Source organism: Cajanus cajan, chromosome 7 (genome assembly GCF_000230855.2).
Source record: "Cajanus cajan strain Asha chromosome 7, NIPB_CcT2T_4, whole genome shotgun sequence".
NCBI lineage: Eukaryota > Viridiplantae > Streptophyta > Magnoliopsida > Fabales > Fabaceae > Cajanus > Cajanus cajan.
The window spans coordinates 36,107,732-36,179,820 of NC_138523.1; the positions used below are offsets into that span (position 1 = coordinate 36,107,732).

Sequence of the window (72,089 nt, forward strand, 5' to 3'; positions counted from 1 at the left end):
TTCATCTAATTATAAATTTCCGGCATGAGATGTTATGATTCGTTGTGCAATCTGCAAATTAATGAAAAATAAGTATTTTACTTTTACTCAAAAGTTTAAATTTTGTTGAAAGAATCTGAACCTTCTAGTAAATGGCAATTTGGGATTATTGTACCTGTTAAAAGTAGGTTGCTACTATCCTATATCACACGTGTTCCGAGATTTAGTTCGAACAATTATTAGATTAAGTATTTATTCAATGGGCTTAATTTATATATATATATATATATATAAATATTTAAACAATGCTGGTGTAATTTTTATTAAGTATTATATCGTTCAATAATTTTATATTAAATGTGAATTTTATAAATTTAACCGTTAAATTATAACTTTATATATTTATATTAAATTTTATTAAAATTAAATAATAATTTAAAAATAATTAGAGTGTTCATATTTGATTATATTTTAAAATATATAATATATTAATTTTATTTTATAAAAATAAAATATCAAATCATCTTAAATTAATATAAAATTTTACATATATAATATAAGAGTAAATAACTTTCACTCTAACGATTGAATTTATAAAATTTATATTTAATATAAAGTTATTGAGCAGTGTAATATTTAACAAAAGTTACATTAGTGTCGTTTGAACCCTTTTCATATATATATATATATATATAAATGTATATTATTGTAAATTTTTATATTATCAATAAAATAAAATAAAAATAATTTCTCAACAAATTATGGTTGAATGAAATTGTAAAAAATCTTATACCGTCAATGTATTTTAATTATTTTTTGACAGACTTTTTTAATTAAATTATTATTTAAAAGGATTTTGTTATATATATATATATTTTGTATGGTAGAAATGAGTTATAAATTTTTCTCAAATAAAAAAAATATTATTTATAAAATTTATTAGAATGAATTGAAAATACTGATTATTATAAGTTCAACGACAAAGTTTATGTCCTAAAAAGAAACTACAAGGTTTATAAGCACGTATCATAAATTACTTTTACAATAGTTCTGTCAAAAAAACAAATTACTTTTATAAGTGTGAATACATTTGATAAAAAAAAAATCTTCTAAAAATCTCTTAAATACTAAATGAGTCATTACAAGATATATATATTTTTGCTGAAAAGTCATTAGAAGATATGATACTAAAAAGATTTTGCTGGATATTCTATTCCTCCAACCATAAAGTAAAATTTGCACTCCTTAGAAAAGGTAAAAATACTAGAATACATTTTTTTTAAAAAAAGATCAAACAAACATATACCAAAACACCTCGGGTCAAGTCACGTGTTGCGTACTCCGTTTCTCATAACTGAGTTAATCTCATATCATTTGCCTTTGTCACTTAAAAAAACCTTCCTATTCCGGTCAACACGCATACGCAAAGGCAAAAATATAAATATAAATATAAATAAAATCCAAACCGTAACAAATAACAATTAGATTTCACAATAACGTATGAAAGTACTAAAGAAGTAAAGATACACACAATGTAAAAAAAAAAACATAGAAAATAAAAGACAAACATAATAATAATAATTATTATAATGTTATATTTGTTATTAATTTTTTACAAATATTTTTATTTCTTTAAATAAAACCATAAACATAATTTGTATATAAAATATAAAATATATTTAATATTTATCATAAAAATAAGAGAATGTTATAGAAAAATTTAGAATCATTATAATAATAATAATAATTTATAACTATTAATAAATATACTAATAAAAAAATGTTTACCTATATAAAAATTTATTTATTGACGGTTTCAAAATAAAATGTGAGTTCTGTAACTATTAATAAAATGTGATTTGATTTTTTTTTTGTTCGTCCTTGGAGTATCTACTGCCACTAGGCGTGACTAATCTCCTCGCTAGGTTGGAGACACTTCAATGGGTGGGATAACTGGCCCCCAAAATTTAATGCGGCTACATACACAAAGCAGGATTCGAACCTCTAACCTAATCAACCCCTACTGCTGAACTAGATATACTTTAACAAGCCACTATGAAATTTACTTTTCAAGGAAAATGATTATTTTCTTGAACATAATCTTTTTAAAAATACAAAATTTTGTATTTTCTACTAGTAATAATATTTTTTTTTATAATAATTATTTTAAAAATTAGATTAATAATAATTTAGAATTTAGAATTTAGAATTAATTGAGTGGCGACAGGATAGGAGCGTGAAAAAGAGTGGAATGGAAGTAAAAAAGAAAAGAAAGTTGTTGATGTATTTAGTAATAATTAATGAAAGGAGTAAATACTGATGGTATAGGTAACCGGTAAGATTGGGCAGTGCAGGGAATTTCTGAATTCTCATCCTCTTGTTTCTTATTTCTGCGTACAACCGCTTTATTTCATTGTCTCTTTCTTAGGACAAACCCACACACTTGTTCCTCTGCATCTTCCTCTCCACCAAGGCAAGTTTCTCTTCCCCTATTTTCTCTATTCATCTAACATGCATCATCCTAACTCTTCATGCCTTCACTTCATCGCTTCGTCTTTTCTCTTTCCGATCCTCCTCCTCCTCAATCCCGATCTTCTCCTTCCTTTTTCCTACCGTCTCATCGCCCTCTCCCAGGACCGTTTGCGATTTCTTTTTTTCTTTTTAAGTCAGAGAAGAGAATATTATGTGTTATTCTTTTGTGGTGATTTTTTCGTTGTGCATCAGGACTCTCTGATTTCCAGATTGTTTGTTCGGTGCTGAATTTTGAATTTTCTGTTGGAAACGACGCCGTTTGTGAGATGTTTTGCTTGTGCGTTCTCGTGTTATGTGGTTGCGTGATGGAATATCAAATGTGTGGCGGAAATGGTGGAAATCACCATCGCTTCACGCTTTCCGCGTTGACGAAACCGCATGCATTTTTTTTTAATAAATAATTATTGAAACAAAGGAAAGAAAAATCTGCAGTCAAATGTGGTGAAGTTTTATAAACTTGTTTCCTTCTGTGTGGTGTAATGCATGCTGCTGGATGGATAGACATCACGAAATGCTTTTTTGGTTAATAACCTTTGTGGCTGAAGTGAAAAAAATAAAACAATGAATTATTGTCATACTTCTTATTGTTAATACTATAGAATGTACGTATTATGTTTAGTATATACTTCTTATCCTAACAATTTGTTCAGATCTCTTCTCTGACTTTGTAGAAGAAGGGGGAAAACGTCTCCTGATCTGTGTTTTTAATTATTTCTCAACTTCTGCTGTCTTTTATGTGTGGTAAAAGGGGTTTGGGGAGGGTAGATGTGCACTGTTTCACCCACACCAGGGAAGAGGTTGTTCCCAGGATTTGAACATTGAACCTACCAGGTCACAAGGCAGCAACCTTACCGTCGTGCCTAGGCTCACCCTCTTGTCATTACATGTGGTAGATTGGGACATTTGGATTTGTAATTAAACTAATCTTGAATACTAATTGTTTATCACACATCATGGTTTTGAATATTGGTTGCTCTGGTATATATTTTTGGTCTTGGTTTTGTTTAGATTTCCTTAGTATCTATTAGGTTTAGATGGTTTTTTATTATGCAGGTTTCTTGCTGCTGCTGCTGCTGTATTATACATGCTTACATCCGCATGTGCTTGTGAGATGTGCTTCCCATGGAAATTCTCCTTCATTCTCTTGTTCCCCACTTTTCTTTAGCAATTTACCCTTCATCGTTCTTTTCAAGCAGTTTTTGGTATATGATCACTTATACTTTTGGGTTCTTATTACAGTGATATTATTATTGTTATTATTATTATTATTATTGGTGAGAAATGGTTTTGTTTGCCTTGGCATTTGTACTGTACAGGTTATGGAAGTGAATGAATTTCTTCATCTGGTTACTTCAATTACATTGTCTGAATCACAGATGATGTCACAGTGATTTTTAAGTGTTGGGTTAATGGGGTGACTATAGAAATGAGGCGACTATAGAAATGATGATTTTGGCACGAGCTATTATGTCAGGATTTATTAGCATAATTATGCGGCTGTTATGGGTTGTTATATCCCAACTGTCATATAGGAAGAAGAAAGAATGTGGCACCAAAGATCCTCTGTTATTTGGAAGAACCACATAGGCTTTATTCAACTAGAACGTGGCCTTTAGATCTAGCTCATCCATCTTCTGGGACCAGGTGCTTTTTTGGTATTAAAGGGCTTAACAATTATGCTGAGGATGTTGTGGCAATAGCTCTGTCACATTCCAATGTTCAATGAAGCAATATGCTGGTGTGGAGTGTTACAGGCAATATAGGGAGTGATGCAGCAATTTCCATATTTTAGTTTTATAGTTCTAAGGGGCTCTGGGGTGCTGAGATAAGATGCTTAAAACCTTGATACTTCTTCCTCCCAGTGACTTGTAAATGTGTTAGTCAAATTCATCTTGGTCTCTTTAGTTTTGAATTTGACATGATGCTTCCTGTTGTGGTGGTGTTACTTTGTGGGGTTGTATAATGAGTGTAGCAATTCATAAAGAATTCACTGCACCATCGGCCTGCACTTGGACCAATAGTGCATATGATTGATGAAGACTACTGTTCATTTTCCCTGAATTGATATTAAATGTCTTTTATGCTTGTGATTCTTGTTATTCTGCCAAAAGTTGTTTTCTCCAATGGCACACCTACTCAGTGGTCAGTGCTGGTATTGGTGTAGTTCTGGATGATGCTTTATTTGGATATGAACCTGTGAGTTTGCTGATAGAGAAGCTGTTTGATCACCACAATTTGATTATCTTCACCCATGGTCCTAAAGGTTGAGGAATGTATGGAAACTAGTGTCAAGAGTGTTGACAGCTAGTTTGAGGGCTGGAAAAATTCTTCGTTGTTTGAACTTATTCATCCTAATTTGAATAGTCATCCCTTATTGGGGACAGTGGACCTTCTTAAAGCAGGCCTCGCTCACTTTTTATACATAACTCCCTTGTCTCTGGTTTGTGTAAGAGTTTATTACAATTGGATATTGGATGTGCTTTGATTGTTGATGTTCCAGGAAAATGCAATTTTTTATGTGGAAATAGTCGTTGCATTACTTTTGAAGTTTTTATTTTTAAATATTCTTATGCCTTTTTTTAATGCAAAGCCAATAAACCACATGATTATAGTTTCAAATATGAACAGATTCAGGAATTTTCTTGATAAAAGGGCAATATTATTTAAAGTGTGATTTAACTTAACACCAAAAACCTATGTTTGGAAAGCATAAGCATCAGGATATTGTTCAGCTATTTGTCTGTCTTGAAATTCATTTATTATTCTGTAATGGTATTATTTAGCATTTGAATTACAGTGAAATCTGAAACTAAACCTGAAGTATTAATTTTTACTCATAATTGAAAACCGGTTTTTAGTTGATTGTTATGAGCTTTGATACTCTGGTATTATATTTTCATTTACCTCGTTCGTTAAAAAATTGCTTCACAACTTTTTGTTAAAATTTCTGCATCTATGGTGACATCTTTTTAATTGTGTACACTTTGGACATTGCCAATATCTGAACACGTGCAACATGTGTGGATGGTCAGGGGCATGTCCTCTGCACAGTGCTGATTTGATTCCGAATAGTTAATTAATTTTTTAACATTCTTGAATGGTTTTAATATGTTTATTTCCCTTCTAAAATGAAATGAACCAATTTAACTCATTGAAAATATGCCTTAGCCTTCTTATTTTAGCTTTAAACTATTTAAGCTGGGATACTGTGGACTTCTATTTTTATGTCTATTATGTTTGCCTGGTCTGAACCATTTATATATTATATTTGGGAAAGGTTCTTTCTGCTCTCCCATATTCTCACTAATAATGTTACAATTTTGTGATTAGGAGAATATTAGATAGTGGTTTTGGGAGGAGTAGATGTTGCTGGTTCTTAAACTATTTGTGACATATGGAGAGCATTTCATTTCCTTGTAGTAAAAACTGCAGACTAGTTTTGGTATTTTTACCCCTCAGATTCTTGTGCTTCTTATATGATAAACAGGGTGAACTTGTTTTTGTTTTTTTACCAATGCATTCATCCTTTTACGTTTGTTATGAGATGTACATCCCCTTTAAAAATAAATTTTCATTGTAGTTCAAATATTCTGTTTTTTTTTTTTTTAGCTTAATACACTTGTATTTACATTAATTATTTGTGTTTAGTTGGTCTTGTCTTGACTACTGATACTTATTAGAAGGCACATACAGGAGTCTTTCCCTTTTGTGCCTGATTGTGCACATAGTTGATTATCTTTTTCAAGTGCAGGAAAAGAATAGAAATGCTAACATTTGCTGAGTGATCCTTTGTAAACCTTGACAGGTAAGTCTGTTGCTCGAGTCATCCTACTTCCAATAGCTCCTCATTTAAGTCATATCCAAACTCTTGCTGCTACACGTGATAAGTTAGAGTGAGGAACCAACATCCATATAATTTAAATGTCAGCTATGCCATTTTTCTCCCTTGTGTATGTACACTACTACCTCTTTTCCCTCATAAATATTTTCTTACCTCATACTGGAAGGTGTTCAGTGTTCTTGTGTCAATGAAGAGAGGCATTCTATGAGTTTGGCTTCAATTGATTGGACTTATTGGGGCTCTTGGTATCTGTTATGGTTAAGGAGTATATGAGTGGCAACTGTTTAGTATTTTACAGGCTAGTTTCTGTCAATTTATGGTGAATTCCCTAGCCTTGATGATCTGAAGCATATAATTCCTTCTCTCCTTCAGAAATAATTGCCAGCAGTGATTCTCCTCATTTGGCCAAATTGTTGTGTGGCTGGTAGTCATGCTTCTCTTTCTGTGCATGCCTGTTGATGGCGTTCTAATTCACCAGGGCTGTAGCCTTCATCTATCATGCAATTTTGGTGGTAATTGGAACACTAACATAGATAGTATAGTTCATGCTGTGAGTATTGTCCTCTTGGCTGATTAAACACATCATCTTGTTATCCATTGAGATCCTATATTAGTTAGTTACTTCTTATTTACCCCTTCGATCTTTTCTTTGGTATTCTTGGCAGCTGGACATGAAGTTTCAAGCTAGGTGGTCTTCTGTAGGCCTAGATCCTTTTGCCCTGTAAAGGATTGAATGCCAAATGATGAAAACTGATGAATAATATATCGATAATCTAAGGAATTTTTCTATTGACTATACATTTGGAAGTGCCAGTGGTGCTTGTATATGCTGTAAGTGGAAGAGGAAGGTCAGGCTAGATTTAATTGTAGGATTACTTTTTTTTCCTTAATACTAGTAAGACTGTATTTATACAAAATGTTAAATTGTGGTTTATAGAGTATGTGCTCCCTTGCCTTGCAAGACTATCTGAATTATCCCTAAGCATCAACCCCGTGCTACTTTTAATTTATGATTATGATAGTAATTACCTTTTTTTTTTTTTTTTTAAAAAAAGGTTACATTGCAGACTTGTGACTTTTTAGTTCTGATTCTAGTTCATTTGACACGTATTTGCGAATACATATCTGTTGTCTTCTCTCTCACTTTTCCCTCATTGAAAATATCTCCTAATGACTGGTTAATGGTTCATTCTTATGTCTTGACTCTGCATAATGCCAATTACTCAAAGTCAAAATTCTGTATGCGATGCTGGGATTATCACTTGAAGTATTTACTTTGAATTCAGCATCCAGGCAACTCTTTAGACTAATCATAGTTCTCTTTCAAATAAATGTCTTAACTGGATTTTGTTAAATAATATGTATGGAATATATTGACAATACAATGCAGGGCTCTCCAGTTTCAATTCATTGTGTTGGAAATGGAATAAATTAAATAAATACAACTCAGCATATATTTTGTTTTTATGTTGTTATTTCACATGCTGCAGTAATTGATGAATTTTGTGTCATGCATATGTTGTAGCTGTGAAGTGGTGTGTGTTTTGAATTAAATCTGTTTTTTGTTACTGAATGATTGAGCCTCTTTTATCTTGCAGGTTGAGTTATTTGCTGGTCTAACTTAACCATACTGTCTATTCGACTCTTGAGATTGCTAACTAGTTATGGGGCATAGACATTTATATAGCTCATCTGCAATGTTTGAGGGTGAACCTGACCAGAACTGGAATCATATGCATACTGATCAACAATATGTGCACCTTGGTATGGTTTATTTTCATTTGTATTTTGGTCCATTTTGCCTTTTTTTTAATGACAAATGTTTCTCGGCACACGTCAAATATTGTGTCAAATGTCAATTATATTGGATCTCTATTGCAGGTAGGACTACCACGTCAGATAATGGTTCTTTTATTTATCCTTTGGAAAATATGTCCGTTGATAGCATTTCTTTTCCACCTCATTGGAACACTGCACCAAGGTCAAATGGATATGCATCCACAAGTCTCAACATTGAAGCACCTCCTCATCAAACAGATGCATCAGGCACTTCTCATGATCATTTTCCGCATTCATCAAGTGCTGGAATATTTTATGCAGTGTCTGAAAACTATGTACACCAGCCATCTAATTCCAATTATGACAGACAAGCATTTTCTGTTGCTGATGGTGGTTTTATTGATCTTACAATGGGAAACGGACGAGGGCCTCACAAACGTAAGAGCCCTGGAATTCCTTCAGTCTGTGAGAGAGGAAGTACAAGCAGATACTTTAATGCTGGAAATGCAGCTGATCATCCTACATCTTCTGAATTGCGGCCAGAGAAGCCCAATATGGATTCTCTATATATGCCTTGGGATCATGTTAGTATGACACCCACATTTAGAGGTAGAGGCCTATCAATACGGGGTGAGGGTTCTTTAAGGAATGTGAGGAGCCGTTCTGCACTTGATTTAGAATCCAACATGGCTAGGACCCATTTATCATGTACTCATTCTCACAACTCATACTCTACTGGTCCACCAATTGACCATTCTAGCATGGTTGATCCTTCAATTCAAACTTCTGGAACTTTGACAAGGGATTGGAGCCAAATGAGCATGTGTCCTGCTCATGGAAGGGTGTCATCATCAGGTTAGTTTGTAATTTGGTACCAGCACTCACATTCTATCCTCCTTTACTCTATATCTGAAGTAATATATATTTTTTTTATTAAAATGCAGATGCAAATGCTTTTAATCATGAGGCAAGTCATTTCCCCATTGGAAGTGGTTCTAGTAATGCTCCTATAGATGTTGGAGGTTTTCATAATGAATTTGGAACGAGCAGAATTCCTACTGCTCCTCAAAGTTTTCAAAATAATCCGACTCAAACTGCAAGAGGAGTTCGCAGTAACTACTCTCAAAGATCCACTCCAACTTTTAGGGCTTCTTCAGGCTTGCGCTTGGGTCGTGTGGCACCTTCTGATGATGGATTGCATATGGTTGCTGAAAGTTACCCTTCTAGACATCCAAGGCCATTGACCACCATTGGTTGGCAGAACAATGATAGAAATGGAAGGTCAAGGATACCTAATGATAGATATAGATCATTGGCTGATGAGGTTGGTCTCAGTGATCGATTTAACTCTGAGGTATCTCTAATTACCTACTATTTCAACTCTCAAGTGCTTTGTTCTTGTCAGCAATGATTGGAAACACTTGTTGTCTTAATGTTTTTTGCCCAGGCTCCAGTTTAGCTATAACCTTGATTGAGATATTTGGTTAGCTAGAAAGTTTTATAGGCACCTTGGTTCCAATAAATCCTTTGTGAAATGGACTAGTTAATAACTTAATAAGCAAGATTCTAGTTTCTGCTTTAATTGCACCGGGAAGTCTCAAATTTGTTCTTTTTATTGGGGTACATGACTCATTTGGTTTTATTGTTTGTACAGGGTTTCATGATTGTTGATCGTACTTCACTGTATGGTTCTAGGAATATGCTTGATCAGCATAGAGACATGAGGATGGACATAGACAACATGAGTTATGAGGTAATATTATTGTTTTTTGTGTTATAATTAATATCATTTACTGTCTAATCTTGTTAATTATTTGGATGGTTGTCTCGACCAGGATCTACTTGCACTTGGAGAGAGAATTGGCCATGTGAGCACAGGATTGTCTGAGGATTTGATTTCCAAGTATTTGAGAGAAACAATATACTGTTCGTCTGAGCCAAGTCAAGAAGAAGGAACTTGTGCAATCTGTCTGGTATGTTTCCTTCTACCATTCAGAATAAGTAACATGCAGTGACACTAACAAGACAACTATATTCGAGTTTGCGTGGTTGTTCTACGCAACGCATCTTTGACATTTTTCACTAGATGAATTTAGTTGACCCTTACTCCCTTTTATCTTCAGAAATTTGGATGGCCTTATAATCCGGTGCTTACTGATCCTTGTTGAAAATTGCAGGAAGAATACAAGAACATGGATGATGTTGGGACGCTGAAAACTTGTGGACATGATTACCATGTGGGTTGCGTTAAAAAGTGGTTGTCTATGAAGAAAGTATGTCCCATCTGCAAAGCTTCTGCGATGCCCGAGGACACAAAGGATAAATAAACAATTTATTCATTCTACTTTAGTTTATCGTATATCATTCTGTACATATATTTGGATATTCCTTGAAATGGGGGAACAAGATTTCCTTATGGATATTATGTTGTAATAGGAATGTTAACTCTGTCAATGGATTCGTTGGCTTTGGCTTTGGCTTCACTCTTTAATTACGTGAAGCCTTGAATTTATCGTGCTTTGCTTCCCTATTAGATTTAATTTGATCGAACCTTGAAATGTCTTCAAAGGCTCTATGAGCTTTGCAATGTAGCAGGAGTCACGGACATAGCAAAGAATCAAAGAGAAATGCTCTGTATTGTAATATTGGGTGAAAAATAGATTAAAAATTAAAGGTTAGGGAGAACGTGACGGAAATCAAAGATATTTGTTCAGTTTTCAAGCAGGATGTATAGGGACCCCTAGTTGTTAGATCTTAATCTTAGTCACAAAACAATAGTTGTCAAGAAAATTTTATCATCTGTTACATTTTCGTTAGAAAAGTGCTGTTTCCAAATGGTTTCTTTTAACTTGATTTGATTAGCTGTGGTCTTGATCTATGCTACTTTTTGAAAACAGTAGTTTTTCTTCTTGTTAAGAGGCTTTTTTCCTGCATGCATCAAAGGTATCCTTCACTTTCAAGTCACCTAAGATCAATATCACTATGTTTAGTTGTGAGGAGAGAGAAATAAAAATTCTGGTTGTGAGAAGAGAAATAAGTAAGAAATAGTTTTGATACTTGTATTTCTTAATTTTAATTTAGAATATGTTAAATTCTAAGTTTAGATATGAAATGTGAAGTAATACTTTATTCTTATAAGGATTGGTTCTGTGAAAATAAGTTATAGCTTATACCGCTTTATTAATTTTTTTTAACAATATTGCTATTGTGTACAAAAAAAGTAATGAGTATTTTTTTTAAATAGTTCTTTTTTCTTAAAGATAATTTAAAATTACAAATCAGACAAATTTTTATATTGCTTAAAAATAAGTGTATTTAACTTAAATTATTAACGTTAGTTTCTCTTTTAAAAAAATAAACTAATCTAAAGTTTGCACCATTAAAATATAATTTTTCAAATATTTAAATTATATTTTACAATTTTTCAATTACAAGATGGAATTCTATTTAGGAGACAAAAATATGGCAGACTGAACAAGTTACATTAAGACATGGTTACTAAAACTGGACCGAATCACTTAGTCAGGCTGAAAATTGGTCCTTAACTGGTCTAATTGGCTTATAAAATTGTTTTGCAATTAACCAATAAAAAATTGATAGAATCAATTAAGTTTATTTTATAAAAAATTTAATTTAAATATTTTAATAAAATTATAAATTAGAATAAATCATTTTTGACACTTACCTTTATAAATACAATTTAATTATTTAAATTTATAATTTTTAACATTTTATTTTTTATAATGTATATTATATTAATTTGATATTTTTATTCTAGATGTAAACTTGTTATTATTAATGGATATTATTATATTTTATTTAAATTATTTGTTATTATTAATGGACATTATTATGTTTTATTAAAATTAAAATTTAAACATTATATTAGATTTAGTTTAAAATTTTACATACATATTAAATGTTAAGGACTTATAAATAATATCTTAATTTAATTCTTAGAATTATAAATTTTATTTAATATTAATTTTGTAATAATAATAATAATAATTTTATTAATATTATTTTAATTACAATTCAATCATAATTAAATTATTAAATCAACATCTAAATCAATTCAATGATCTAATTTTAAAAACATCACTTTAATCAGTTCATTATAAATTGTATTTATTCAATGTTTTATGAATAAATAATTTATTGTTTAATAATATATTTTTGTTAAGTAAAGAAGTATAATTCTTTTCACTGCTTTTTACAAGAGTATATCGGTTTAGTCACGATTAGTTGGAGTTAAATTTCAGTATTGGATTAAGGAATATAACAACTTATACAAATGAATTTTGTTATTATTATTTAAAATTTAAACTAATATATATATATATATATTAATAAATATTAATAGAAATATAATTAAACATTACATTTTATGGATAAAATGGATTAACCTCCCTTTAAAGATACTACGCATGATCACTGTTTATGCTATGGAAGCTTCCTTTATAGAACTGAAATCTTTGTCTTATTTTCTCTTTATTTGCATTAGGGAAGACACTTTACATATGACTGTAATTGTTACACAAAAAGTTATTATTATTATTATATATATATATATATATTCTTTCTATTTTATATTCTATGAATATATAGTTAAAAAAAATTATTGTATAATTGAGTGAGAAAATATAAAAAAAAAATACACTATAACTATTATTAAAAGAAATATTTCTTTTATTAGTAATTATATGTTAAAAAAATGGATTAATCCACAATAAAAAAGCAGAAAAAAAGCAACAAATTCAATTATAGATTTTTTTTTTTAATTTTGGCTGATTAATCTGCCAACCCTGCAGTAAAACGAGAGGGTTGGAGCTTCTGCGACGTGTGAAATACGTGTTTGGTTGGGGATAGAATGGAGTCGTAGAATATTCTAGAAGCAGCATAACATAGCCATCATCCTCCCTAGTCAACCTTTCCTCCACAACTAAGATTCTGGAATCTTCTACTGGCCTTACTATATAAACACCCTACCCCTCCTTCTCTTCTCATCCCTCGATGCAGATCTTCCTGAAAACTCTGAAAATAAATTAATTTATATACCTTTTTTATTTAAAGGTTATGTTCTTATTAGTTTGAAAGATTTTATTATAAGTTAAAACTCTTGTTTGATCTTTTATAATATTTTTTTTGTTTTAATTTAATTTTATTTTAATTTTTAGTTTTAATTTGATTCTTAATAATTTAAATTATTACAATTTAGAATTTCTATCCAAATAATTTAAACGGAGTTAATTGTTAGCTACGTAGATATCAAGTGGATGCTACGTAGATGCATAGGTAGATGTCAAATTTCATAAATACATTTAGAATCAGAACGGCCCGTTCTAAAACCAGAACGGCCCGTTCTGAAACTAGAACGGTCAGTTTCAGGTACAAAATTAACACACCAAGGAACGGGCATATATAGAGAATTACATATCAGAAAAATTACATATAAAAAAGGGTATTAGTCTGGTGCTTATAAAGTTTTAGGTGTAACGACGTCGTTGGTTAACGAGGTAATTCCCATCGTCAATGCAGATGTGGAGTAATTAATTGAGTCATCTCAGTAATTGCTTACTTGAATGAAGGACACAGAAACAAGCGTCGTTTCTGTAACGTAGAGAAAAAAAAATTCAGTAGCCAGAACGGGCCGTTCCAAACTACTGAAGGAGAACGGATCGTTCTGGAAGGAGAACGGGCCGTTCTGGAGGGAGAACGGGCCATTTCGAAGGGAGAACGGGCCGTTCCGGATGAGTCTCGGAACGGGCCGTTCTAGGCGTGGATTTTGTACGTGATTTGGGAGTTCGGAACGGGCCGTTCCGAACTCGGTACGGGCCGTTCTGGGGCAATCCGAAAGTCTATAAATAGGGGTTGGTTGGGGGCCTTCAGGAAAATGTGAGTTTTTAGAGAGAAGTTTTAGAGAGAAGGTCTCTGGGTCAGTGAGCTCCTTTCTCTCTCAAATTTCTCTGTTTGACTCCTTTTCTCCTCTAGATCACTAACTCCTTCTGACTTTTCTTGAAATTCAGATTAGAAAGCTTGCTTTGGGAGGATTGAAGTTCCGGGTTGAGCTTTGGAAGGGAATTCTATTTCGTCACAATTGTTGGCTTTTTGAGCCAATCTTCAAGTGAGGGAAGCTAGAATGTAGGTTGTTTAATTTCAGGAGAGTTGGGGAAGTTTTATGCATGGTGTTCTTTTGTTGAAATAGTGGAGTTGTTGGTTGTTTAAGTTGATTTATGTTGTTTATATAAGTTGACCTTATAGATGAATTTTAAATATGTTGTATATTGCTGAAGTTGTTTATAAAGATGTTAACTTAAGTTGTTCATATGTTGTGTGTTGATAATATGTGATACGTTGTTAAAGTTGCTATACGTGGTAAAACTAAGTTATTTTTTTATGTTGTTTATTGTTGAATTATTAATAAGTTGAGATGTATAAGTTGAAGTAATTTATTGATGTAAAAGTTGTTTAAAGTTGTATAAGTTGCCTATTATTGAAAGATGCTTATTGTTGTAAGTTGCCTCTTGTTATAAGATGTCTATAGTTGTATTTTTGTGAGTTGCTATAAAGTTGTAAGTCGTTTATTGCTGAAAAGTTGTATGTTGTTTAAGTTGTTATGCTTATTAAGTTATGAGTTGATTATGTTGTTCAAGTTGAAAGTTGTTGAGCTGATATATGTTTTTGATTTATAAGCTGATTAAACTGTGATGATAAGTTGTTGATCACTAGGACTAGGGGAGATGTTTTCGAAGTTGCTCATCCCATTGTGTGGATTGAGATAGTTGTGGTGCTCTGAGAGCCCAATTTTTTGAAAAACCCTCCTTGGGAAGTTGTCCCTTGGAGTGGACGTTGTATTGTTCTCCTCTAGGACTTAGTTGATCCCGTGTGTGGGCAAGGTCGAGGCACACGTGTACAAAGCGAGCACAGTATAGGGGCCAGGCCGAGCTATACTGATTACAAGCGGCCAGAAGTTGAGATACATAGTACTAAGGTGATAAGTTGAAAGTTGTTTTAAAGTTGAAAGTTGTTTTAAAGTTGAAAGTTATTTTAAAGTTGAATCCCTTAGTATTGTGTGGGCGACATGGAAATAGTCGATCCATGTCATGGTTGAATGACCAATTTGAGTAAGGTATCTAGTTAGAGATGTAGTCTTTGACTAGGTACTGGAGGGTGCGTGGTACTTGGAGGACAGTAGGTGGGCTAACTCCACATGTGGATTGGTGAAGCTAGCCAAGGCCATGGTAGGCTCATACCCAAACCCTTTTGTCCTAACAGTAGTACTGGACCTCTGAATTTAAGTGGCACACCTGAGAAATCAACTATTGTTATCTATACCTGGTTCTCTTCGGAGTTCGTAAAACTGTTCTATACCTGACCTGGTGGAGATAGGTCAAACGCTGGATTCGGTAGGGTTTATGCCACCTAGACTGCTCAACCTCAGTTGTTGGAGATCTCCCAGTTGTATATGCGTGACGACGCATTAAATATAAAGTTGTATATTGTTTTTGTTGTTGTTGTTGTATTAAAGTTGCTTCTAAGTTGTATGAATGAGTTGTGTTTTTATGTTGAATTGTATGATCGTTTGTGATGATGATTGTTATCCATTTATTGCATGATTGTTAATATGTTGAAGTGTGTGGTGTCTTGCTTCATGTTTGATTTTGAACTCTAGCTTACCCTCTTGTTTCCATGTGGATGGACTGCGATCATCATACCTTGTATGGGAGCAGGTCAGGGCCAGCTTGGAGTTGAGGTGATCGCTGCGAGACGAGGAGTTTTGATCCTCGTGTTAAAGTTGCCACCTTGGGTAGCAGTTTTGTGCTTTATGTTTTTGTATTTATAAGCTATCCAATTTTATTATTTATCTTAGTTAACTATTTTTAGTGCGATTCCACTAAGTGTAGGGACCACGGCAGGTCGTTACACTTTTATGGTATCAGAGCCGGTCGAGTCTTTTGGGATACTCTGTGGGGAGTGATCCTTCTAGGTTTCTGTTGTGACATATCTCTGATATGTGTTAGTGTTGGTGAGTTGTAGTGGTGAAATGTTAGTAAAAGAATGTTTGAATTCTTTTAGTATAGTGAGGCCTCAGTTTGATCAGATCGCTAGGGCTATGGAGATGATGGCCATAGTGATGCAGCAGCAAAGTGCTTGTTGAAGATTGAAGAATCTACATCTGGAAGATGTTCCCTAGAAGTTTTAGTTTTGATGTTTTGCTCATGTTGCTTTTTATTTTAAGCCTATGTCAAAAGGATAATGTATTGATTGTTTAAAAGATTAGGCTTGTATGTGTTTGTTTGTTATGTGTTAAAAATTAGTAATTAACATGAAGGTGAAAATATCATAATACTCATTTTTCTTATTTCATTCATTGTTGAGAACATGAAGTATTAATTTACTGAGTGTTTGAGACTTTAAATGAAAACTTGAAAACATCAGAAATTTTCTGAGTTAAGGAATAGATTACCTGAACTGGTAATAGATTACCTGACTCATGTTGAAAAACTGATTGATACTGGAATAATCGATTACCATGTGTGGTAATAGATTACCAAACTGATTCTGATGATTTCAAGAGGAAAAAGGATCGTGTTAATCGATTATCTCTTTAAAGTAATCGATTACCTCTGTTCCAAATGTGAGTTTTGTGTTATTTTGGCATCGTGTTAATCGGTTACCATGTTAGGTAATAGATTAAAACAGGAGCTGAAATAATTAGTTCAGTTATTCTAACTCGTGGTAATAGATTACCATCACAGGTAATAGATTATCTCCGTTATGAATATAACTGAAATAACTGTTTCCTTGCACATGAAAATTGTCTTTAAATAAGATTAAAACTGAAGCTTTTAAAAGAGAATTTTCACACACGGAAAGAAGAGAAATACTTACACGAACAAGAGAGATTTTTTTAGAATACACATTACTGCAAAAGAGAAAAAGATTTTCTGAAAAAGAAAGAAAGAACATATCTGCTGAAAATCAACTTTTGGAAAAAGAAGTGTGCAAGATCAATTCAAGAAGATGAAGTTCATATAGAAAATTCATTCTAAACTGGTTTACGTTGTTGAAGATCATATCTACACGAACAGGTGTACTCGTTTCTGATCTTTTGTTATTGTTTGAATGGTTTTAACTCTTGAGATTAGAGAATCTCTGGAAGAGTTGTGTAAAGAGAAATCTTGAGATAGGTTTTTCTCAAGTAGGATATTGTGGGATCAATATTCTTGGGTTATATGTTTCTTGTGGAGTCAAGAAATGGTTTGTTAATCTTGTGGGTGTCAAGATTTGCTTGTTAAATTCATTGATTGGATATTGCTTGTGCAGGGTGCATGTAAAGAATATCAATAGTGGATTTGACTGGATTTAGAGGTGTATCTAAATCTGAAACTGGATGTAGGCCTTTGGATGGCTGAACCAGTATATATCTTGGTGCATGATTTTCTTAACTCTTACACTCTTTACATTCTGTATAAGTTTCTTGATTAATGTTGTATGAAGAAAAACATTATCTGCAGAAACTGAACTTTAAAGATTCTTGGTAATTGATAAATTCAATCTTTACATATCTTGTATTAATTGTGTTATTCAAATCTTGTTGGATAAGCTGTGCATATATAACTCTGAATTACTTTTTATGTTTAAAGGTTTGTTTTAAATCAAGATTTGTTTGGTAAAGATTTAGAAAGCAAACAAGAAAAGGAAAACTAACATAGAATCTATTCAACCCCCCCTTCTAGATTCTAACCGTAGGGACCAACAATTGGTACCAGAGCTGTATCTTGTAAAACATTCAAGACTAGATCTTTAGAAAGGTTAGATGGCTGGTAATCAATTACCGTTTGCTGAAGGTGCTTCTATAAACAGACCCCCATTGTTTTGTGGAGATAACTATCCCTTTTGGAAAGTTAGAATGAAAATTTTCATGGAATCTGTTCATAGAAATATTTGGCAGGCTGTAATCACAGATTACAAAATACCCACTAAGATAGAGGGAGGAAAAGAAATTGAGAAACCATATGATAGCTGGGATCAAAGTGAAATTAGAAGAGCAGAGAATGATGCAAAAGCTTTAAATATCATACATTCTGCACTAAATTCTGATGAATTTTTTAGAATTTCAGCTTGTTCTACAACAAAGGAAGCTTGGGATTTAATCCAAGTAACACATGAAGGAACTCCAGAAGTGAGAAGAGCTAGAAAGAACACACTCATTCAGGAATATGAAACCTTCAGAATGAATCAAGGTGAAACTGTCATGGATATGCAAAAGAGGTTCATTCACATAATAAATCACCTAAAAGGATTAGGGAAAGACTTCGTGGAAGAAGAAGTAAATGTCAAAATCCTGAAGTCACTAAACAGAAGATGGCAACCAACTGTCACAGCAATTACAGAGTCAAAGAACTTAGCTCAGATGACAAGTGCTGAGTTATTTGGAAAGCTAAGAGAATATGAGATGGATCTGTCAAGGATTGCTGATGAAGAACAAAAAGATAAAAAGGCAAAAGGTCTGGCCTTAAAGGTAAAAGAATCCTCAAGTGATGAAGAGGATAGCAGCAATGAAAGTTCTGAACAAGAAGAATTAAATCTAATGGTGAAGAATTTCAGAAAATTCATGAGAAGGAAGAACAACAATAAGAGATTCTCCAGTCAGAAGAAATCCTTCAAGAAGAATGAAAACTCATCTCCAAAGTTCAAATGTTTTGAATGTGGAAAAGCTGGACACATGAGAGCTGACTGTCCAAGCCTGAAAAAGAATGAGGAGACGAAACAAAAGTTCAGATCAAAGAAAAAGAAAGCATACATAGCATGGGAAGAGAATGCCTCAACAACTTCAAGTGATAGTGATGAGGATCAGGAAGCAAATCTATGTCTCATGACCAAACATAATTCAGATTATGAGGTATATGATTCTGACTCATCTATTGACTCGTATGATGAATTGCAAAATGCATTTGCTGAACTGTATGCTGAAGCAAAGAAATTAGAAAAATCAAATAATGTTTACAAAAAGAAAATGACACACATGAGAGATAAAATTTCTGATTTAGAGAATGATAACAGGAAACTACTTTCAGATATCTCTAAACTAAAGTCACCATGTGAGAACTGTGAAACATTGTATGCTGCATTAAAAGCAAAGGATAAAGTAAAACAGAATGTTAATGTTATGAAATCCATTAATTCCCACTCATGTAACTATTGTATGAAATCTGGTCATAACTACTACAGATGCATGATAAGGAAATTTGGCATTCCTAGTGGAAAATATAAATGGATTAAGAAATTAGATTATGTACTCACTGATTCTCCAGGACCCAAGATCCATTGGGTACCAAAATCAAATTGAATAACTTGTGTTGCAGGTGTGCTTGAGAGCAAAGCAATCAATGTGGTACTTAGACAGCGGCTGCTCAAGACACATGACAGGAGATAAAAGCAAATTTATCTCATTACAGGAAAAAGAAGGAGGATCTGTAACATATGGAGATAACAACAAAGGCAGAATACTAGGCTCAGGCAGTGTTGGAAAATCTCTTAATGATGAAGATGAGATAGGTGACAGTATTACACAAGAAGAAGAAAAACTGGAACTACAGCAGAAAACACCATCTGAAGACACATCACTACCCAAAGAATGGAGGAAACCCAAAGATCTATCTCTGGATAACATTCTTGGAGATATAAATAAGGGAGTTTCTACTAGACACTCTTTTAATCTTCTAAGTGATGATATGGCATTTGTTTCTCAAATTGAACCATTATGTGTGGAACATGCATTAAAAGATGAATTCTGGATAATGGCCATGCATGATGAACTGAATCAATTCAAAAGAAATGATGTTTGGATTTTAGTTCCTTTCAATAAGAATATGAATATCATTGGTACAAAATGGGTTTTCAGAAACAAACTAAATGAAGAAGGTGTTATAGTTAAAAATAAAGCTAGATTAGTAGCCAAAGGATACAATCAACAGGAAGGTATAGACTTTGGTGAAACATATGCTCCAGTTGCTAGATTAGAAACTGTTAGGCTTTTACTTGCATTTGCTTGTGTGTTTGATTTCAAACTATATCAAATGGATGTGAAAAGTGCATTTTTAAATGGTTTAATTGATGAAGAAGTTTATGTAGCTCAACCACCTGGTTTTGTTGACTGCAAATTACCTAAGCATGTTTACAAGCTCAAGAAAGCTTTGTATGGACTGAAACAAGCTCCAAGGAAATGGTATGAAAGGCTGAGTAAGTTTCTACTAACTCATGACTTTCAAAGAAGTAATGTTGATAAAACTCTTTTCATAAAGAGAAAATCAAAAGATATTCTGCTGATTCAGATTTATGTTGATGATATAATATTTGGATCAACTAACCAATCTCTTTGTGGAGAATTTGTTTCCAATATGCAGAAGGAGTTTGATATGTCTATGATGGGAGAATTCAGCTTCTTCCTAGGACTACAAGTCAAACAAATGGAAAATGGAATTTTTCTACATCAAACTAAATATAGCAAAGAACTGTTAAAGAAATTTGATATGGAGAATTGTAAGATATCAAATACTCCTATGTCTACTAATTGTTATCTAGATAGTGATATTGCAGGAAAAGATGTTGAAGAATCAATGTATAGAGGGATCATTGGATCTCTTCTGTATCTAACAGCTAGCAGACCTGACATCATGTACAGTGTATGTGTATGTGCTAGATTCCAATCAAAACCAAAGGAATCACATCTGAAGGCTGTAAAGAAAATACTGAAGTATTTGAAAGGCACAATCAATGTTGGATTGTGGTATCCTAAAGGTACTTCTCCATCTTTAACTGGTTACTCTGACTCCGATTTTGCTGGTTGTAAATTGGATAGGAAAAGTACAAGTGGAACGTGCCACACGTTTGGAGAATGTCTCATATCATGGCAGAGCAAGAAACAAGCTTGTGTAGCACTCTCAACTGCTGAAGCTGAGTATATAGCTGCTGGAAGCTGCTGTGCTCAGTCAATTTGGTTTAAACATCAACTCCAAGACTTTGGATTGAAGATTGATCACATACCACTGAAGTGTGACAACACAAGTGCAATTAACATTTCAAGGAATCCTATTCTACACTCAAGAACTAAGCACATTGAAGTTAGACATCACTTTATCAGAGATCATGTAGAGAAAGGAGACTGTGACATCAAATTCATAATGTCAGAAGATCAACTTGCTGACATCTTTACAAAGCCTCTACCAAAGGAAAGATTTTTCAAGCTAAGAACCAATCTTGGTATCATTAGTGAGTCCAATCTATCCTAAATCTCATAATTAAAGTATGATTGTGTGAATATGCATGAAATTGCTAAGCACTTATAGGTTTAAACTTGATGTATGTGCACTCATAATAGGAAATCACACAAAACACAGTATGCCCTGTATCTGCACACATTTCTCTGTGATAAATCGATTACCTATCGGGTTAATCGATTACCATTGGAAGAAATGAAGAAATTGCTGAAAAATCAACAGCAGTAATCGATTATCAATTTTCAGTAATCGACTACCTCTGCTACTTTGATGCAATTTCTGATGCATACCCACTGTGATAATCGATTACCATGCGGGTTAATCGATTACCACTCACTCACTTGCATAATTACCCTGTTTCAGTTGCGAGATAATCGATTACCAACTGGGTTAATCGATTACCTGACGCGAACCCCTGTTTTTTTTTAAGTACTCAAAAACCCTCTTTAAATCTGTTTCGAATTCAAATTAATTCAAAACTCTCTCCATTTTTGCTTCAAACTAAAACGAACGAAACCCCTGGTTCCCTTTTCTATCTCAAAATCTCTTTCAAAACCTAACCCTAAGCCCCATTAATGGAAAGTCTTGGCAAAGGAAAGCGTGTAAAGCACAAAGCCAACAGAGATTACCCTCGTCCTACTACTCAAGGTCAAGGTACATCTAAAAAGAAGAAACAAGAGTCCTCTCGTCCAGAACCTGAAGAAGAATATTCTCATTCGTGGTTATCAAGGAAGTCTCAAGAGGAAACTTTCAATGAGTCTTTTGCTTGCAAAGACATTGTGGCTCCAAAGGTACTCTACTCGTCTTGGCTTATAGAGCAAGGTTTTACATTTCCTACTCTGTTATCTTGTCAAGGAGTTAGCAAATTTGTTGGGTTAAGTGGACTGTACTACCCTGATCTTGTTAGGGTCTTTTACTCAAATTTGGGAAGAGATGAAAATGGTGCTTTGGTTTCAGAAGTTAAAGGAATAAAAGTTACTCTATCTGCTGATGTATTTTTGAAGATTGGTGGATTAACCAGAAATGGTATTAAACCTACCTTCAATGAATTAAAGATGAAAAATTTCTCAATAGGTAAAGATACGTTTTTTATGAGTATGCTGAGGGATGTTTCAGCCTGGGAGGCTAATAAAGAATACAAAAGAAAAGAAAAGAGGAAAATTACATATAATGCTGGAGGTCTACGAGTGGAAGATAGACTCCTACATTATGTAATTGTTTGGATTCTGGCAGCAAGGGGGAGCAATCACGCACAAATCAGTGAAGAAGATATGGCACTGCTCGTAGCTTTTAAGAACAACATTCAAGTTGATTGGGTATATGTGGTAGAAGACATAATGCTAAAGACAAGGAGGTTAATGGACTGCAAGTGTCCATATGCTGTGTTCATAAGCAAGGTATTGGTGTTCTATAAAGTTCCCTTAACTGGTGAAGCAAGAGAGGTCACCAGAGATGTTCATGATATCAAGGATAGAGCTCTGAAAATGATGAAGCTAGTGAAAACAGATGCTGGTTGGATAGCAAAGGAAGATGTTCCTACTGCTGAGACTACAGAGCCGTCTCAACCTGAAGTTCAAACTGAAGAAGAGGAAGGAGCTGAAGAGCCCAAGCCTCTTTCTACTTTTGAGCTATCTGTTCTGGCAAAGCTAGATGACATCAGAGAAACTCAGAGAAGAGATTATCAAGAGCTGAAGGCTTGTCTTGAATCTATATCTGAACGACTGGATGCGATGAACATACCCTACCCTGAAGAAATTTAGTTATGCATTACATTTTAGGCACTGCATTTTAATTTGTTCTGCATAAATACTTTGATTTATATTTCAGACTTAAAGTTTGTAATAGTTGTAGTATTTGTATGCTTCTGAACATTTTTAATGCTTATATGATGAAAGTCTTATTAAGTGCTTGTTGTTTTTGTTGCATAAGTATCATGTTATTTCTCTGTTTACTCTGTTTTTTTTTTTTGGTTTGGTTAAGCCAAACAGGGGGAGAAATTCATGAGAAACTGATTAAATGTTTATATGGTTGTTTATGTATTGTATAAGAAAGAAATGGAAATAGAACTGCATAATGCTTTGTATGGAAGTTTTTGTTCTAGACATATGCAGGTTCAAATTCAAGTTCAAATTTCAAACAAACAAGTGAAACAAAACAACATGATGATTGTGAAAGTCAACATGAAGAGTTTGGCTCATCAAAACCAAAAAGGGGGAGATTGTTGAAGATTGAAGAATCTACATCTGGAAGATGTTCCCTAGAAGTTTTAGTTTTGATGTTTTGCTCATGTTGCTTTTTATTTTAAGCCTATGTCAAAAGGATAATGTATTGATTGTTTAAAAGATTAGGCTTGTATGTGTTTGTTTGTTATGTGTTAAAAATTAGTAATTAACATGAAGGTGAAAATATCATAATACTCATTTTTCTTATTTCATTCATTGTTGAGAACATGAAGTATTAATTTACTGAGTGTTTGAGACTTTAAATGAAAACTTGAAAACATCAGAAATTTTCTGAGTTAAGGAATAGATTACCTGAACTGGTAATAGATTACCTGACTCATGTTGAAAAACTGATTGATACTGGAATAATCGATTACCATGTGTGGTAATAGATTACCAAACTGATTCTGATGATTTCAAGAGGAAAAAGGATCGTGTTAATCGATTATCTCTTTAAAGTAATCGATTACCTCTGTTCCAAATGTGAGTTTTGTGTTATTTTGGCATCGTGTTAATCGGTTACCATGTTAGGTAATAGATTAAAACAGGAGCTGAAATAATTAGTTCAGTTATTCTAACTCGTGGTAATAGATTACCATCACAGGTAATAGATTATCTCCGTTATGAATATAACTGAAATAACTGTTTCCTTGCACATGAAAATTGTCTTTAAATAAGATTAAAACTGAAGCTTTTAAAAGAGAATTTTCACACACGGAAAGAAGAGAAATACTTACACGAACAAGAGAGATTTTTTTAGAATACACATTACTGCAAAAGAGAAAAAGATTTTCTGAAAAAGAAAGAAAGAACATATCTGCTGAAAATCAACTTTTGGAAAAAGAAGTGTGCAAGATCAATTCAAGAAGATGAAGTTCATATAGAAAATTCATTCTAAACTGGTTTACGTTGTTGAAGATCATATCTACACGAACAGGTGTACTCGTTTCTGATCTTTTGTTATTGTTTGAATGGTTTTAACTCTTGAGATTAGAGAATCTCTGGAAGAGTTGTGTAAAGAGAAATCTTGAGATAGGTTTTTCTCAAGTAGGATATTGTGGGATCAATATTCTTGGGTTATATGTTTCTTGTGGAGTCAAGAAATGGTTTGTTAATCTTGTGGGTGTCAAGATTTGCTTGTTAAATTCATTGATTGGATATTGCTTGTGCAGGGTGCATGTAAAGAATATCAATAGTGGATTTGACTGGATTTAGAGGTGTATCTAAATCTGAAACTGGATGTAGGCCTTTGGATGGCTGAACCAGTATATATCTTGGTGCATGATTTTCTTAACTCTTACACTCTTTACATTCTGTATAAGTTTCTTGATTAATGTTGTATGAAGAAAAACATTATCTGCAGAAACTGAACTTTAAAGATTCTTGGTAATTGATAAATTCAATCTTTACATATCTTGTATTAATTGTGTTATTCAAATCTTGTTGGATAAGCTGTGCATATATAACTCTGAATTACTTTTTATGTTTAAAGGTTTGTTTTAAATCAAGATTTGTTTGGTAAAGATTTAGAAAGCAAACAAGAAAAGGAAAACTAACATAGAATCTATTCAACCCCCCCTTCTAGATTCTAACCGTAGGGACCAACAGTGCTCACTTTGATGGAGGCGGGTAGAGCTGCGGTTGAGGCAGCTAGACCGTGGTCTCTCAGGATGAGAGAGGTTTAGCAGAGTTCAGGAGATGTAAGCCTCCTCAATTTAAGGGGGGATTTAGATCCCTATGTGATAGATTTGTGGTTGTGTGAGATGAGAAGATCTTCAGCGTTTTAGGATTTTCTGAGGAGAGGAAGTTGGCCTATCCAGTATACATGCTGGTGGGCGAGATTGTGTACCGGTGGAGAGGCACCAGGCAGTGAGAGATATTAGAGGTGTGGTTGTAGATTGGGATTGCTTCAAGAGAGTTTTATTGGAGAAGTATTTCTGGAACAGTGTTAGATATGCTAAGGAGGCTGAGTTTATGAGACTGCAGCAGGGGAGCATGTCTATTCCAGATTATGCTACGAGGTTTGAGCATCCGACTCGTTTCTACTCTCAGGCCGTATCTGAGGCTTGGAGATGTAGGGAGTTGCAGAGGGGTTGAGGCATGAGCTGAAGAAGGTCAAATCCCTATGTCCATAGAAGAGTTTCCTGCCTTGGTTGAGAAGGCAAAGACTGTTGAGAGATTGAAGGGTGGTGGTAGTAGCGGCAAGGCTACTAGAATTCAGGAGGGATCATTTGGATCTAGGATAAGAGCTGTCAGTAGGGGACTTCGTCCTACTACTCCTCAAGGTGGAGCACAGTCCGTGCCGTATTACAGATGTGGAGGAGCACATGTGGTTAGAGATTGTTCACATCCGGGGAATGTTTGCTTCAGATGTGGTAGGCCAGGCCACATCTCTAGAGATTGTCAGACACTTCTAACTCCATCTGGAATGCCCCGAGGCTAGTCAAGCCTACAGTTGCGGGGAAAGTGTTTGCTTTATCAAGTGTAGAGATTTCCATTTCATCACCAAGGGGAAAGCAGCAGGTGAGGATGTTTTGTTCCTGTTTGATTCTGGTGCCACACATTCATTTATTTCTGTTGATTGTGTGGGGAGATTGGGTTGTCGGTGTCTGCATGGCACGTTGATTTATATGTATCTACTATGGCTTCAATTTCTTTGGTGACATCGGAGATGTATGTGAGATGCCCGATAGAGGTGTTTGATAGGAGGTTCTGAGTGAACCTGATTGTGTTGCTCATGGTAGATATTGACATAATCTTAGGGATGGATTGGTTATCTGCCCATCACATCCTTATAGATTGTGCTCGAAGAGAGTTGGTATTTCCTCAGTTAGAGGATGAGGTGTTGTTGTCAGCGGGTTAGGCTGAGTAGTTGATGAGAGATGGAGTTGAGTGCTTCATTGTTGTTTGTCGTTATTGAGTGTTGAGGCGAAGAGATCCATCACTGGGATTGGGTTGTCAATGAGTTTTCTGAGGTGTTCCCAGATGATGTGTCGGGATTGCCACTTATGCGTGATGTTGTCTTTAGCATTGACCTGGTACTGGGTGCAAGACCAATATTAATGGCTTCTTATAGGATGGTTCAAGCTGAGTTAGTAGAGCTGAAGAAATAGATTGAGGATTTGTTGGAGAAACAGATGGTGAGGTCCTGTGTTTCTCCTTGGGGTGCCCCGGTATTGTTAGTGAAGAAGAAGGATGGTGGGGATGTTTGTGTGTTGATTATTGGCAACTGAATGAGTTGACGATAAGGAATAAGTATCCACTTTCAAGGATTGATGATTTGATGGATCAGCTGAGGGGAGTTTCGGTGTTTTGATGATTGATTTGAGATCTGGATACCATCAGATTAGGGTAAAGGAGAGTGACATACCGAAGACTATTTTCAGGACTAGGTATGGTCACTTTGAGTACGTAGTGATGCGTTTCGGTGTCACTAATGCTCCAAAAGTGTTCATGGATTACATGAACATGATTTTCAGGTGATTCTTGGACAAGTTTGTGGTGGTCTTCATTTATGATATATTGGTGTATTCTAGATCTTTGGAGGATCACCGTGAGCATCTGAGGTTGGTTCAGAGGTGCTAAGGGAGATGTAGTTGTATGCTAAGCCGTCCAAGTGTGAGTTTCGGGTTGTCTGAGGTGAGGTTTTTGGGGTATGTGATATTGGTAGATGGGATTACAGTGGATCCAGCCAAGGTGGAGGCTGTGATTCAGTAGGAGCGTCCGAGGACTGTTACAGAGATTAGGAGTTTTGTTGGGTTAACGGGTTACTATCAGAGATTCATAGAGAGTTTCTCTCGAATAGTAATACCTTTGACTTAACTGACTCGGAAGGATCAGCTTTTTGTTTGGATGGACGCTTGTGAACAGAGTTTTCAAGAATTGAAGAGGTGATTGACTACTTTTCCAATTTTGGTGTTACCTGACACTGGTGAGTATTTTGTTGTGTTCTATGATGTTTCTCACCAGGGGTTGGGTTGTGTGTTGATGCAGGAAGGGAGAGTAGTAGCATATGTTTCAAGGAAACTTAAGACTTATGAGAGGAATTATCCTACTCATGATTTGGAGCTTGCAGCTGTGATGTTTGCTTTGAAGTCGTGGAAACACTATTTATATGGTGCAAGATTCAGTGTATTTAGTGATCACAAGAGTTGAAGTACCTGTTTGATTAGAAGGGTCTGAATGAAGCAGAGGAGGTGGATGAAATTCCTAAAGGACTTTGATTTCCAGTTGATGTATCATCCTGGGAAGGCGAGTGTGGTAGCAGATGTGTTGATTAAGAAATCCATTCACATGTCGGCTATGATAATTAGGGAGTCGGAGCTGATTAAGCAATTCAGAGATTTGAGACTAAATGTGGAGGTTGTTCAAGATCACATTAGTTGTTGTATGATCACCATAACTAATGAGTTCTTGAGACAGGTGGAAACTAAGCAATTACAGAATCTAGAGTTGTTGAGGATTTTGGGATTGCTTGGTACTGAGAGGGCAGCTGGTTTTGAGCTTAGTGCTGATGGAGATTCCCAAGTGGAAGTGTGATAGTGTCACTAAGAACTTTGTGGTTGGGTTGCCTAGGACAGCTAGGAACACTAACTCTATCTGGGTGATTGTTGATAGGTTGACAAAGTGTACGCACTTTCTTCCTGTCAAGAGGTGGTCCTTGGAGAGGCTTGCACAGTTGTATATTAGAGAGAGAGTATGGTTGCATGGAGTGCCTTCCAGTATTATCTCTGAAAAAGATCCAAGGTTTACTTCCAGGTTGGCAGACTTTGCATCAGGCTTTGGAGACGAGGACAATTCAGTCATTGGAGGATCTCTTGAGAGCTTGTGTGTTGGATCATCTAGGTAGCTGGGAGGAGGTGTTACCATTGGTAAAGTTCACTGATGATAACAGTTATCATTTGAGTATTGGCATGACGCCTTTTGAGGCTTTGTATGGTAGGAGGTGTATGACTCCATTATGTTGGTATCAGGAGGGTGAGTCAGTAGTGGTTGGTCCAGAGTTAGTTCTTTAGACTACTGAGATGGTGAGATAGATTCAGGAAAGGTTGAGGAACTACATCAGAGACCCGAGTCATGTGGTAGAGTTGGATGAGGTGCAAGTTAGAAAAAAAAACTTGACCTATGAGAAGAGATTGGTAGCTGTGGTTGATCACGAGTTGAAGAAGCTTCGTGGCAAGTCCATCATCTTGGTGAGAATTGTTTGGGATGCAGCTACTGGTGAGGTTACTTGGGAGGTGGAGAGTCAGTTCAAGAAACAGTATTCATTCCTCTTTTCAAGTAGACTTATTTTCGGGGACGAAAATTCCTGTTGTTGGGGAGTATTGTAACGTAGAGAAAAAAAAATTCAGTAGCCAGAACGGGCCATTCCTAAATTGGAACGGGCCGTTCCAAACTACTGAAGGAGAACGGGCCATTCTGGAAGGAGAACGGGCCGTTCTGGAGGGAGAACGGGCCGTTCTGAAGGGAGAACAGGCCGTTCCGGATGAGTCCCGGAACGGACCGTTCGGATTTCAGAACGGGCCGTTCTGGGCGTGGATTTGGTATGTGATTTGGGAGTTCGGAACGGGCCGTTCTGAACTCGGTACGGGCCATTCTGGGGCAATCCGAAAGTCTATAAATAGGGGTTGGGGGCCTTTAGGAAAATGTGAGTTTTTAGAGAGAAGTTTTAGAGAGAAGGTCTCTGGGTCAGTGAGCTCCTTTCTCTCCCAAATTTCTCTGTTTGACTCCTTTTCTCCTCTAGATCACTAACTCCTTCTGACTTTTCTTGAAATTCAGATTAAAAATCTTGCTTTGGGAGGATTGAAGTTCCGGGTTGAACTTTGGAAGGGAATTCTATTTCGTCACAATTGTTGGCTTTTTGAGCCAATCTTCAGGTGAGGGAAGCTAGAATGTAAGTTGTTTAATTTCAGGAGAGTTGGGGAAGTTTTATGCATGGTGTTCTTTTATTAAAATAGTTGAGTTGTTGGGTGTTTAAGTTGATTTATGTTGTTTATATAAGTTGACCTTATAGATGAATTTTAAATATGTTGTATATTGCTGAAGTTGTTTATAAAGATGTTAACTTAAGTTGTTCATATGTTGTGTGTTGATAATATGTGATACGTTGTTAAAGTTGCTATACGTGGTAAAACTAAGTTATTTTTTTATGTTGTTTATTGTTGAATTATTAATAAGTTGAGATGTATAAGTTGAAGTAATTTATTGATGTAAAAGTTGTTTAAAGTTGTATAAGTTGCCTATTATTGAAAGATGCTTATTGTTGTAAGTTGCCTCTTGTTATAAGATGTCTATAGTTGTATTTTTGTGAGTTGCTATAAAGTTGTAAGTCGTTTATTGCTGAAAAGTTGTATGTTGTTTAAGTTGTTATGCTTTTTAAGTTATGAGTTGATTATGTTGTTCAAGTTGAAAGTTGTTGAGCTGATATATGTTGTTGATTTATAAGCTGATTAAACTGTGATGATAAGTTGTTGATCACTAGGACTAGGGGAGATGTTTTCGAAGTTGCTCATCCCATTGTGTGGATTGAGATAGTTGTGGTGCTCTGAGAGTCCAATTTGTTGAAAAACCCTCCTTGGGAAGTTGTCCCTTGGAGTGGACGTTGTATTGTTCTCCTCTAGGACTTAGTTGATCTCGTGTGTGGGCAAGGTCGAGGCACACGTGTACAAAGCGACCACAGTATAGGGGCCAGGCCGAGCTATACTGATTACAAGCGGCCAAAAGTTGAGATACATAGTACTAAGGTGATAAGTTGAAAGTTGTTTTAAAGTTGAAAGTTGTTTTAAAGTTGAATCCCTTAGTACTGTGTGGGAGACATGAAAATAGTCGATCCATGTCATGGTTGAATGACCAATTTGAGTAAGGTATCTAGTTAGAGATGTAGTCTTTGACTAGGTACTGGAGGGTGCGTGGTACTTGGAGGACAGTGGGTGGGCTAACTCCACATGTGGATTGGTGAAGCTAGCCAAGGTCGTGGTAGGCTCATACCCAAACCCTTTTGTCCTGACAATAGTACTGGACCTCCGAGTCTAAGTGGCACACCTGAGAAATCTATTGTTGTCTATACCTGGTTCTCTTCGGAGTTCCTAAAGCTGTTCTATACCTGACTTGGTGGAGATAGGTCAAACGCTGGATTCGGTAGGGTTTATGCCACCTAGACTGCTCAACCTCAGTTGTTGGAGATCTCCCAGTTGTATATGCGTGACGACGCATTAAATATAAAGTTGTATATTGTTGTTGTTGTTGTTGTATTAAAGTTGCTTCTAAGTTGTATGAATGAGTTGTGTTTTTATGTTGAATTGTATGATCGTTTGTGATGATGATTGTTATGCATTTATTGCATGATTGTTAATATGTTGAAGTGTGTGGTGTCTTGCTTCATGTTTGATTTTGAACTTTAGCTTACCCTCTTGTTTCCATGTGGATGGACTGCGATGATCATACCTTGTATGAGAGCAGGTAAGGTCAGCTTGGAGTTGAGGTGACCGTTGCGAGACGGAGAGTTTTGATCCTCGTGTTAGAGTTGTCATCTTGGATAACAGTTTTGTGCTTGACCGACACTAGGAGATAATAGTTTTGGATATCTGTATAAATACCTTATACTTAAAAACTTAATGATTTATATATATATATATATATATATATATTTTTTTTTTATGTTTTTGTATTTATAAGTTATCCAATTTTATTATTTATCTTAGCTAACTATTTTTAGTGTGATTCCACTGTGTGTAGGGACCAAGGCGGGTCGTTACGGTACGCGCCTTGAAACAAATTCAAATTGTGAGAAAAAGGGGAACGAAGAAGTTTGGCATCTCGACCCAAAATGTCTTCCCGAAACCCAGCGGAGGAAGAAAAGCATTGGTCCCTCCAGGACTTCGAGATCGGAAAACCTCTCGGTAGGGGCAAATTCGGCAGAGTTTACGTCGCCAGAGAACTCAAGGTTCCTAATTCACTCTTCATTCCACTTTCCTACACATATATCTATTATGATTACAATCTTCACTCTCTAATTGTTTTTTTTTAATGAAATTTAATGTGCTGCAATCATCTTATGAGGTTTAGATTTTTGTTCTCTGCGTTGCCAATGGAATTGGGATTTTTTTGTTTTAATTTAATTTAAGTTTATTTTCAGAGCAAATTTGTTGTGGCGTTGAAGGTTATCTTTAAGGAACAAATTGACAAGTACAGAATTCATCATCAACTGAGGAGAGAGATGGAGATACAGACCGGTCTTCGGCACCCTAACATTCTGCGTCTTTATGGTTGGTTTCATGATGCTGACCGTGTTTTCTTGATTCTCGAGTATGCTCACAATGGAGAGCTTTACAAAGAGCTCAGAAAAAAAGGTCATTTCACTGAGAAGCAAGCTGCCACGGTAGTCTATTTCCTCGAGTCTGTGTTATGTTTTGAATGCTTTCGGTGTGTTTGGTTTATTGTTGAAATCTTACAAACATCTGTTCATCGGAGAAGTGCCAAATTCTTACTTCCTATTTTGGTGCATTAGAAAGAGGGAACTTCAGTTTGCAGTTGCACATTGCAAACGGTTTTCCAAACATGCACAAATCATAATTTATGAGGAGGGGGTTGCTTTTTACTTCCTGCTTCTTGCACCATTTTGACTAAGAAGACCTGTTCTTTTAAACTTTTTCACAAACATAAAAATAAAAGGTTAAATTCAATTGAATTTATCTATAAGTTAAAATTTACTGATTAATTTAACTTGTGTACCTTAACCTTTAGAGAAGTTAAATGAAAGAGTTTCTAATAAGGTTAAGTTTATAAGTTGATTTTAACTTCAGAGAGTGTTCAATTTATTTTACCTTTCTATATTTTTCTCCTAAGAGTACTTAAAGTGAAATTTATTTATTGCTTTGCTCTGGCCTTGCTTTGGAGGAAGCTTGCATTTTTCTTGTTGGAAGATAAACGTTTTTCATTGGTTCTAGGCATTTCTCCAGATTATTGGGTTTTGAGAAAAGTTAAATATGAAAAGAAAGCAGCTATAGTGGGTTTTTTGAAAAAATGATTTTGTATCTCAAGAGGTTGAATAGATTGCAAAGCAGAAATCATCTTTAACAATTTTTTAAGCACCAAATCATTAGAAGATTATGATGATTGCTGTAGGTGAAGTAGTTGTAATAGCATGCTATGGAATATGGAATTGTAGAGAAGTTAATCGAAAATGGTTGGAAACATTTTTGAAAAATCTCATAAGCAGTGATTAGAAGAAATCTTGTATTATTATCTTTGTGCTCCTTTATTTTGAGGCAAGTCTTCCTTATCATGTCTCTTAACTTTTTCTTTTATTTTGACAATTCTAGTATATTTTGAGCCTCACAAGGGCGTTGGCTTATTGTCACGAGAAGAATGTCATTCATAGGGATATCAAACCCGAAAATTTGTTACTTGACCACGAGGTATGCTAAAGTATCCTTCTTCTGCTAACAATCTATGATTTTAGGCTGTGTTCATTTATGACAACACAATAGTCATTCGGAAAAAACTTGTAGGGTCACAAAATACTAATTTTAAATATAAAATAATGTTGTTTTCTGTTATATTTCCCTTTTGTAATCTTTGGAACTCTCGTCCCTGAAGTTTTAGTATAGGTGTTCAAATGCTTTTTCAGCTTTCTTATGCTTATTGCCTTCAATTCTCCAATCCTCTTCTAAAAGAGAAGTCTAAATGAAAGAAATTAAGAAACTTAACACTGAATATTATAAATATGATATGCAATGAATCCATTCAATAGATAGTTAGAGCGAATTGAATTATATGTGGGGTTTAAGGGCATTAGTATGTAAAACTAATCATGACTTGATTGCAGGGTCGTCTTAAAATTGCAGACTTTGGTTGGTCTGTTCAGTCCAAAAGTAAAAGACATACCATGTGTGGAACATTGGATTATTTAGCACCGGAAATGGTTGAAAACAAAGCTCATGACTATGCAGTTGATAATTGGACTCTGGGTATTCTTTGTTACGAGTTCCTCTATGGTGCTCCTCCATTTGAGGCTGAGAGTCAAGCTGATACCTTCAAAAGGTACAGAAGTGTGCATATCATATGTTTAGTTAAAGTACATGTTCCTCTACCAATGTGTATGTAATGTATTTAGCTTTGTATAGGATAATGAAGGTTGACCTAAGCTTCCCTGCCACCCCTTCTGTTTCTTTGGATGCTAGACATCTGATTAGTCGGGTATGTACATATATGAGTATTCATACCTGTCCAAAGCAGGTTATTTCAGTGAACAAAAATAGTGATTTTTCTGACAACAATTTGTAAATTAATGCAGCTCCTGGTGAAAGACTCTTCACGAAGGCTCTCACTTCAGAAGATAATGGAGCATCCTTGGATAATTAATAATGCAGATTTTATGGGTATCTGCAAGCAGTAGTATACTAGTATCAACTTAATGACTCATTTAACTTGGGCCACAAGGGATTAAGACTGAATTTTGTATCTAATGTTGTAAAAATGCAAGCAAATGCAAGTGTTTTGCAGTGTTCAAGACTATCAACTTGAATGATACATTATCTTCACTGTGAGGTTAGGAACATCAGGGTTGTAAATCTGCCTATATGTAATAGTTGTATTGTAGGTGAAATTTCTTCTAGTTCTTTGTGCATCTAAATCAGGCATGGCTAATGACTTGCACAGATTTATTTTGATACGCTTCTGACTTTTAAGAGTAGTGAATATGACAGCTGAGATTTAATAATTCCTCTTTGACGAGTCAGTCCTATCTTGTGTGATTAAGGTTCGAATAGTAATAATATGAAGAATGTTGTTATTTTGTCCTTCATTTCAAGAAATTTTAAATGAAAACATGATTTTATAATAAAGAGGCCAATTTCGGATAGTTCATGATGAAATTCGGATTCTGATAGGAACCTTGGGAGAACCAAACTATAAGAGCTAGCTGTTGTAATTGGAACGTCCAAGGCCATCCTATACTTCAAATGTAAGATTCAAGTCCTATATCTTGCAATCAAATCTTAATATCCCACCACACTTTGCAACTTCGGTGCCCATGTAGGCTAGTGTGCACTAGCCCCTTTGACTAGTCTTAGGTGAACACTATCAGCACCGGTGTTGCTCGTTTGCAGTTAGGTGACATGGTGGAAGGCTATGATATCAATTGTTAAGAATTTTGGGAGCATTACGTTGTTGTAATTGGAGCGTCTAAGGTCTTATAAATAAAATTAGCATTTCATACTTCCAATGTGAGACTCATGTCTTATACTTTACAATTAGATCCTAGCATCTTACCACACACTGCAACTTCGGCATTCACAAGGGCTGGTATGCACTAACCCCATTGTCTATTCCCAAGCAAACACGCATCACCATTTGCATTGCGCATTTATAGTTAGGTGATATGATAGAAAGCTCCGATACCAATTAATAAGAATCTTGTGAGAATCACATCACAAAAACTAGTTGTTGTAATTGGAAAGTCAAAAACCTTATAAACCTCATTTCAGAATCCCATACTTCTAAAGTGAGACTATCAGATTTTAATAAATTTTAATTCTAACTGAGATGCTTCAGAGGGTACTGTAATTCTTAAACCAAAAACAATAACAAAAGTTTTTCATACATATGAACAACAATGTTTTTGTTTATTTTTTAAAATTCCTTAAAATTAAGGGACCAAATGGTGGAGGAGTGAAGATTCTTTATTATTATTATTATTATTATTATTATTATTATTATTATTATTATTATTATTATTAATATTATTATTATTATTAATATTATTATTATTATTATTAAATCTTTTTGCAATTGCTATTTATTTTATTTCTGAAAAATGGGATGATTTTACAATATTTGAGTGTTATATAAAAACTAAAAAATAATAAAATAAAATGTCCACTACCATTAATTGTATAGAACTGACACATTTTATTCATTCATGCCCTTCCCTTAGGTCATGAAAAGAGATTCATACACTTGTTTTTCTCTCCTTATCTTTAATCTATATACCATATTCTTCAAAGTGTATATTATTACTGATGCCACCTGCTGCTGGGGTGCTGTGGCATTACTCTACTTTCTCAGGCTTTAGAGGTTCATGACTACCAGTCTTCTAGACTAGTTATTTTGAATTGTAATAAACACCATGAAAATTTCAATTTGATGGTTCACCAAACCTGTCTGAGTTTTCAGCCAAATGATTCCTTAGGAGAAGTACAAATCTATCATGGACCGGTGCATTCTTTAAACATTATGGACCTTTGAAGTTTGAAGAGCATCCAATCCTCATTTTTTTTCACTTCTGAGACCAAAGAATTATAGCTATCAGTGCATTAGTAAAACGAACCTTGAAGGAAACCTTTAATACAAACCTATATCATACAAATTAGGAAGGTAAAAACCTCAATTCTAATCCGCAAAAAGCAACATAAGTATTTACACAACTGCATTTAAGTTTTTCTTAATAAATATTCCATCTTGATCCATATCACTTCTTATTCCAAATTCTCTTTCCTTTATTTTTCACAGGTTGTAACTTATACCTATACGATTACCTAAGGTGAAAACATTTCATTCATGTCAAACTCTTTCAAAAGTCCACATTAAATTATTTTAATATGTGCATAGAACTAGAATAAAATAGGTCTTATCCTTACATTATAATCATGAAACATCTAAACTAAAATTGTTTTTTTAAGTTTTATTTTTTATTTTTTTTATTTTTTTTTATTTTTTTATTTATAAAGATAAGATTATAAAAATAGTCACGAGATGTTTCTATTCCTGGACCCTTTCTTCCAACCCTGGCAACTGGAAAGATAAAATAACATAAATTAACAAATATGAATGACAATTTTTTTCGTATAATAAAAGAAAAACAAAATGATATAGTCATGATACATGAATAGGTTATAGGTATCTCCTTCGTTGTCTAGCGATACAGTCTCGCCGTTATAGGAAACTATTGAAAGAGAAAAAATAAATTATAAATTCTTTTAGTATGTTAAAATAAAAGTAACTGAAAGATGCGTCAAAATCCATATTTGAAGGTGAGTATGAAATATAATAAAATAGCATTTTGCCTGCATCTGGTGTCGTGGTGTAGTTGGTTATCACGTCAGTCTAACACACTGAAGGTCTCCGGTTCGAGTCCGGGCGACGCCATTTTTGGAACAAATTTTATGGCTCAACAACTATTAACTATCGCTGTTTGTTTTAATCTCTTTTCAATTAACTACTTAATGCAAATTTCCATTCTTTTTTTTTTTTCACTCATGAGTGGAAAAATAAAAAATAATAGCTATAATTACTGAGAATTTTTTTTTCTCAATTAATATTTTTTTTAAAAAAATTATAAAAAAACATCTATTATACATTATTTACCTAAATAGACCTCTTTACTGTTCACACCCAACCGAATTCTGAGCACTGTTATTTTTTATTTTTATTTTTATTTTTGCGTTTTAGTTTCTGAGGAAAAAGAAAATTGGATTCAGAAGGGGCCGTTCTGCAATTAGAACGACCTGTTCCAGATAAAAAAATATACACATGACGAATGAATCAGAACAGACTGTTTCAAGTAGAATGGGCCGTTCTCCAAGCAGAGCAAGCTCGTTCCAGTTACAAAATTGACACATTACTGAACCTAAAACGAAAAAAATATAAAATTTAAATACTACTCAGAATTCGATTCCCCGAGTACAAAAAGAAAATAATAGTACTCAGAATTCGGTTCCCTGGGAACTAAAATCTGAGTGTGAACAAATAAACAGGTCTATTTAGGTAAATAATGTGTAATAGATGTTTTTTTGGTAATTTTTTTTTTTAAAAATATTATTTGAGAAAAAAATTCAATAGCGACGAGGTGAAAAATAGTGATGAAGAGAAGAAAAAAAAAAATCAGTGAATTGCTGATGCATTCACATATTACGCTAATTTCAATGTAGAATGGATACTAGATAACTCATATTTATTGATAAATATTTTCAAAGATTTAAAATAAATATTGAGTTAGAAAAAAATAATTGTTACAAAATAATTACTTCCTCTGTTTTTTTATTTATAATTGCTTTAATATTATTATTTTTTTCATTATCATTTTTTAAAATTAATAATTTATTAATTTTTTTATTTTTACTTTTGATAATTAATATGTATTTATTCATTTTTAATGTACTTATTTATTCTTTAATCATCTAAAAGGTATAACGGAAAATTAAGTAATAAATATTTTAAAAAATTAAAATATCAATTATTTTCTTTATTTTTGTGTATAAATCTTAAACGTAAAGAAAGTATTGCTTTAGCATTTTAATGTGCTATTGATTTTTTTTTTTCAGTTTGACCCCTAATAATATTTTTAGATAACTGTTGTTGCATTACATGATTTCAAGAAATAATTAATTATCTTAAATATAACCACATGATTAATTATTGACTCCATTTATTTTAAATTTTCAAATTCCTTGTCACAGTACAATATATTCCATGCTTTACATCAAAATAGTATCTCAATTGACGATACACGGTGTATTGCTAATGTTACTCACCTATTTTTTTTATTTTTTATTTTTAAAATTACTTCTCACTTCCTGATGCCTTTTTTCTTAATTCTCCTTTATATGTAGTTTTACCTTTCTCGTTTAATGATCTTTTTCTCTCATGTAATGTTTTTTCCCCTCATTTATTGATAATATTAGAAAATGAAGAGGATTGAGAGAATAAAAAAAAAAAAAAAAACAGACAGAGAGAGAGAGAAAATATTGTAACTGAATATTGTTGGTTTCAACTAAATAATTTTTTTCCCATTACATTTTGATAACAAAAGGTATTTATATTCGTACAAGTAAGATGACTAACCTACACCATTTAAGACATGTTTAGCTACCTAAGGTTAACAACTTATACAACATGCATGCATGACATGTGGTATCTACATATCATGCACCATCTATATATCATACACCTATATCCTCCCCTCAAGTAGAGGGAGAGTATGAGGCTTGGGGATCACACACTCCAGGCTTGGATCGTAGAGAAATAAAATGTGTCGGAGATATAGAGCTTTTGTGAGAATATCAACACACCAATCAAGTACAAGAATATATGTTGAACTTGTAATCTATAATAAGTCAAGACTTAGTTACAAACAAAAAGCAGATTGTAACGTGCGCAGAAAATGTTGAAGAGAGAGACAAGGAGAGAAAGGTGTTATGCAAAAAAGCCAAGTGGCAAGTGATCCGCAAGCTGAGGGCCTTAGGAAAAGCGTCAGGCAACGAAGAGAGAATGCTTTATGGAAGGACTTTGTGCAGTGAGAGGACGTGCGTGTGGTATGATTTTCTCAATTCTCTCTGATGCTCTCTATTCATTCTCTGGCTATTTCTGATCTTTCTTCTCACCATTCTGATCAGGTTCTGCATTGTCGTGGCTGCTTACGAACGTTATGTTATTCAATAGTTGCTGTTTCATTTCTTTAAATCTGTGTTGTTGAGACTTTCGTTGTTTCATTCTGAATATACTCATTTCAATTCGATAATATTCAGTTGCTGTCTTATAAAACATTATATTATAAAAATACTGTTTCATTGGTGCTTTCATTGACGCCATGGCTGAGAACACTCGTTTGACAGAATTGCAAACTGAAATTCGTGGTCAAGCGGCGAATATCAAGAAGTTGATGGATTTCTTGGAGCTTCAAGATCATTAACAACGCGCTCATACTAAACAAGTCCAAAATGAAGCACAATCTCGTATGGACTTGATCCAACAATCTTTGGACCGACTCCTGCAAACACATTCGTAACCTCAGTTTAATGGTGGCTCTCCGTCGACCAACTCGAACTGTGGAGGCACTCCATTACGTAATGTGTTCCACGTTAAAGATATTTCCCTGGTTTTTCGCATTTTGATGGCCATTCTTCGGTGTTGGAGTGGATTTTTAAGGCTGAAATTTTTTTCGATTATCACCAGACACTAGATGCTGATCGAGTGGATATTGCTGCAATTCACTTCGATAAGGATGTCATACCATGGTTTCAAATGTTGCAACGTCTTTCAGCGGTGAAGACATGGGCGGAGTTGACAACCGCACTGGAGTCGCAGTTTGGGTCTTCTCCATTTGATTGTCCGATGACGGAGCTTTTCAAATTACAACAAACGGGTACTGTTTCTGATTATTACCTCAAATTTATGTCACTTGCGAATAGATCATCTGGGTTACAAGCTGATGCTTTGCTAAATTGCTTTTTGAGTGGTCTTCATACTGAAATTCGTCGTGACGTCGTTGCTCAATCCCCAACCTCTTTGTTGAAAGCAGTTACGTTGGCCAAATTGTATGAGGAGAGATACTTACCGACGTCGAAGTCTAGTACTGTGCCTATTCAACGTTATTCCCATGTTGCTTCCATTTCCAGTAATGTTTCTCAGCCCAACTCTAAATCCATACTCAAATCTTCACTTCCACCATTACTTCCAACTCCTAACACACCACCATTAAAAGATTCAATTGTTAAAAAAATGTGTAGCAGAGATGCAAATTCGTAGGGAGAAGGGATTATGTTACTTTTTTGATGACAAGATTACGTTCAACCATAAATGTTTGAACAGGCAGTTCATGTTTTTGCAATTAGATGAAACAAGCAATGAGGAAGAACCTTCTTCTTCTGACACTGGTCAGTCAATCATATTTGAGGAAACCACTGTTGATAATCATCATTTGTCACTTAATGCTCTAAAAGGGGGCATCGGTGTGGGCACCATCAGATTCTTAGCTTATGTTGATACGTTACCTATTTCGATGTTGATTGATGGTGGTAGTTCGGACAATTTTTTGCAACCTCGTATTGCAAAGTTCTTAAAACTTCCAATTGAGCCAGCTCTGACATTCAGGGTGATGGTGGGCAATGGTAATTATATGATAGCGGAAGGCTTGGTTCAGAACTTGACTATTCAGGCTCAAGGTAATATGTTTCAGTTACCCATCTATCTTCTTCCTATTTCAAGCGCAGATCTTATATTGGGTGCGAATTGGTTGAAGACTTTGGGGCCTCATGTGGCTGATTATGCTACGTTGAATCTGAAGTTTTTATATAATGCTACATTTGTTACTTTACAAGGTGAAGTAGACCATGTTCCTGTGCAAGCTCATTTGCATCATATTTGTCATATGGTTAATACTCATTCAATAGCTGAAGTGTATACAATGTAGATGGTGGATTCCACTCCACCAAACATGCCTTTACCAGAGTTGCCTGTTGATATGGAGCCCGAATTGGCCTTGCTCTTGCATAATTATGTTACTATGTTTGATACACCGACTTCTTTACCTCCTTCCCAGGCACAAGATCATTCGATTCCCTTAATGGATGGTACTGGACCAATCAAGGTGAAACCGTATGATGGAATCATGCTTAGGAAGGCAAGAGGTGACAACCTAAAAGATCCAAGAGGAGTGGGCTAGGCATGGAGGTTTGGGCCAGTCAAGGCCCAATGGGCCCGATGGGCTTGGAAGGCCCAAGTCAAGCTTCTCATAGGCCTATCTTGATATGATCATTCTTTTTATGTTTTATTAGTATAGTTTCCATATATTTTGGTCTTGTATTTTGGACCACATATAGTAGCATTTTTGGGCTTTAGGCTTGTTGGGCCTAGTTTTGGGCTTCATGGGCCTTTGGGCTTTTGGTACCCAATATTGGGATCATTTTCATTCTTGTAATTTTTCCTTTTCATTGTATTTGATTGACCATTGTATTTAGGCCATTAGAATAGGAAAATTCAAGGATTACTTAAGTAGATGGATTAGGTTAAATTAGATTTAATTTGGTGGTCATTTAAGTTGCATTTAAGTCACATGTTTTCCACCACTAGTGGCTGAACACGTGCTTGCTTAATCAACCCTAAATGCTATCTAAATTAAACCTAAATGCATGGGAACACCTAAACTCACGGCCAAGCACATGTGCACCTAAATTTGAATTCAAATTTCAAATTTGAATTCAAACTTTAGGCGCCAATTTGTGTAGCCTAGTCTAGGCGCCAATGCCATTCAAATCCGTGCTTACTTAAGTGATTCATTCCCTCATTGTACTCACTTTTGAATATATGAAATTTTCTGAACATTTTCAGCCAAATTTCCTCAAGAGTCACCGAGAGATATTGCCTTCAAACCTTAGGAAAATTACCTTAGTTCCTACCTTTTGAAGTGGGCAATCCTTTGAGCCTTCAAGCTAGGATACTTCCTTCTCTAGCCTAGGCTTCTTACTTCGTGTTCTTCATTCAAGCAAGCTCAATCCATTCGGTCCAAATCTCCAAGAAGAAGATCCTACACTTGGTGAAGTCAAGGAGTGGTTCAACTTTCACTTCTCCTAGCTTTGCCATCAGTTTTGGTATCAAGAGCAAGGTTCTTCATTGGAGATAAGTGTTCTTGAGTTTTGTACCGTTTGTTTTGTGTCTTTGGTGTTCTTGTTTGTAATGTTTTGAGTTTCTTTTCAGATCTATTAATTCTTGAAAACATTTTATCCATAGATCCATTTGTTGATTGTATTTTGAGTTTCATTTCACAATCAACACATTTAGGTCCTATTTGCTTGTGCGTTTTGTTTTTGCTTGAGTATTCTCCATTCCTTAGCATGTGTTCGTGATTGGACTTCATTACATTGCATTAGTTTTATTTTTGAATCCTTTGTTTTGTCTTAGAAAGTTATGTGTAGTTCCTTATATGTTGATAATTCCTAGAATAGCTTGTTTAACCTAATTTTCTTTTGTGTTGTGTTTGTCTACTATTGGTTACGGTTTTGCTTATAATCTTTGTGCCTACCTATATGTGCTTTTGTTTTACCTATTTGAGTTCATAATTTGCTATTAGTTCTAGCAAATTTCTTAGTATTAGGTTTCCTTTGTGTACTTAAGTTTTCAAATCACTTTCCATAATATTCTTGAAACAACTTTGTGTAACTTGAAAATTTTAAGTGATTCATCTTACTTCTAGTGCACTATTTGTTTTGGATTCAAATTTTTAAAAGTTTGGTGGCTGAAAAACAGAGAAATACAGAGCATTATCATTCAAAATAGTTAAAAAAAAGAGAACAAAAGAATCCAATCTAAAGCTTAAAACTAGTGCACTAGTTCATCAATTTTCACTTGAAATCTTTCAATCTAGTAGTTCTGGTTTCTATACTTTGGATTTGTGAAAAATTTGAAATCAAAAGGCAAGTATCTTCTCTAGAGTATGCATTTGAATTCAGAAAAAGAAAAGAATTAAAATATATATATATATAAGTATGAACAAGTAAAAGCTGAGAAGAACAACTTAAAGAAAATACACTTGATTCCACAAATTTACTTGGACTACTAGTTTGTTTCTACTTGTTCAATCACTTCCAAATTTTTTTTGTTTTGTTAATCTACTCTAGTGCCTATCTAGGAACCTTCCTAATTGAGTGCTAACTTTCTTTGGAGTCTTATTTTTCAGCTTTTATTTTTGGCTATCTTTGAGTCTTGTCTTAAACACTTTATTCTTCAATTTTTGGTATAAACTTGTTAAATTGTGCTTTTGTTGCTTGTCTTGTTTTCTTTGACTAAAAATTCTGTGCTGGAAGTGGCCTCAAATCCTTGCTTAAGGACCAAACATTGACTCAACAAAAAGTAGGAAAAGAATTGGACACAAAAGACTTTAAAATTTGACCTAATTTAGTGACCAAAATTTCCTAAACCTACCTTCACAAGAATGATCATTCCATTAACCTTGTGAGCAGCCTACATTCATCACATTGTTGTGTTATTTGTGCAGGGTCCAGGAGCAAGCAAAATCAAGGATTAGTGGCGGATTGGAACACTTAAACAAGTGTTAGAAAATTTGGACAGCAAATCCGTCACTAATTGGTCACTAAAGCTGTCACAAATTTTTTTCTAGTGTAGTTTAAATTTTTGCAATTTCTCTTGTATTTTTAAATCAATTTGTAAAGCTTGGAGGGAGTATTAAGAAGCTGGTCAGGTATATCTAACCCTTGGTAGCTTACTCACGTGTAGTACTAGTGGAAGTGGCTTGGAAATTTCATATGTTTCAAGCTTTCACTTAGGGCAAAACGACTAGTTGATTTATCTTTCTTCCATTGAGTTGTTTGTTCTTTAAATTGTTTACTTTACTGTCCTAATTCGACTATCATTGTGTAGAATTACTTGTTCACGTTTAGATAGCTTCAAAAACAATTGTGAAAAGCATTCAACATAAAAAAATTTGTGAAAATTTTTGTGGAATTGAAAATACCACAAGGGAGTTTAGTGATTTTCACTTGAAAAGGCTTGGTTATTAAGTGGCTCTTAGTAGCTCACCTCCCTTGATAGTGCAATTTGTACACTTAGACTTCCAAGTGTTATTTTTGTTCCTAGAAAATATCAAAAATACTTTGTTTCTTTTGCATAGCATATAAACTTCTTATTGCTTAATCATGAGTCATATTTCTCAAAGTGATAGTGATCTTGAATCTCCTAAAAGTTTTTCTAGAATTGTTAAGGAGGTTGAGGCACTAAAACTATGGAGACAACAAGAGGTACTTCAAAAAGAAAGAGAAAAGATTGAAAGAGAAGTACAACTTATTGCTCTTGAGGAAGAGATAAACAAAATTAAGCAACAAGAAGAAAAACTTTTGGAAAAACTTCAAAAGAGAAAAAGTCAAAAGAGTTCCACTAAGAGTTCCAATGGCTCCACAAGCCAAGAGGATGTGGGTAGTTTGAATATAGATGAATATTACCAACCCATACCTAGAGAGTCATTAAGGAACCCAAAGTTAGGGAATCAAGGGTTGATCTCCCTTACTTTCATGGAAAAGAAGATGTGGATGCCTACTTGGATTGGGAAATGAAAGTGGAGCAAATATTCACTTGTCATCAAGTAGGTGAGGAAAGAAAAGTTCCCTTGGCCACCTTAGCTTTCCAAGGACAAGCTATGTATTGGTGGACAACCTTGGTTAGAGAAAGGCGACTTCATAATGACCCTCCTATAGCTTATTGGAATGATTTGAAGAGTACTATGAGAAGAAAACACATACCTTCTTATTATAGTAGGGAGCTTATGGATAAGCTCCAAAGACTCCAACAAAAGAACATGAGTGTGGAGGAGTATAGACAAAAGATGGAGTTGTATCTAATAAGGGCTGGAATAAGGGAGGAAGAAAGATTAACAATTGCAAGATTCTTGAGTGGTTTCAACTTTGATATAAGAGATAGAGTTGAATTACTCCCTTATAGGGACCTTGATGACTTGGTCCAACTTTGTATAAGGGTTGAGCAACAATTTCTTAGAAAATCTTTTAAGAATACCAACTCTAAGTCTTATAACAAGGAAGAACACAAGAGGGAAGGAAGTTCATTTAAAAATTTTGCTAAAGAAAACCCCTCTAAAACTCAAGAACTTGACAAAGATGAGGAAAATAAAAAGGTCACCTCACACACTAGTTCGAAGACGAGTGAGATCAAATGTTTTAAGTGTCAAGGAAGAGGCCACATTGCCTCTCAATGCCCCACCAAAAAGACCATGATCTTAAGGGCTAAAGACATTTATAGTGAAAAGTCTTCATCATCTTCCTCTTCTAGTGAGAGTGAAGAGCAAACTAGTGATCATGAAATAGAAAAGCTATATCCTGTTGATGGTGATCTTCTTATGGTCAAAAGGCTTCTTGGAAGTCAACCTTGTCCCACTTCACTATCACAAAGAGAGAACATCTTTCACACAAGATGTTTAGTTTCTAAAAGAACTTGTTCTCTCATTGTTGATAGTGGATCATGCTCTAATTTTTGTAGTACAAGGTTGGTTAACAAGTTAGCCCTTACCACTATTCCTCACCCTCAACCTTATAAACTTCATTGGCTCAATGAAGGTGAGGAATTGGAGGTAAATCAACAAGTGAAGGTGAAGTTTTCTATAGGGGATTATAAAGATAAAGTTTTATGTGATGTGATCCCTATGGAAGCTTGTCATATTTTTCTAGGTAGGCCATGGCAATTTGATAAACAAACTATACATGATGGCCTCACTAACAAAATAACATTCACTCATAAAAATAAGGAAATTGTTTTTAATCCTTTATCACCACTCCAAGTGTTTGAGGATCATAAACAAATGAAAAGAAAAAGAAATAAAGAAAGAAAAGAAAATAAATTACTAGGGAAGAGTGTGGATGAAGGGGACTCCACTAAAGCATTTGTGACCAAGGAGAGTTATTTTATTACCAAACAAGCCTTGAAAAGAACTCTCTTTATTCATAAAAGTCTTGACTCTTATCCTAATACTGCCACTAATCTTAAAGTTGAGAATGAGGAACAAAATAAATTTCAAGCAAAGAATTTTCAACTTCGAGATATAGTGAAGAAGGAGTGGACTATTTCTAGCTTTACTCCTTATACTACTTCCTTGGAGGTGCACAAGGGAGGAATTATTTCTGTGGTCTTATTAAAGCACCCAATTTTTGGTTTACATTGTTTGGTGGATACAACTTTTAATAATCTATATTCTATGTTTGCTCTTATGGGAAGATCTTACTCTTTTGAACTTAATATAATTCCTTCCCTACAAGACAAATCTAGCTTATATGATTATAAGTATCCAATAAACAATCAAATCCAAAATTGTTTAGGACGTTTTCTAGTAATCTTTTCTTTATATTCTAGGACAAGCCTAGGTTACCATTTAGGGTACTTTAGGCAATATGTTGTAGGTTTTAAGAATCACTCTTTTCATTGCATTAACCATAGTGTCATTACATTTTTAGGATTTCATTCTAGGTTATACTTAGAAGAGGATCCTATTTCTACTTTTAGGGAGTCTAATTTTGATAGTTTATTTTTCTTTCTTAGGCTAGATAGAAGGACTCCTCTTAGGATCTATAATCCATTTTCTTATCATGAACATTTTACCTCTTATACTTGGCATTTTGTGTATGTAGGTGATAATTTTTATTCCATACATCCTCGAGATTTGAGGACAAATCCTTTTCAAGAGGGAGGAGATGATGGAATCATGCTTAGGAAGGCAAGAGGTGACAACCTAAAAGATCCAAGAGGAGTGGGCTAGGCATGGAGGTTTGGGCCAGTCAAGGCCCAATGGGCCCGATGGGCTTGGAAGGCCCAAGTCAAGCTTCTCATAGGCCTATCTTGATATGATCATTCTTTTTATGTTTTATTAGTATAGTTTCCATATATTTTGGTCTTGTATTTTGGACCACATATAGTAGCATTTTTGGGCTTTAGGCTTGTTGGGCCTAGTTTTGGGCTTCATGGGCCTTTGGGCTTTTAGTACCCAATATTGGGCTCATTTTCATTCTTGTAATTTTTCCTTTCCATTGTATTTGATTGGCCATTGTATTTAGGCCATTAGAATAGGAAAATTCAAGGATTACTTAAGTAGATGGATTAGGTTAAATTAGATTTAATTTGGTGGTCATTTAAGTTGCATTTAAGTCACATGTTTTCCACCACTAGTGGCTGAACATGTGCTTGCTTAAATCAACCCTAAATGCTATCTAAATTACCTAAATGCATGGGAACACCTAAACTCACGGCCAAGCACATGTACACCTAAATTTGAATTCAAATTTCAAATTTGAATTCAAACTTTAGGCGCCAATTTGTGTAGCCTAGTCTAGGCGCCAATGCCATTCAAATCCGTGCTTACTTAAGTGATTCTTTCCTTCATTGTACTCACTTTTGAATATATGAAATTTTCTGAACATTTTCAGCCAAATTTCCTCAAGAGTCACCGAGAGATATTTCCTTCAAACCTTAGGAAAATTACCTTAGTTCCTACCTTTTGAAGTGAGCAATCCTTTGAGCCTTCAAGCTAGGATACTTCCTTCTCTAGCCTAGGCTTCTTACTCCGTGTTCTTCATTCAAGCAAGCTCAATCCATTCGGTCCAAATCTCCAAGAAGAAGATCCTACACTTGGTGAAGTCAAGGAGTGGTTCAACTTTCACTTCTCCTAGCTTTGCCATCATCGTATCGTTATCCTCACAGCCAAAAAGAAGAAATAGAGAAGTTAGTCGATGATATGCTCAAAGCAGGAATTATTCAACTCAGCAAGAGTCATTTTTCTTCTCCCATTATCCTTGTTAAAAAGAAGGATGGTTCTTGGCGTGTATGTACCGACTATTGTGCTCTTAATGCTATAACTATCAAAGATAGTTTTCCCATACCCACAGTGGACAAATTAATTGATGATTTATTCGGTGCTTCCTTCTTTTCGAAGCTGGATCTACGTTCAAGTTACCATCAAGTTCTATTAAAACCTGAAGACAAACACAAGACTGCTTTCCGTACGCATCATGGAAATTTCGAGTGGTTAGTCATGCCCTTCGGCTTTACGAATGCTCCAGCCATGTTTCAAGCTCTTATGAATGTTATTTTCAAAGATATATTGAGGAAGTTTGTTCTTGTTTTCTTTGATGACATCCTCATATAGAGTTCTTCATGGAATGATCACATATATCATTTGGAAGTGGTACTGCGCCTTCTACAACAACATCAGTTGTATGCGCATTTTTCAAAGTGTTCATTCAGGGTCAAAGAAATTGAGTACTTAGGTCATACTCTTTCTAGTCGTGGGGTAGCCATGGATACATCTAAGATCGATTCCATTCGAGCTTGGCCTCAACCAACGAATTTGAAGCAGTTGCGTGGCTTTCTTGGTTTATCTGGGTATTATCGTCGTTTCGTGAAAGGATATGCTCAGTTGGCTACACCATTAACAGATTTGTTGAAAAAGAATGCTTTTTTTTTGTACAGAAGCATCTTCTGAAGCTTTTTCTAATTTGAAGCAAGCTCTTATGACAGCTCCCGTTTTGGCTATTCCTAACTTTTCAGAGCCATTTATTTTAGAAATCGATGCTTCAAGAGTTGGAATTGGAGCAGTTTTAAGTCAAGGAAATCATCCAATTGCATACTTCTTAAAGAAGTTATCTATGTGCATGCAGAAACAATCAACGTATACACGCGAGTTTTATGCTATAACGGAGGCTTTGGCAAAGTTTCGTCAATACCTACTTGGCCACAAATTTCTCATTAAAACCGATCAGCAAAGTCTCAAAGAACTTTTAGAACAGAGGCTTCAAACTCCAGAGCAACAACAATGGTTACCTAAATTTTTGGGTTTTGATTTTAAAATCCAATACAAACCAGGGAAGGAGAATATCCATGCTAATGCTCTATCTCGTAGCTTTATGATGGCCTTATCCATTCCATGTAATCAATGGTTACACAAGGTTGTTGAATTAACTCAGGAGGATGCTCAGTTAAAGAAGTTGTATGACCAATGTGTAGTAGCTAAACTTCCATTACAAGAGTATGCAATTAAAGATGGTGTATTGTTTTGGAAAGGCAGAGTGATGTTACCAGCTAATACTGAATTGATTAATCAAATCCTATGTGAATTTCATGCCTCCAAAATTGGTGGTCATTCTGGATTATCTAAGACTATGGCTCGCATTGCTTCTCAATTTTTCTGGCTAGGCATGAGACAACAAGTCAGGAAATTCATTCGAGAATGCCAAGTATGTCAACAAGCGAAAGTGGAGCAGGCATTACCGGCGAGGTTGTTACAGCCGTTACCCATTCCGCAACATGTATGGGATGACCTCATTAGATTTCACCACAAATCTTCCAATTTCCAATGGATTTTCTACTATTATGGTGGTGGTGGATCGACTCTCTAGGTTTGGGCATTTTATTCCATTAAAAACTGCCTATACCAGTAAAGTCGTTACTGATACTTTTATTAATAATATTATTACGTTGTATGGGGTGCCCAAATCAATTGTCTCTGATGGTGATCGAATATTTATCAGTTCTTTTTGGAAGCATTTGTTCAAAGCTCAGGGAACTACCTTAGCCATGAGTTCTTCATATCATCCACAATCAGACGGCCAAACAGAAAATTTGAACAAGACTCTTGAGATGTATCTTTGGTGTTTTGTCTTTGATAATCCAAAAGGGTGGTGCTCAATGCTTCCATGGGCACAATTCTAGTATAATTCTTCGTTGCATCAGAGTATTCGAATGTCACCCTTCAAGGCTTTGTATGGTAAAGATCCCCCATCAATTTTGCGATATGAAACCAATGTCACAGATCCTGTTTCAGTTCAAGAGTTGCTGCGTAAATGTGATGTTTTGTTGCAGCAATTGAAATCGAATTTGTTTAAGGCTCAACAATACATGAAATCCCAAGCTGATAAAAGATGTAGAGATTTGCATTTTGAGATTGGAGATTGGGTCCTTGTGAATTTGCAGCCATATAGACAACATTCGGTGGTTTTGAGAAAAGTTCAAAAATTAAGTATGCGTTATTTTGGACCTTTTGAGGTGATTGCCAAGGTGGGAGAGATAGCTTATAAACTTAAATTACCGAATTTAGCTCGTACCCAGTGTTCCATATTTCTTTACTTAAGAAATTTGTTGGAAGTCCTTCTAAACAGTATTTACCCTTGCCACTCACTACAACTGAGTTTGGTCCTTCAGTGCAACCTTTTTCGATTTTGGATTTTCGCATAATCATGCGTCATTCCAAATCAATTCCACAGGTGTTAATTCAATGGGATTCTTTGGGGCCTTCTTCTGCAACCTGGGAGGATGTTAAAGAAATTCGTGAGTCATTTCCGCATTTCAACCTTGAGGACAAGGTCGCTTTTGATGGAGGGAGTATTCTAACGTGCGCAGAAAATGTTGAAGAGAGAGACAAGGAGGGACAGGTTGTTATGCAGAAAAGCCACGTGGCAAGTCATCTGCAAGTTAAGGGCCTTAGGAAAAGCGTGAGGCAACGGAGAGAGAATGCTTTATGGAAGGACTTTGTGCAGTGAGAGGACGTGTGTGTGGTATGATTTTCTCAATTCTCTCTGATGCTCTTTATTCATTCTCTAGCTATTTCTGATCTTTCTTCTCACCATTCTGATCAGGTTCTGCATTACCGTGGTTGCTGATGAACGTTCTGTTATTCAATAGTTGCTGTTTCATTTCTTTAAATCTGTGTTGTTGAGACTTTCATTGTTTCATTCTAAATATACTCATTTCAATTCCATAATATTCAGTTGTTGTCTTATAAAACATTATATTATAAAAATACTATTTCACAGATCAATTTTCGTATGCTTTGTCCGTGCTTGAAAGATAAGATTATGAACAAACACCATTGTACTTTGATTGTCACAAAGTATTTTGGGAGTGACAAAGGGAATGCTAATTTAGAGAGTAATGATTGAAGCAAAAATAACTCAGCTACAGCACTTGCAAGATTGTAATATTCTCCTCGGTACTAGAATAAGCAACTATTTGTTGCTTCTTAGACCACCATGAAATTTAGTTTTTCCAAGAAAGACACATAGCTCAGAAGTAGATTTTTGATTATCAAGATCACAACATCAATAAAGGAGTGAGAAACATAAAATGTATTAAATGAAAACCTATAGGGTTGCACATATAGAGCAAGTAATTAAATAAAATATAATTTAATTTAATAATTAATTATGATTTAATTAATTGATAGATTTAAAATTGGATTTAATTAAATTTACAAGTATCTAGTTATCTCACTTTTCTAACCGTTGAAATTTACTAGTAGTGTAAAAACATAAAATAAGGAAGCAAGATGAGGTTGTAATTGTTTATAAAAATGATACAATGATTTCACTTTTTTAACTACAGAAAACTTGTTAGGTTTTGTGTAGTCATGCAAAATCTAACACCTAACATCTCTTGGTTATAATACTAAACTTCACTTTAGTGTTACTTACATAAATTGAATAGAAATGTTTAATTTTTTGTGTTTACTAAATAAAAGTTGATGCTCACTTCCACCTTAACAAGATTGTTCTTTTGTAAAGCATGCTCCAAAGAGATAAATCGACACATTTAGTGATTCTTGCGCAATATGTCATCATTGCATGAGTTTATTGTGTTCATGAGTTGTTTGTATTAAAATCGTTTTGAAGTTATACTTTAAAGAAGCATGCATGGAGTTGTCGAAGGAATGTATGTTTGCAGATTCAAGAATTTAAGTAATAGGGATAATATTTATATACAAATTTGTAGCAGTAATAAACATATAATTTCCCATTTTTCAAATAAAAATATATATTTTAATTGTTCTCTACAAGATTTCATATTTTAAAAATATTGAATGATTTTTTCATTTTTAACATCTTCAAAAATATTTTTCTTTATATATGTAACAAAAAAATAATTTAACCATTTATTTTTCACATTAAAACAGTCTTAAAAAAAATTTTAATATAAACTTGGATAAACCATCATCTTTTGGCTAAGTTTACTTAATTATAATTAACGTGACACACCACGCACACACATATAAGCTTGTTAGTTTGCAACTACTTGTTTTTTTTTTTAAAGGATTAAGTTAACAAGTTATATTTAGGTACATTTTAGAAAATATTACGGTTATAACTTGTTAATATACTCCTTTTAAGAAAGAAGAAGATGTATTTTACTAAACCCTACATACATTTGATAACTTACATCCATTTATTTTTAGAAAAATTAAATTATCAAATTACACTTAGATGTATTTTTTAAAAATAAAAATATATTTAAAAAATACTATATAAATTTTAAATTTTTTATAATATAAATCACAAAAGACAATAAAATACTTAATTTTTAATATAATAAATAATATATTTTATTATAATATATATTAAAAAAATAATTGATATAAAAAATTTAGTAGAGACATTTGTCCCACTTCTAACAACCTAGATCCTAGGTGAAGGAGTTGTGCAATGGAGGGGGTTACATGTGATGGGACGGCCAGGGAAGAGGATCTCACTAGTGGGTGACAAAGTTGAATGTGAAAATTGAGTTGGATGAGGTTAAAAGGTGACAAAGAGTTGGGACATGCCAAGAATTTTTTACATAAATAATATTTCTTTTTAAAAAAATTATAAAAATAACATATGTGCAACTTTATTTACCCAACTAGAATCAATCACTGTTCATGCTCAGAATTCGGTTCCCGGGAACCGAATTCTGAGCTTCAATATTTTTTTTCTTTTTTTTACAACTCAAAATTCGGTTCCCGGGGAACCGAATTCTGAGTTGCTTTAAATTTTTTTTTTCGGGGTTTGTGGCCCATTTTAGGCAAATGCTGGAAGCCGAACGAGTCATTCCGAAAGCAGAACGGCCCGTTCTGCTTAAATACATAGAGTATTTTTTTTAAATTAGAACGGGTCGTTCCAATTTAAAAAAAAAACACTCTATGTATTTAAGCAGAACGAGCCGTTCTGCTTCCGGAACGGCCGTTCCACTTCCGAGACTTGCACAGACTGCGCCACAAACGCAAAAAAAAAAAAATTAAAAACAACTCAGAATTCAGTTCCCGGGGAACCAAATTCTGATAAAAAATTAAAAAAAATTGAATAGATAAAGTTGCACAGATGTTATTTTGGTAAATTATTTTTAAAAAAAATTTATTTACGTAAAAAATTCACATGCCAACTACCCTCAACTTGTCTACTGAAATGCAGGCCTTCAGATAAATTTTGAGTCTAAATTAAATATATATATATATATATATATATATATATATATATATATATATATTTATTTATTTATAACTTGATTCGATCATTATCTTTTATAGTCCTAGCACATAAAACCTTGCAAAAATAAAAAAATACTTAATCCGTCGTACGAGTTATTGATTTCAACTTTCATGCTAATAAAAAATTAAATTAAAAATAATATATAAGTATATGACAATTCTCACTGATATATATATATATATATATATATATATATATATATATATATATTTAAATTTTATATTAATTAGAAATAATATTAAAATAGAGTATATAAATAAAGATAATTTTTATTTTATAAGTCAATTTTGATAGATTAAATTAAATTTAAATTTACTTTCTAAATTAATATTATAATTATTTTACATTCATTGAAAGAGAATCTGTCAAATACAAATTTTAAATCCAATAGTAGTATATGTGAGGAGATATAAGAAAAAAGAAAAAATCTAAGTCTCATAAGTTCATCATAAATTCTTTAAAAGGGTCATTAATATTTGGTTTTCACATCAAATCTAATATTATCGAGTATGTATATTAGGAAAAACCAAAAGCTACATATCAACAATATATAAACACGGTTGGTCTTGAAATTTTATTAGTATAACAAAATCATAGACAAACGATTCTTTATTATATATAAATATTTTCGTTTTCACGAAACTAGAAATGGTGAGAAGCTAAATCAGTGAATGTAAACATTTGTTTCGGCCCCTAAAATGGCTCAGTGCGTGTAACGACACACTTTAGTCGTCACACTACGAAACAATACTACATATTACTGGAATATATATACTAAAATAGTATAATAAAATATTTACAACACAAGTTACTAACAAGCAACCAACAAAAAACCAGTTATATACAAAAAAAATATGCTACAATAAGGTAGCCTACAAAAAAATATCTATCTCCAGGCACTTCCAGTGGCCGCTAGCAACTATCTTCCAGTCTATCCCTACCCTGCTCCCGTACAACGTATGATCATCGCAGTCCAAATCACATGAAAACATACAAGGGTAAGCTAGAGACAATAAACAACTCATAATAATTTAATATGCAATATAACAACTATATAATCATTTTCGCATCTGACACTTGAGACAAACAACATATATATTATACATCTTAACATCATTTCAACTTGATTCCGCATATCAACACTTCAACACAACTACTGTACAAACCATTGGAATAGTTATCATATTCATCATAACAACAACCAACACATGTATTAAAAGCAACTTACAACACAACAACACTATCATCGTCCTCAACAAGGTCAACAAACAACACAATCACAGCTTAACAACACAACAACGTATGTACAACTCATATCAACAACAAATCAACTCATTAACAACTTATGCGTCGTCACGCATTTTAACTCGGAGATCTCCTACAACATGGTAAGTAGTCTAAGTGGCTATGTCCTACCGAATCGACAACACAGAACATTTTTGGGCTTGCTAGGTAAACAACAAATTTGGATATTAATCCACAACACGATAACGGTTTCTCAGACTTTGTCACTTAAACAAGAAAGTATAGTACTCGGTTAAGACCTAAGTTCCCGACTTCGTACTTTACTCAAATTGGTCGCTTTGTAATCGGTATAGCTCGACCTTGCCCCTATACCATGGTCGCTTTATAATCGGTATAGCTCGACCTTGCCCCTATATCGTGGTCGCTTTATAATCGGTATAGCTCGACCTTGCCCCTATACTGTGGTCACTTTATAATTGGTATATCTCGACCTTGTCCCTATACTATAGTCGCTTTATAATTGGTATAGCTCGACCTAGCCCCTATACCGTGGTCGCTTTATAATCGGTATAGCTCAACCTTGCCCCTATACCATGGTTGCTTTATATACGTGTGCCTCGACCTTGCCCACACACGAGATCAATTAAGTCTTAGAGGAGAACAACACAACGTCCACTCCAAGGGACAACTTTCCAAGGAGGGTTTTCAACAAATTGGGCTCTTAGAGCACCACAACTATCTCAATCCGCACAATGGTTTGAGCAACTTTGAAAACATCTCCTCTAGTCCTAGTGATCAACAACTTATCATCACAACTGAATCAGCTTACAACTCAACAGCACAACTCAGCTTAACAACTTAAACAACACACAACTTTCAACTCATCATCTTAATCAACTTTCAACTTAAACAACACACAACTTTCAACTCATCATCTCAATCAACTTTCAACTTAAACAATACACAACTTTCAACTCATCATCTCAATTAACTTTCAACTTAAACAACACGGTATATCAGCACAACAACTGATCAACATTGTTTAACAACACATTTTAACAACACAACATCTCATTTCAACTTTAAACAACACAATCAACTCAACAGCTTATTAGCTCAACTCATAATTCACAACTCAATCATCATAAGGTAATATCTTTTCAACACATGGCACAACATACAACTTTATAGCAACATACAACTCTCCTCTAACAACTTAACAACACAGTCTACTAATAACATCTATATAAATCTCAACACATTTACACACTTCACGTCATGCTTCTCACAACTCACAATATTATCATCATGTACTTCACAACTTTACTACAACATGCATCTCATTTACATCCCATCTTCATCATGAAAGCATCACCAACAACATCATTAAAATAATATTTAATCATATATTAGCAACACACAACATTTTCACCTTGTAACACAACTCATATACAACCAACAAATTTTCAATCTAGCTTCCTTTACCTGAAAATTGGCTCTAAAAGCCAAGAATCTGAGAGGAAGAAGAAATATCCTCCAAAGATTGACTCCTGAACTTCAATCCTCCAAAAATAAGCTTTTTAGTCCAGAGTCCTTCTCTCTAGAACTTCTCTCTAAAACCTCCCTTTCTCATCAACTGCCCACAGGTCCTATTTATAGAAAATCTGAAGTGGTTAGAACGACCCGTTTCGAATCCGGAACGGCCCGTTTTGGGTTCCTTCATCATGTGTAAAATTCACATGCAGAACGGCCCATTCTGAAATCCAAACAGCCTGTTCTGGGACTCATCCAAAACGGCCCGTACTCTATCCAGAACGGCCCGTTCTCAACTACGATTTACAGGTCAAGTTAGTAGTTTGGAACGGCCCGTTCCAGATTGGGAACGGCCCGTTCTGGGCTACTAAATCACCCATATTGGGCTTTTGGGCCTTCTGAAATAACTTACTACGTTACAATACCCTCCAATAAACATGAATTTTTGTCCCTGAAAATAGAGTTACTCGGAAGTAGGAAAAGATACTACTCTCTACACAGTTGCTCAATCTCCCAAGTAGTCTCACCAGTAGTTGCATCCCATAAGATCTTCACCAAGCCAATAGACTTGCCTCTCAACCTTTTCAACTTATAATCAACTACAACTACAAGCGTCTTCTCATAAGTTAGGTTCTCCCTCACCTAAACTTCATCCATTTCTACAACATGACTTGGATCATGAACGTACTTCCTTGACTGAGAAACATGAAACACATGCCCCCCCAGAAAACTCCAAAGGCCTTTGCCTTCTATCAACTTATGATTTCTGCCTACTCTAGGCAAACCTCATCCTCTCTTGAATCAACTCCACCTCCTCAATAGTTTATAAAACTAACTCTAGCCCCACGACTACCGACTCACCGTCTTTGATACCAACACAGAGGAGTCCTACACTTCCTACCATGCAATGCTTTAAATCCTAATACTAGCATGAAAGCTATTATTACACATGAACTCGACATATAGATTCAAATCTCTGAATTTCTCAACCAGCTCCAACTCCTTTACCATCAGACTAGACATGTGGATGGACTTCCTACTCAAAGCATCTGGCACTACATTGGCCTTCCTAGGGTGATACATCAACTAAAATTCATAGTGTTTTAAAATATTCCATCTACTGTCTTTGTCTCATGTTCAGATCCTTCTGATCAAGCAAGTACTTCAGACTCTTGAAATCACCAAATACGTTAAACCCTGCACTATAAAAATAGTGCCTCCATACCTTCAAGGCAAAAACAACTGCTGTCAACTCTAAGTCATGAGTAGGGTAATTCCTCTCATGATTCTTCAATTGCCTTAAGTATATGAAACTACTCTCCTATTCTACATCAACACACACCCCAACCCTTGGTGAGAAACATCACAACACACCTCAAATGACTCACTAGGATTAGGCAACACCAACATAGAAGAAGTAGTCAATCTTTCTCTTCAACTCTTCCACCTCACACTTCAGTTCAACCAACTCTGTTGGGGCCATCCTATAGGGAGCAACCAACACTAGTCCTACACCAAGGACTAGATCAATGCTAAACTCAATCTCCCTAGTAAGAGGTAACCCAGGCACCTCATCCAAAACACCTTCAGGAATTGCCTCACAACTCTTACCTATTGATCACCTTCTCAGTTTGCACGCTCATAGCAGCAAGTAGAATACAACACTTTGCTTCATCTCTCAATATCACTTCAGCTTGGCTAGCTGAAATCAACAATTCATCCTCCCCCTAAGGGAAAAACCAACTCCCTATTGGCACAATCTATAAGAATGTGATTGGTAGATAACCAATCCATGCATAAGATTATGTCAATATCCACTAAAGGAAAACAGATCAAGTTCACCTTATAATTCTTATCACACATCTCCAAAGGACAACCAACGGACATCTTAGAGGCAACAACAAAAATTGAAGCGGGCGTAGACACAAGCAATCTCAACCCCAGATTGCATACAGGCAAACCCAACTTTTCAGCACATGCATATGAAATAAATAAATGGGAGGACCTGAGTCAAATAATATCATCACATCCTTACCGGTAGCTTTACCCTTTCCCTTCACTAGATCAGATGAAGTGGAAGCTTCGGCTCCGGTCAAGGCAAACACCCTCCCAGCTGCAATAGATCTATCACCCCTCGGGGCACTCCTGGTTTGTCTGGCACCTGCAGGACAACTAGTCGACATGTGACCCATCTGGCCACACCTAAAGCATTCACTACTACAAAAACACTCTTTTACATCGCTAAATTTACATCGGTTTTACTATAACCGATGTAAATCATAAACGCGGTGGCAAACTTGTAAATAAATAGAAAATGTAAACATATTTACATCGGTTAGGAGGAGAAACGATGTAAATATGAGCCATTCTACATCGGTTTTTATTATGACCGATGTAGAAGTGAGCCCCTGATATGTACCCCCGCGACCACGCTAGGTTAAAGCCTTTCACTCAGCAACGTCCCAGCCGCCGCGAGCAACCACGGAGAGCTCAAGTGCTTCCTCCTCTGTCTTCGCCGTCGCTCCCGCTCTCAAATGCGTATCGACTCCACCGCGCTCGATAGACTCTCCTCGTCCAACACCACTCCAACCACTTCCTTCAACCACCGCATCACTATCCCCGATTTTCTAACCCTACACGAATCCTGCGCCTTCCTCCTCGTCCTCCTCAACAACCTCCTCCTCTCCAATGCCCCCTCCCGCATTCCCCTCCTCATTTCCCAAACCCTAAATTCAAACCCTCATGCATTCCAATTCGACGACGCAGACGTCACCGAGCACGAACTCCCCGCGCTCCACAATTCGGGGGTTAAGATTGCTGTTGGGAGTGAGGAGGCTATGGGCATTGTGCTACTGCCGTTGGCGGCGCGTGGGACTACCTCTGCCTTGTCAGGAAGCTCAAGGTTCACCGTTCCGAGAAAGTTCTCAAGCACGGCCTCTCCATCTTGAAACACCCCAAACAACAATCCACTCTCGGCAACGAAGGTTACTTCCCTCATGCCACTGACCTAATTTTTCTTATTACTCTTCAATTGTGTGATTCTCTTGTTTTTAATTTTACGCGGTGATGTTTGGAGAAAGCAAAAAATGAGGTTCATGACCACCGCAATCTTTACTTGGCAAAGGTTTGTTTTCTCCTTTGTAACAACTCTTGTGGTGCTGGCTGTTGAAGCTGATATGCAACATGACTAACATTTGTGGCTGTTCAAACCTTATTTTGCTTCTGTTAAAGTAGAGAAATTCTTATTATTTTGAGCATTGTTTGTAGTACAAGGGGAGTGCTTGAAATCTTGGGTTGTGTTCAGTTGGCAGGATTGTATTTGGAGGGGAAAGATTGTGAGGAATTGAGAGCAGATGAACAGGGAAATGAAACAACACCTGCCAAGTCAACACCTCACATGTTTTGCAAAACGCTTACAGCCTTAGACACCAGCACTCATGGGGGGTTCTCAGTCCCTCGCAGAGCTGCTGAAGACTGTTTTCCTCCTTTGGTGTGACACCATGCTCTACTTTGCACTCATAAGTTCTACAACTAAATTTTTCAAGAGTTTTGAATTCTTTGTCTCCTTGAGAATGATGAATTGCTTTTGTGCTCACTACAGGATTATAAGCATCAGAGACCCTCTCAAGAGCTTGTTGCCAAAGACCTGCATGGTGTGGAATGGAAATTTAGACATATTTATAGAGGTAATTGAAAAAATAAATGAAAAAGTTGGTGTTGCTGGCTTCATAATCACATATTGATTAACATAAATGATACAAAAAGTCCATGTGGTAACTTTTTTTCAGGTCAGCCAAGGCGGCATCTGCTCACTACTGGCTGGAGTATCTTTGTTAACCAAAAGAATCTCGTTTCTGGAGATGCAGTTCTGTTTCTAAGGTGTGTATACATGTTCAAATAGGATATTGTTTTCATTGGTATTGATATGTTTGTTTTTCCTATACTGTTCTAGCAATCACTGTTAATTTGTTCTTTTATTGGAATGATTAGTAAACATTCATTGTTGATGTTAATATTAAGGAAGCTTCTTGTCATAGTGACAGTGAAGTACCAAATTAACATAGTGACATTTTTGGTTCTCGGGGATCTAGAATTTGTCTTGCCAAAATTTGGAAGCATGGAAAAAGACTGATAATAAAATCATTATAATGTTTGTTTCTTATTGGTCATTAATTTGTTTGTAGGGGTGAAAATGGAGAATTGAGATTGGGAATCCGAAAAGCTGCTCGACCAAGAAATGGTCTTCCTGAATCAATTGTTGGTAGCCAGAGTTATTATCCCAATTTCCTTTCTTCTGTGGCCAATGCTATATTCGCGAAAAGCATGTTTCATGTTTTCTACAGTCCACGGTACTATATTAATGGATCAGATTTTTTGTTTTGCAAAATGTTTGAACTTCATACTCTAATTATTGGACCTTTGATTTCCATTTTGTCGTGGAAACTATAGATGATTCATTAATTTGATGTTTGTCATGAGAACTTATCTGTCAGTTATGCAAAATCTCAAAAGCAATGTTGTTAAAATTGAGATTTTACCTAAGATCAGGAAGGGGAGAAAAAATTGAAACCGAGGGTTGTAAGATCCTATATTTTTTGCCTAAAATGTAAAATTATATTTCTATATAATATATGCATAAAAAAACCTTTAAATTTACATAATTATAGTAATAACAATATATTTAACAGAATAGTTATAAACAAAAAAATTTAACAGAATAATCACTGTTGGATAGAAATCCCAAAATTTATGGGATATTATTATGTTGCAGAATTTCAGGGATTAGGATCTACGATTTATTCTTTATTATTGTTACTGATTTATAGGTATTCCTATTTAATTATAAGAATTGTCTATTATTTGTTTCCTTTTTTTATTTCCCTGTTTAGCCTATTTATGAACTTAATGAAATGGAAACTTTCCTCAAAATTAAAAGTTAATCGATAACTAGAGATTTATTTAGAAGTTTCCTAATTAAGGAAATAAGGAAATAAAAAACTGTACAAATTAGCTATAATTAAGGAAATAAAAACTGTAATAATCAGCTATAATTAAAAATTCCTCAAAATACATTTATATATACTACTAGTCTCCTAATTAAGGAAATAAGGAAATAAAAACTGTACAAATCAAATCATCCAAATCTGTCCTAATTACGGAACAAATCTCCTAATTATTATAGAACAAATGTGCACCCTATTTTTAAGATTTTTGAAGAGTATGAATCTGGACCGATTTTTGAAAACATCCTGTTTCATGGGAACTAATTTTGACACATCAATGGTGTTTATAAAAATTTGAGAAAAATCACATGATTTCCTTGATGAGATGAGATTGCCCCTGTTTAGTTTTAGCTCAATATGTTGACTTTCCTATTTTTAAGATTTCTCTCATTCAATACAATTATTTAAGATTTCTCTTATTCAATACAGTTATTTAGGAATAAAATGGAATTCAAAGTTATAGCTTTATTAGAGTAGTTATTGTATCTGATAACCTCTAATTGAGGGAATTGGAACTCAACAATTAGATTTTGAAATTATACTATGAATGAAATATGTTTATATAGGTAACTCAGAAAGAATCTAAAAAAATAATTGATTTTTTTTTTAAAATGCAATTTACATCGGTTTAAGGTAGAACCGATGTAGATTTACGTTCAAATCTACATCGGTTTTGTTTACAACCGATGTAGATTTGAACGCAAATCTACATCGGTTTTTTGACAACCGATGTAGATTTAAACGCAAATCTACATCGCTCTATTCTACATCGGTTTTATAACCGATGTAGATTACCTTCCAGAACCGATGTAGAACAGTGCTTTTGTAGTAGTGATTTGCTCTCTGTATGAGGGTAATCACGAATGAAGTGAGGTCCACCACATATGTAACATCTGATAATAGCAGGTCCACTCTGACCTCCACTCCTAGCTGTGTCAATAGGTTTCCTTGTGACAGGACCCCCTTGCTGTGATTAGGGCCTATCATAAGGCTTTCTCTAAGAACCACCACCACTCTTGGACCCAGTTGGAACACCAACAATCTTCGCCGGCTTGCCGACACTCTCTAGCTGCTCTACAAGATTCGCCTTCTCTACCAAGGCTGGAAACTCCGTGATGGCCATAGGCACCACCACTCTCCTCAAATCATACTTCAAGCCTTCAACAAACTTCCTACACTTCCAAGCCTCAGAGGTGGCTTGGGTGTAGAAGCGTGCCAAGTGCTCGAATCTCATGGCGTACTCGGTCACCGACATTCCCCCTACTGTAATATCATAAACTCTTCCTCCTGCGCATGCCTACCACTCTCTGGGAAGTACTTCTCGAGGAAGGCCCTCTTGAAGCACATCCAGTCCATAACCACTCCACTGTCAATCAGCATCTGACTAGTACTTTTCCACCAATACTCTGCCTCCCCTATCAACATATACATTGCATAGACGAGCTTTCACTCCTCTGAACAACCTAGAACTGGGAATATCTTCTCCAACTCGCAAATCTAGTGGTCAGATCTGCATCACCTCTAAACTGAGGAGGACTACATTTCCTGAACTTAGCCAAGTCCCGACTCTCCTGTGACCCAACTGGTCTTGCTACACTAGCTGCAACTCTCTCAGCATCCATTCTAGCAAAGTAGGCATTTTGTTGTTGCATAGCCATAGCCATCATCTCCATGGCATGGGCTATCCGCTCATTTGCTCTAGGCATCTTCTACAAAAATAACAACTCATTTAGCACACTACATCCCAACTACTCAACAAAAATTTGAACAACATTCAACACCACACAGAGTTCAACACAACAAAAACCTAAAGGGACCACCCCCACAAAGTGTCCACTAGACTCGAACTGCTCTGATACCAAAAAAGTGTAACGACACGCCATAGCCGTCACACTACGAAGCAACACTACACACTACTAGAATATATATACTAAAATAGTATAATAATATATTTACAACACAAGTTGCTAACAAGCAACCAACAAAAAACCAGTTATATACAAAAAATATGCTACTATAAGGTAACCAACAAAAAAATATCCATCTCCAGGCACCTCTAGTGGCCTCTAGCAGCTATCTCCTAGTCTATCTCTACCCTGCTCCAATACAAGGTATCGCAGTTCAAACCACATGGAAACATGCAAGGGTAAGCTAAAGACAATAAACAACTCATAATAAATTAATATGCAACATAACAACTATATAATCATCTTCGCATCCGACACATGAGACAAACAACATATATACTATACATCTTAACATCATTTTAACTTGATTCCAAATATCAACACTTCAACACAACTACTGTACAAACCATTGGAATAGTTACCATATTCATCATAACAACCAACACATGTATTAAAAGCAACTTACAACACAACAACGCTATCATCGTCCTCAACAAGGTCAACATACAACACAATCACAGCTTAACAACACAACAACGTATGTACAACTCATATCAACAACAAATCAACTCATTAACAACTTATGCGTCGTCATGCATTTTAACTCGGAGATCCCTACAACATGGTGAGTAGTCTAAGTGGTTATGTCCTACCGAACCAACAAGACAGAACCTTTTTGGGCTTGCTAGGTAAACAACAAATTTGGATATCAATCCACAACACGATAACAGTTTCTCAGACTTTGCCACTTAAACAAGAAAGTATAGTACTCGGTTAGGAACTAAGTTCCCGACTTCGTACTTTACTCAAATTGGTCGCTTTGTAATTGGTATAGCCCGACCTTGCCCCTATACCATGGTCACTTTATAATCAGTATAGCTCGACCTTGTCCCTATACCGTGGTCGCTTTATAATCGGTATAGTTCGACCTTGCCCCTATACCGTGGTCGCTTTATAATCGGTATGGCTCAACCTTGCCCCTTTACCGTGGTTGCTTTATACACGTGTGCCTCGACCTTGCCCACACACGGGATCAACTCCTAGAGGAGAACAACACAACGTCCACTCCAAGGGACAACTTCCCAAGGAGGGTTTTCAACAAATTGGGCTCTTAGAGCACCACAACTATCTCAATCCGCACAATGGGATGAACAACTTCGAAAACATCTCCTCTAGTCCTAGTGATCAACAACTTATCATGACAACTAAATCATCTTACAACTCATCATCTCAATCAACTTTCAGCTTAAACAATACACAACTTTCAACTCATCATCTCAATCAACTTTCAACTTAAACAACACGGTACATCAGCAAAACAACTCATCAACATTGTTTAACAACACATTTTAACAACACAACATCTCATTTCAACTTTAAACAACACAATCAACTCAACAGCTTATTATCTCAACTCATAATTTACAACTCAATCATCATAAGGTAATATCTTTTCAACACATGGCACAACATACAACTTTATAGCAACATACAACTCTCCTCTAACAACTTAACAACACAGTCTACTAATAACATCTATATAAATCTCAACACATTTACACACTTCACGTCATACTTCTCACAACTCACAATATTATCATCATGTACTTCACAACTTTACTACAACATGCATCTCATTTACATCCCATCTCCATCATGAAAGCATCACCAACGACATCATTAAAATAATATTTAATCATATATTAACAACACAACATTTTCACCTTGTAACACAACTCATATACAACCAATAAATTTACAATCTAGCTTCCCTTACCTGAAAATTGGCTCTAAAAGCCAAGAATCTGAGAGGAAGAAGAAATATCCTCCAAAGCTTGACTCTTGAACTTCAATCCTCCAAAAACAAGCTTTTTAGTCTAGAGTCCTTCTCTCTAGAACTTCTCTCTAAAACCTCCCTTTCTCATCAACTACCCACAGGTCCTATTTATAGAAAATCTGAAGTGGCCAGAACGGCCCGTTTCGAATCCGGATTGGCCCGTTCTGGGTTCCTTCATCATGTGTAAAATTCACATGCAGAACGACCCGTTCTGAAACCAAACAGCCCGTTATGGGACTCATCCAGAATGACCCATACTCCATCCAGAACGGCCCGTTCTCAACTACGATTTACAGGTCAATTTAGTAGTTTGGAACGGCCCGTTCTAGATTAGGAACGGCCCGTTCTAGGCTACTAAATCATCTATATTAGACTTTTGGGCCTTCTAAAATAACTTACCTTCATCAGATTTTAAGTTTGAGCCTCTCTATAAGTGAGAATAATTTTAATTTTACGTGAGAATAATTCTCACCTTAAAAGTTAAATTTTTAATTTTCAATAAATATATATATATATATATATATTAAAAATTAAAAATTTAACTTTTAAGGTGAGAATATATATATATATATATATATATATATATATAAATGAAAATAAATTTTATCCCATAAGTTAGGTTAAAATTTTAATATTGACTTACATTTGACCCACGTTTTAAGATGAGTGAAAATATTAGAAGCAACAAAGATGATTGACACGAGGAGGACCCGATGATATTAAAAAGGTTATCATTACTGCTTAAATAATTGAGACGTATATTATAGGTCTTGACGTATACTATATTACACTCTTAATACATTAATTATTCAGAAATGAGATTGTGACAGTCTAACACATCGATCATACAATTAGTTTATGAAATCATTATGCCAAAGAAAACTAAAACGCTATGGATTATGTTGACTAAGCTAGCTAGATAGATAGCAATGTCTTCTTTTAATCTATTCCTGCAAACAAACAAACACCTAAAACAGCTTCTTAAAAACATTAAATAATGAATGATACACTAAATAAATTTAATTTTAAAACTTTTTCTACAATTCATTTATTCTTTTTATCTCTTTCCATAATATCAATAATCTTATTTCTATCTTTTATATATATAAAAAAAAAAAAAAAAAAAAAACTCACGTAAGAGTATCATTACTCTAAAATAATACTGCATGCTAATTTCAAAGTTCCAACCACAAACAACATTTGTTGTTTTAAAATGAAGACATATGATCCCACAAAGACGCCGGAAAAGTGTGATTGGTCCTTCCTCTTAGATGGTTTAATTAGAACCAGGTGTTTTGTAATTGGTAAGTATGAGTTTCAGCGTGGATATAATTAATACCACTAATAACAATGAGGAATGACATGGTATTCCAATTTAAGAGGCTATTATATCTCCCTCACATCTTTTACTTATGAGTTACACCAACTCTTTCTATTTTTTATTTAATTCTTTAAATAAACATTAATTCTCACAAGTTATAATAATTTATATTTTTTAATCAAATTATTCAAGATTCAAATATTAATTTTGAGTATGAAATAAATAAAATGTAAAAGAGAATATATCTTTTGTATATGTTTACAATCTCCGATAAAAATTAGTTATGATTTTTAATAACAAACATCTTATATCCATATTATGATTTTGAAGAAAAAAAAAATCATAGTGACAAATACCTTAAAATATGGCCAACATTGTCTCTTTTAACTTATTATTGTTGGATTTTTTTTTCAAAAATAAAAAAATGGTAGTCTGGTAAGGCAAAGCACTTGATTGGAAAATTTTCAAATCCGACTCCTAGTTTTTGTTAAATTATTCTCATGCTTCAACTTTAAGTTTATTCTTTATGTTTTATTGCTCCAAATCGATCCCAAAGTCAAAATTATTTTATTTTATTCTTCTAAACTATTCAAAGCGAATCAAAATAATATTCTATATATTTTAGCTTTATCCACTCAAGAAGTAAATTAATAATTAGTTATGCTTTTGTGGTTAGGCATCGCCCACCCAACCCCTTCCCCAATGTTTAAGTTATACAACCTAATATTTTGTAGGAATGGAGCATATCAAGTGAAAGAAAATTTATTATGAGGGATGAGAGGGTTAAAATATAATTCTTAGATTAATTTTCTCTCACTTGATTAAATTTTAAATTTTTTCTCACTTAATTAATTTAAGGGTTATATTTTAACCTTCTCATCTCTCATAATAAATTCTCTCTTTTTTTAGGAGATTCTTATTCGCACCCCCTAAATTATTATTTTTTTAAAATATCCGTCTTTCTAGAAATTTGTTTTGAGAAAAATATTCCACAATATAGTGAAAATAATAATATTAATGCAAATGATTATGATATAAGCTTTTTTAATTATAATTAAATTAATTATTATAAGAATTATCAGTAATTTATATCATAATTAATTTAATTATTATTAAAATGGTAATTTTATTGATGTTTGATTGATTTCAATTTAAAAACTAATTAAAAAGGATACCTGTTATTGAACAAAATAAACGTTAAAATCTTTTAGCGGACATTGATTTAATTATGATACAAATTATCTCTTTTATAATAATTAAATTAATTGCGATATAAGGTATTTTTTAATATTAATATACATTATTACAATATAAGTTACTCTTTTTTAATGATATTTTTCATTTATTATCAAAAAGTATTTTTTATTAAACACAAAAGACAATCTCTCTTAGAGATTTAACAATTAAACATTAAATAAGTGGACATCTTCTCTCAATTTAATTTTTTTTTTTGTACTTGGAAGAATTAAGATTTAAACATGTGAATTTCTAGTCATTCACATCAATTCAAATTAATCAATACTAACTCTAATTTTAATTATAAATAATGAGTTATTTTTATTTTCTTTGATGTTAATTATAATCAACAATTATCATACTATCAAGTGTTATTATTCATGATGTACTCCATGTGTGTATATCTCATACTATCACACTATACCCTCTCCATTGGTAACCCTTCGGTATTATAAACAAAAATCACTCCAAGATACTTACTAAAACCGATAAACGACTAGAACTGATTTTTCAAAAATGTTAAAACCAACTACTTCTAAAATATGCACCTTTACGCTGTCTGCAACAAAAATAGGAATATTAATATATATATTTTCTATGACATAATAATGCATATCATCGTTGCCAACTAATTAACCAACCTATAATTATTGTATTATGTATAAATAGAAATATTGCATATATAAAATTTGGAGATCGCTACTTATTTTTTTCCAACTTTGAATGATGTATGTACGTGATAACGTGGGTACCACCTTCATTCATTTTTTATTTTCATGTTTATTTTCAATTTAAAGATAAATAATGTGTTTTAAATAATATTTTTTCTTTTTATGATCTCTTAAAATCTTTGGCTTATTTTATTATTTTTTTTTAATAATGTTATTAATATAAAATATTAATTTTGATGATAATTATTGGAGACTCTTGACTAAACATTTTTAGTAAAATCTCTTTTCTTAACTACATTTTTTATTTACTCACAAGATTCTAATCTAAAATTATATTTTTGAAAGATCAAAGTTACTCTCATTTGTAACCTCGATTTTTTTGGTCATTTTCTTTGTAGATAACCAACCATGTATATGAATATGATTATTTAATAACATGATTCCATATTTTATATGAAAATGATTATATATGTAATTAATTTCTGATTTTTAATTATTAAAAATTAAATTAATAATCTCTTAATATTTTTAAAAAATGATACAATGGTGTCTATTCTATTAACTATCAACATATGATCATTAATTAAAATATTAATAGAAGATGAGTAGTAACAAATTTCTTTTATTGTGTCACACATGCAAACAGTAAAGTTATTTATCCCCCATTTGTCTTGAATAGACGAAAAAACATGACTATTAAATAATTTAAAAAAATTATAAAGCCGAATCAAACAATTAAATGAAGCAAAACATTAATTTAGCCTATCCATAATATAAGGTAGTTGCAGTGTGGCGTTTGAGTGTGGCCATGAGCGTGGTCAAAGAAAGTTGCGTATAGTGGAGAATGCATTGCACTGGACCCTTTTATTCTACTCTTCCAACATGCTTCCACTCAAACCACACCTCTATATAACCCTTCCAAAATCCCTTTCCCACATCACAAAGAGACAATTTTCAACTTATACATGGCCATGCCCACCAACCCTTCTTCCAACATCTCTTTCCTCCTTCTCTTCCTTCTCCTACACTTTCATTTGGGTATCTTATATTCTACTTAATTACTCTTTCTTCTTTCTATCTAACTAATTATCATTTATAATTAAACACCGGTCACGACAATTTACATGTCATATAATATGCATCATGATCGAGTTTGTAGGAAATTATCATTATTAAGAGACTACGTACTCAATAATATGGTTCGCATGCATTTTTATTAATTGTAATAATGATGTAGCTAGAAGTTGTACTAATTGTTGTTCTATAGGCAAAAGCGAACTTGAGGTGAATTACTACTCGAAAAGCTGCCCCAAAGCAGAAGACATCATCAAGCAACAAGTCACGCAACTATATAACAAGCATGGAAACACTGCTGTGTCGTGGGTTAGAAATCTCTTCCATGATTGCATGGTCAAGGTATATATATCAAGACACACATATATATATATAGTTAATGAACAATAATGTATCAAGCAATTAATTAATTGAATTATGTTGCAGTCATGCGACGCATCACTACTTTTAGAGACGGTGCCGAATGGAGTAGTGTCGGAGAAAACGTCGTCTCGAAGTTTTGGGATGAGAAACTTCAAATACGTAAACACCATCAAAGCCGCGGTTGAACAAGAATGTCCCTCGACAGTGTCATGCGCTGACATTGTTGCTCTTTCTGCTAGAGATGGCATTGCCTTGGTCAGTGTCAAACAAATACTTCCTAATATTAATTAATGACTAAATGAAAAGACAAAAAATTATTTTAAACTAAATTAATTAATTTTAGTGGAAAGGGTGTTATAATTAGAGATGAAGGATATGATTAATTTAATGTTGATGCGTGCGTGCGTGCGTGCAGTTGGGAGGACCAAGCATTGAAATGAAGACAGGGAGAAGGGACAGCAAAGAAAGCTATGTAACGGAGGTGGAGGACTCCATTCCAAATCACAATGATTCCATATCCTTAGTGCTGTCTCGTTTTCAAGCCATTGCCATTGACGTTGAAGCCACAGTCGCTCTTTTAGGTACAAAACATCACATTGTTTCACATAAATTCACACCCATTATTCCAACTTTAATTAACATTTTTTAAAAGTCAAAACATAAATCTAACCTCCTTTTAATAATAAGCAATATGCAAAGATGCCTAACCTTTTAGGCGCAAACCTATATTATCTATTAAAAAAAAAATGGGCCAACGAGAAAAAACAAAAATGTTAGAAAGTTTTGCATGAGACTTATAGAATATAATCATATATTTGATGTGTTGGTTGATTCAGGAGCTCACTCAGTGGGAAGAGTTCACTGCGTGAATCTAGTTGAGAGACTGTACCCCACAGTGGACAAGACTCTAGACCCTACACACGCAGAGTACCTGAAGCGCCGGTGTCCAACACCGAATCCTGATCCAAAGGCTGTGATGTATTCGAGGAACGATCTGAAAACGCCCATGATCATTGACAACAACTACTACAAGAACATTTTGCAGCACAAGGGTCTTCTCTCTGTGGATGAACAATTGGCCACTGACCCAAGAACCGCACCCTATGTCCAAAAGATGGCCAACGACAACGAATATTTTCACCAACAGTTCTCAAGGGCCATTCTCTTGTTGTCGGAGACCAATCCTATTAGCGGAGATCAAGGAGAAATCAGAAAGGATTGTCGCTACCTTAATGCCAATTAGATACATCTATAACCTTGCCTTTTCTGCATCATACTTATCATATATACATTATAATAATGCACCACTGTGGATCAAAATAAAAGGGTCAAACTTTATAAGAAATAAATGCGTGGGAGGAAGTGGGCCTGGGTTACCATAATGCCATTGGGCCTACTGTTTGCTTTTGGGTAGAGCATTGCTCTTGCTAAGATGTTGTTCACAGATATATATGTTACTCCAGATAACAGCCCAACATGTTAAAAGTTTCTTTTGGGTGTTTCTTCTTCGTTGTCAATGACTCAATGCTTATGTATGCTCCTTTGTCGAGTTAGACTTATATGGATAAACTTGAAGTAGTTTTCTTATGTAACTTCTCTTAAAAAAAAAATTTACAAATTTGCTTGTGCATACATTAATTTTAATTTATAATAAATCTTGTTTTATTTTTCCTTTTCATTTTTTTCTTCTAAAAATGTTATTGGAAAAGTTAACCCAAACATTCCTTTAATTGTATTTGTCTTTCAGTAGTCGCCTTAATTCATATAAAACCATGTGCCATTCGAAAGGCACTTTGTTAGAATTGTGTTTCAAACGTTTTAAGCCAAATGTTTTTCTGATTGACTTAATAATAGCACAAAATGTTCTCACTATATACACTATAAAAAAAATTATGATGTAATGATATACTTTATGGTGATATAATATTTATCCTAAAAAATTATTTGTATTTTTATTATAAATATAATATATATTGATATATTGTAAACAAAAATATATAGATATAGACTATAGAAATGTATAATATATGTTGTTGAATTTTATTTAAAATTAACATTAAAATTGTGTATATTCATTTGTCAAATACATTTATACTACATATATTATATCTATAGTGATATTTTTATGTCATCGTATGTAACATTTTTTTATAGTGATACAAAGTAATCCTTCAAATAATACAAGGTGTGACAATATGGTTAGTAGATAATTTTATCTATTGTTCCGGTATGTCTAAAAGTCCCACATCGCTTAGGAGTCGAGGCTAAGAGTAGTTTATAAATACCTTCCCTCCTTAACCCACCGAGGCGCCTTTTAAAAGATAAAACTGTGACGGTCCAACGAGGCCAAAGCGGAAAATACTTCAGATGCGGTGACCCTAACGATGACCGTGGACTTATGGTAGGAACATTTGGTGCTAGAAGGAGGGTCCAGGCCACTCTTGCCCCTTAGCATCGACTGGGAGGCTTGTTCTAGTATGCCTAAAAGTCTCACATCGTTTAGGAGTCGATGTTAAGAGTAGTTTATAAACACCCTTCCTCCTTAACCCACTGAGGCGCCTTTTAAAGGACAAAATCATGACGGCCCAACGAGTGCCAAAGTGGACAATACCTCGGGTGCGGTGATCCTAACGATGACAGCGAACTTACAGTAAGAACATTTGGCGCTAGAAGGAAGGCTTAGGCCA

The 72,089-nt window shown here is 34.5% G+C and overlaps 4 protein-coding genes and 1 non-coding gene across 15 annotated transcripts; all 5 read left to right on the forward strand.

Moving 5' to 3' along the window:
• The first annotated feature begins 2,298 nt into the window (after positions 1–2,298).
• LOC109818999 (uncharacterized) lies at positions 2,299–10,639 on the forward strand. 8 transcript variants are annotated; one of them, XM_020384564.3, is made up of 11 exons: positions 2,300–2,452; positions 3,565–3,713; positions 3,828–6,461; positions 6,725–6,902; positions 7,018–7,200; positions 7,951–8,116; positions 8,234–8,986; positions 9,076–9,485; positions 9,786–9,884; positions 9,967–10,104; positions 10,309–10,639. In XM_020384564.3, the coding sequence occupies exons 6-11, from the start codon at positions 8,017–8,019 to the stop codon at positions 10,456–10,458; spliced, it is 1,650 nt and encodes a 549-aa protein (XP_020240153.1). In that variant the 5' UTR covers positions 2,300–2,452; positions 3,565–3,713; positions 3,828–6,461; positions 6,725–6,902; positions 7,018–7,200; positions 7,951–8,016; the 3' UTR covers positions 10,459–10,639. The 8 variants fall into 8 exon arrangements, with proteins under 8 accessions (XP_020240154.1, XP_082915677.1, XP_020240153.1 ...); XM_020384566.3 differs by having other exon boundaries at positions 3,828–6,316; XM_020384565.3 differs by having other exon boundaries at positions 2,299–2,452; positions 3,828–6,902; positions 7,018–7,183.
• Positions 10,640–31,386: 20,747 nt separating this feature from the next.
• On the forward strand, positions 31,387–34,488 carry LOC109819002 (serine/threonine-protein kinase Aurora-3). Its single transcript, XM_020384571.3, has 6 exons — positions 31,387–31,578; positions 31,771–32,013; positions 32,957–33,052; positions 33,463–33,677; positions 33,761–33,833; positions 33,931–34,488. The coding sequence occupies exons 1-6, from the start codon at positions 31,462–31,464 to the stop codon at positions 34,030–34,032; spliced, it is 846 nt and encodes a 281-aa protein (XP_020240160.1). The 5' UTR covers positions 31,387–31,461; the 3' UTR covers positions 34,033–34,488.
• A 2,220-nt stretch (positions 34,489–36,708) lies between these two features.
• On the forward strand, positions 36,709–36,782 carry TRNAV-AAC (transfer RNA valine (anticodon AAC)). Its single transcript has one exon. It is a non-coding gene; the product is annotated as a tRNA-Val (tRNA).
• A 1,471-nt stretch (positions 36,783–38,253) lies between these two features.
• Positions 38,254–48,030, forward strand: LOC145949532 (uncharacterized). 4 transcript variants are annotated; one of them, XM_083059555.1, is made up of 4 exons: positions 38,254–39,028; positions 39,248–39,478; positions 39,588–39,777; positions 46,556–48,030. In XM_083059555.1, exons 2-4 carry the CDS (start codon positions 39,431–39,433, stop codon positions 46,681–46,683), a joined length of 366 nt encoding a protein of 121 aa, XP_082915681.1. In that variant the 5' UTR covers positions 38,254–39,028; positions 39,248–39,430; the 3' UTR covers positions 46,684–48,030. The 4 variants fall into 4 exon arrangements, with proteins under 4 accessions (XP_082915681.1, XP_082915679.1, XP_082915680.1 ...); XM_083059553.1 differs by lacking the exon at positions 46,556–48,030 and adding an exon at positions 39,934–44,915; XM_083059554.1 differs by lacking the exon at positions 46,556–48,030 and having other exon boundaries at positions 39,588–44,915.
• Positions 48,031–68,848: 20,818 nt separating this feature from the next.
• LOC109819004 (Peroxidase superfamily protein) lies at positions 68,849–71,080 on the forward strand. The gene is made up of 5 exons (XM_020384577.3): positions 68,849–69,003; positions 69,233–69,381; positions 69,466–69,657; positions 69,818–69,983; positions 70,239–71,080. Exons 1-5 carry the CDS (start codon positions 68,931–68,933, stop codon positions 70,643–70,645), a joined length of 987 nt encoding a protein of 328 aa, XP_020240166.2. The 5' UTR covers positions 68,849–68,930; the 3' UTR covers positions 70,646–71,080.
• Positions 71,081–72,089: the final 1,009 nt, after the last annotated feature.

Bases quoted from the DNA above. Each gene is read 5' to 3' on its own strand.
- LOC109818999 (XM_020384565.3), top strand. From the start codon at position 8,017: ATGGGGCATAGACATTTATATAGCTCATCTGCAATGTTTGAGGGTGAA. The intron at 8,987-9,075 runs GTTAGTTTGTAA...ATTAAAATGCAG, and splicing joins TGGAAGGGTGTCATCATCAG to ATGCAAATGCTTTTAATCAT. The intron at 9,486-9,785 runs GTATCTCTAATT...TTGTTTGTACAG, and splicing joins GTGATCGATTTAACTCTGAG to GGTTTCATGATTGTTGATCG.
- LOC109819002 (XM_020384571.3), top strand. From the start codon at position 31,462: ATGTCTTCCCGAAACCCAGCGGAGGAAGAAAAGCATTGGTCCCTCCAG. The intron at 33,053-33,462 runs GTATGCTAAAGT...ACTTGATTGCAG, and splicing joins ATTTGTTACTTGACCACGAG to GGTCGTCTTAAAATTGCAGA. The intron at 33,678-33,760 runs GTACAGAAGTGT...AGCTTTGTATAG, and splicing joins CAAGCTGATACCTTCAAAAG to GATAATGAAGGTTGACCTAA.
- LOC145949532 (XM_083059552.1), top strand. From the start codon at position 40,147: ATGCAAATTCGTAGGGAGAAGGGATTATGTTACTTTTTTGATGACAAG.
- LOC109819004 (XM_020384577.3), top strand. From the start codon at position 68,931: ATGGCCATGCCCACCAACCCTTCTTCCAACATCTCTTTCCTCCTTCTC. The intron at 69,004-69,232 runs GTATCTTATATT...GTTGTTCTATAG, and splicing joins TCTCCTACACTTTCATTTGG to GCAAAAGCGAACTTGAGGTG. The intron at 69,658-69,817 runs GTCAGTGTCAAA...GCGTGCGTGCAG, and splicing joins CTAGAGATGGCATTGCCTTG to TTGGGAGGACCAAGCATTGA.